The sequence below is a fragment of the Pyrgilauda ruficollis genome, unplaced genomic scaffold, assembly GCF_017590135.1.
Source record: "Pyrgilauda ruficollis isolate IOZ18807 unplaced genomic scaffold, ASM1759013v1 scaffold8, whole genome shotgun sequence".
Lineage (NCBI taxonomy): Eukaryota > Metazoa > Chordata > Aves > Passeriformes > Passeridae > Pyrgilauda > Pyrgilauda ruficollis.
This window is the reverse complement of record NW_024529932.1, coordinates 2467518-2532139: the sequence shown is the minus strand read 5'-3', so window position 1 is coordinate 2532139 and position 64622 is coordinate 2467518. Positions and strand designations below refer to the sequence as shown.

At 45.4% G+C, this 64622-nt stretch overlaps 2 protein-coding genes across 3 annotated transcripts in view; one reads left to right on the top strand and one right to left on the bottom strand.

The window, feature by feature from the left end:
* Positions 1-16344: 16344 nt before the first annotated feature.
* On the top strand, positions 16345-54318 carry LOC121364145. The gene is made up of 3 exons (XM_041487151.1): positions 16345-16530; positions 36884-37032; positions 52458-54318. The coding sequence occupies exons 1-3, from the start codon at positions 16528-16530 to the stop codon at positions 53452-53454; spliced, it is 1149 nt and encodes a 382-aa protein (XP_041343085.1). The 5' UTR covers positions 16345-16527; the 3' UTR covers positions 53455-54318.
* Positions 54319-57262: 2944 nt separating this feature from the next.
* HMGB1 (high mobility group box 1) overlaps positions 57263-64622 on the bottom strand; it is an 8265-nt gene continuing 905 nt past the window's right edge. For both annotated transcript variants that reach the window (XM_041487150.1, XM_041487149.1), the window contains exons 2-5: positions 62779-62941; positions 62350-62495; positions 61226-61400; positions 57263-59213 (exon numbers count right to left, since the gene is read on the bottom strand). In XM_041487150.1, coding sequence (XP_041343084.1) covers positions 59037-59213; positions 61226-61400; positions 62350-62495; positions 62779-62928 — 648 coding nt within the window. In that variant the 5' untranslated portion in view covers positions 62929-62941 and the 3' untranslated portion in view covers positions 57263-59036. The remainder of the gene's footprint in view (positions 59214-61225; positions 61401-62349; positions 62496-62778; positions 62942-64622) is intronic.

Below are 64622 nucleotides of genomic sequence, written 5' to 3'. Positions count from 1 at the left end.
TAAAGTGGGGCACTTATCATCACTACTGTGATGGGTTTGATATGAGCAGAAGACAAGATTTACACAAAAATTGCTTAATACATACTCAGTAAGTTTGAAGAAGCCTGTAAGATATCTGTTGCCTAAAATACTTCCTGGCTTAAAGGTAGATGCTGTTTCAAAACTAACTTTACCACTGTGTAACTGCAGCCCAGAGTGAACTGAGCTCCTTGGCCCTTGAAAGGCACATTCCTCCCGCTGGCGTGGCTGCAGCCTGCGCTGCGGAGCTGCGGAATCCCTGTGTCCTTCCTGCTTCGGGCTGTTGTGCTGTAGCAGCAGCCAGAGCTACAGGAAGTAATGCCGAGCACACACCCTCCCTTTGTGCTTTAGGAACCTTCCAAAGGCAGCAAACACTTGTCCTTTGTCAGCGAATAAAGCACAGAGCGTAAGGCACAGAAGATTTATAGGTGTACTGTCCCAGCACTGCGTGCTTGGATTTACCCTCACTCAGATCCCATTTACTTTAATAGGGATGTTGCTGCTAAAACCCGGCACGATGTTTAAAATATTTACCCCATAGAGAGCAGATAATCTGGGAAGTAACAAGGTGTCATTTCCTACCAAATGTGCTCTCTGACTATAACCACATGTTAATGGTACTATTTAGGGGCATGCTAGAGCAAAGAGCCAATTCGCCACTTACCAGCACAGTTAAGCTGTGCTGCCATGTGAACTAGGAGGGTTCTGTTTGCTGTCATGCTGGTATTTGTCAGATAGGAAAAAGAAAAAAATTATAATACCAAAGCTGGAACATCAGGCTTCCTTGTGTGTGGCTTGCTTTTCTTATTTTTCCTTTAATCCTCAGGACAAAATAATTTTTTTCTTGTAGTCCAACTCTGAACTTTATTAGATTTCTACAAGTGCTTCAGTGGGGCTCCTCACATGTGACCACCACAGATCACATGGTGGTCCTAGAGATCATGTTAAGCATGGCAGAAGGATGCTTCACATCAGGAATTCTGCCTCCCTTTTGAAGAATGTCAAAATGCTACGTAGCCTTTCATTTTGACAGGATTTTGCCCATTCTGGTGTTGACATCAGCAGATTTTACTCTGTCATTTGCAACATGAAGCAAAGAAAGCAGCTGAGTTCTCCCATCACTTCACCTACCCCTTGCTCAGTTCTGAGTAAAGGCACATCAGCACAGCACAGCACAGCTGAAGACCTCTGAAGAAGCCATAAAACCCAGCAGCCCCTATGAAACTGTAGCCTTTCTCCTGCCCAGACTAAAGTGGTGCTGATTGACTCTCCTTGTCAGTGGACAAGGAGACTTGTTATGAGATGTATTAATGAGTGTGTTGGGAGGGATTAACCACAGTCCCTCACTTTGAAATTGCTTCAGCTTGATTTCTTATGGAAATGAGGGCAGCTGCATACATATATCTCAGTCTCTGCTTTTCTGCATATCTGCCCTTCCCCCAGCAACTTCTGAATTCTCTGACCAATGTCAGCAATCTGTAACAGAGGAGTAGCAGTCTTAAAGATAATTAAGTTGCTAAATGTTCATTAAAGCTGGCCATGAACTACAGGAGAAAGAACCTATTATTTAAAAAAACAATGTGGCTCAAAACTAACTTGTCCCAAAGAATCCTTGCCGGGGAGGACATTATGCGAACCCTTTTTTTCCTCCCTACACATGAGTTTAGTAGAGCAGAATTCAGCCCTAAAATCTGCAGTTTCTTTCTAGATTATTTCTAAGGTGGAATCCCAGATATTATTCCATAGATAATTACCCATCACACACTAATGAATTCCTTCAAATATGGTGCAAGGCACCACAGAGAGTGTGCTGCAACATCCTACCAAATTAAGCAGTCTATTCAAAACTGTAATGGGATCACTAGTAGGGTTGCCCAAAACACTAGAAATAACCTAGTAGGATTAGAAAAGGTCACTTTGATGTGGGGTACGTGGTAGCATCCAAACAGTTTTCATCAGGTCCTTACATGGAGCTTATTGGGCTTGTTGAGCTTGTGCACATGTTGCTGCTCACCCATTTTGTACTCTAACCCCATCCATTTTGTGCGTGCTGGCATGGCAGCAGCAGTAGCAGCAGCATCTCTGTCTCAGGCAGTTTGCAGGGAGGAATCACTTCACTCTGCAGCCCTGCCCCACAAATACAAGAGAGCAGAGTCTCGAAGCACAGATTGAGCAAGGAGCTGACATCGCTTCATCGGGAGCCCAAAGCCCCTTGTGCTGTGACACAGAGAAGGGTGGCAGTGACAGACGTTCCCTGCTCATCCCTGAGCCCAGAGCTACCACTTGAAACAGATGTCTGTGTGAAAAAGGCCTCACACCTGCCAAACCACCAGCCTCAAGCTTCCTTCCTTGTTTCTTCAGGCCTCAGAATAATAACAGCATTTGTGCAGTATGTACTGCAGCCTGTGGTTTTCTCTTGTCCCTGTACACATACTATTGAACCTCCCCGGAGCAAAAATCAGACAGCAAAGCCTTGCAAGATGGCAGAAAAGAGGTGAACAGTGAAGCAATGTGTACTCTGCTCTGCTGGGTTCACTTTTCAACACCAATAAAAAAGGAGGAGAAGCGTAGGTCAGCGTTGCAAACCTTGTGGAGAGGCATTTGAATCTGATAAATACTACAAGCACCTCATTTGCACGTAGACTGCAGAGCACTAAACTAGAAAAATAATCCGTTAACAGAAAAGTCATCTTGAATCGGAAACTTTCAAGATTTCATTTTTAACTGCGGTGAGAATTTAGCGTTTATTGCTGCTTTGCTTTTGGTTCCTGTTTTTGCTAGCATTGAGAAATGAGGTGCCTTAGGAAGCCACATGGTATGTAACAGGCAGGAGCAGCCTGTATACAAAGGAAGGAAGATGATGTAGCAGAACATTGTTGAGGAAAGATCCTGTTTGTACAGGGAGCTGCAGAATAGTAAACCAGAACAGAGCAGGGATGCAGAATTGAAAGGAAATCAACCCAAAATGATCCTGAATCCTGTTTGTGTGCAAGACCCCACTAGAGCTACCAATAAAATTTAAAAATCAGGCTTGTCTTTTCTCTAATTTCTTATTCTGTAGTGGAGCAGAGAAGAGAGAAGGAGAGAGAGCAGACATGCTAGCTTGAATCCCTCTGCCAGTCTTTCCTCCCAGTGAAGTCCTGCAGCAGTGACTGCAGCAGAAGTCAGGTTTTCATCAAAACTGCTAGAGCTGACCAAAAGTTCCTCAACAGTCATTCCTAGCTGTGTTTTATCCCAGGGACACTTATTTCAGGAACAACTTCTGAAAAGATCCTGACTAACTTTCTGGTTTTTTGAGAGATATATATATAAAAAAGGTTATGTGTTTTGGGTTTGTTTGTTTGTTTTTTTGTTTGTTTGTTTGTGGTTTTTTGTTGTTGTTGTTGTTGTTTGGTTTTTTTGGTTTTTGGTTTTTGGTTTTTGGTTTTTTTTGAAACAATTAACTGATTCAATGAGCTTCAGTTCCTGATAAATATTTGCCTGTTCTGCAGATGCTGTAAATGTAGCAGAGGGAAGTGACTTTCCTGCAATATATGCCCATTTCAGGTCACATACTCTTTTGTTAGCCCTTTTAAAGCACAGCCACTTAAGGGCATTACATTCTCTAAATAAGTCTCTAATACGGTTTTCAATAAACTTATCTCCTCAAAGTCATATCAAACATCTTGATAACATCTTGTTATCCCTGCAACAGGAGGATTAGCCTGTGAGTAATCTGGGTGGTGCTGCAGCACGTGTTTGGGTTTTTTAAAATTGCTTCAAGTAGTTTATGGTCAAATTTAGAGACCAATACATGCAAATCCTGCATCCAAACCTGAGCATTTCTAGTTACTTTTTGCTTGTATGTAACCTTCTTGCTTTGGTGCGAGCAACTTTGATCTTTGATACACTGACCAGCTTCCTGCAGTAGGCGGAAAAGACATTCTTAACTGTGTCTGCAAGCTGCGTGGAGAGCTTATCAAAGTTGCTGACTCCTAAAATTCAGGCAAGCAGTGCCACAGCACATACTATAAATGACCTTTTTATCCTAGCCTGCTGGCTATAAACAAGCTTTATACAAACACAGGCAAGGAAAGGACCATACTAAGGTGTTTTTTGATTTCTTTGTGTTGTTGATCTGGTGGTTTGGGTGGACCCTGCTGAAGTCCCCTATAAAAAAAAGGCAGTGCATGAAAATGCCTCTCCCATGAAGTCTGGAAAAGTTTGGAATAATCTTAATTGTAACAAGCCAGAGATATTCTAGCACATATCAGGGGTGTCCTGAGCAAAGAATAACATGATTCTTATCCCAAGGCACACAAAATGCAGTCAGCCAGTGCTGAGTGGGGAGTGAATCACTGATTCAATGAGCTTCAGTTCCTGATAAAATGTCTGGGAGAGAAGTAACTGATCAAGGAGTTTTTCTAGGCATTGAGAGCCTAGAAAGCCTTTTCCCTCAGGAAATTTCCATGGGGAATTTGCGTGGTTTGTGCTTTTCTGTGGGTGATGAATGATGTCACTGGATAATTTTGGTCATTCTAATGGCAGGGGCAATATGGGTGGGGCAAAGGGAAAGCAAAGGGGGCTAAAATTCCTCCCTTGTTTTAGATACATCATCTGCCCCTCACAATGTGGCTGGCACCACTCACTCTCTGTGCTGATGGGGTGAAGCAAAGTGACACTGGAGACAGCCAAAGCTCTTGTGCATAGCTGCAGCAAGGTGGGGCAGTGCCATGGACTCCATCAGCTCTCCCTGGCAGGCATGGTGAGGTGCTGTAAGGCTAGGAGATCCCCAGACACAGTGAAGTGCCATGTGGCCAGGGGATCTCAGGACTGGAGGGCTTGTGGGCAGGTATGGGCTTCAGGCAGCAAGTCCTGCCTCCCCATGTGGCCTACACATGAAATAAGGGATGTGTCTGGTATATATATATATGCAAGTGATCCCTCCCAGATGTCCCATCCCATGCTGGGGACACATGGGATATATGCCTCCCCAGCATGCACACTGTCCCTTTCACAACTAGCAGTGAATGACCCAACTCTTTACGAGGCAGCAGCAGTGCTGCAAGTTTTAAATAAAAATAATTTTAAAAAAGCCCCAGCATACTTCCCAGTCCCTAAATTCTGATGCCTGATTATGCCATGTGGCATCCCAGGTGGGATGGGAGCTGTGGATGTGTACTTCAGGTAGCCATCAGCACCAAGGTATGTATCTGCAGGATGTGGGTATGGGACTTGCCTGCCAGCTCTGCTTCTGCTGCTTCAGTGTTGAGTAGGCATACTAAAAACTTCATTGTGGTAAGGAATGTCCTCTCTTCTCACCGTTTTGGTACATTTGTGCAGCCTCTCTGGGTTTGTATGATGCATGTCTGAAAAGGAAACAGGAAGGAGCTGCAAATGGAAATTTCAAGCTGTCAGCAACAGAGCAAACCCCAACCAACTTCCCATAGTCTGGGTGTAAAACTCAGGCTGTGCACTTCAGCTTCAAGTGACAGAAGATGCTGAGTTTTACACAGAGTCTTCTGAAGTCAGCAAGTGCTGGAAATGAAAGAAATGGCTTTGTCTTGGTTGTATCTGCCCCAGGAGAGGGCCCAGGTTCCAGCATCCCTTGGCACAGCTCTGCCTGTTGCCTGTGAGCCCTCTCTGAGATGCTGTTCCTTAGGCTGACCACCCTATTTTGTTTGGAGGTGGCTGTGGGAGAGGAGCTTGCCATGTATAAAAGCTCTGCTGTGCCACTTGCTGATGGGGAAGAGAACACTCCCTGGTCTGTTTTGTTCACAACATAAATCAGAGTGTCACATTTGTCTTTGGCATCACTAGAATTGTACCAGAGATAGTCCATAGCTGTATAATGCATGTCCAGCTGTTATGAAAATGCATGTGAATAGAACAGGAGAAAAGATCTGTGATATGAGAGCCTAATACCTGTATTGTCAAATATTTCTGTGTGTACGCCATCACCCCAATCCAGAACTGGTCACCACAAACAGTGCATGGAAGAGTACAGAATTTATTCTGATCTCCAGTTAATCAGTTTCTCACCCAAGGACTGATGAGTGTGTCACCTTTTTCTAGGAAAGAACCACTCCCACCAGCTATATAATTCCACAAATCCACAAAACAAACAAGTTGCCATTCTGCAAAACCCTCATACCTGTGGAATTCTCATTTCCTGCAAGGTATGGATTTCAGGTGAGCAGTGCTGGATTCTTAGATTACTTTACTGGGCTGAAGGAGCATACACAATACACGTGTATATGTAAGTTGATATAAATCCAACTGAGACTAAAAAACTAGCAGTGAAATTGAGCAAGTTTTGCAAACTTACGGAGTCCCACATAGGTGGTTGTTGTGCTGGTCTGCATTCATACAGATAAGGGCTTTCTTCTATGCAAGTGTGAGGATGAGTGGAAATGTGATTGTCCCATAGTACTGACAGATTAAAACCATTATTTTCTAGAGCCGTGAACTCTAGACCTGGTAACATGGACAGAGAGGATAATTTTCCTTGAAAAGACTGAGTAGCTGAATAGGGATTCTTTTAAATAGGGTGAAAGTAAGAGAGCAAGGGGTGGGATCATCAGTGCTTCACAGCTGGAAAAAAGAGCATGAGCATTTTCAGTCCACGGGGAGATGAATGGAGACAGAAACCAAGTCCAGAATATGTGAAGGTAGAATCTTCATAAGGCCTTGCTGCAGGGCTTGTTTTCTGTGCTAGTGGTTTAGGGAACTGGTAAAACTGGACTGGGATATTAAAGGCTGTAATCCCAATTCATCATTTATAGCCTGCTCGTGTCCAGGCAGACATGTCCATCCCAGCCTTCTCAGATACAGTGAACTGCTGCATTTCACAATCATGGGAAGGGCTTCCCAGCTGCACGATCCGAGCGTTTTGAAGTGACACATGGTGCATTATATTAACTCGGTTCAGACAACCAGCTTTAAGCATCTGAATCTGATTCCTTGAAGCTAATTCCTCTTGCTCAATCTTTATTTCAGCTGTGTGGAATTCTCAAACCTTTCTGACCCTGACTTATCATTTCCTGATGTTTTATTGCTAAGTCATTGAGGTTTCAGGGAGGCTGATGTTTCTAAAATGTGCACACCTTTGATTGTACGCATGGCTGGCGTGTCAGAGCAAACTTTTCATACGCTCTGTATATATCACTGTCTGCAGTGCTGTGTGCTCTGCAGTTGCACCATTTGGTGTGCTTATCTGCATGCCCCATTAGTGCAGTCCTCCTTAAAATGTGGTTGTTATTTAAGGCTTTTCAAAAGCTCAGCCTCTGCACAGTACAAAATTTGATCTGAGCCTACGTCCGCTCTTGTCACTCAAGTACAGGTTCCATCTGTTCCCCTTTTCCTCTCCCGTTGCTGCTTGCCACATCCAGACCACATGCTGCTTATACATTGTACAATAGACATTTCTGCACACACACTTCTGAAAATGTGGCTTTTAGTGCTTTATTGTTCACATGTGTCTTGTTGCTCAAGGCAAGTTTTATCAGTAACAATTTTGTTGTTTACTGACACGTAGAATAAAATGGGTACTGTTAAAATGTGACTAGAGGAGAGTAAAAAGACCTCTGATACACCAATTACACAATTTCTGCCAGCTTTCTGATCATTTTCCCCTGTCGCCACTTCCCCAAATTCTGTAGTTACCCAAGAATAAAGCAAGATCCTAACATCACTCACGGCAATATAAGGGCTACTCCACTCTGCATGAGGCTGCTCCATGTTGGTAAAGATTCACCAGCACCTCCCCTGCTCCTGTGTCTGATGAGGAGAGAAGATGGGACCTTCTAGCACTCCCTTCCAGCAAGGCAGCCCTGGCTTCTGCTTTAGATCTCCTTTACAGGTCCCCCGTAGTACCTTGCAAAATGGCTACATTCTTCCATTTGGGGAAAGAAAATTCCCTACAGGAACTAGTTCTGGAAGTGGAATCAGTGCTAGGAAAGCCTAGGAAGACGCTTCTCTTGCAGGAGCTGAGCTGAGCTCTAGCTGCTCCCCCAGTGTGCAGACTGGAGCAGACCCAGAGGTATGCAATGACAAGGGAGTTAACGCAGGCAGATTCCCTGGGAGCCTTCTCAGGCCTTTCCCATCAGACCTCACTCCAGACATGTGGTGAGACTGGAGTATCTGCAAACAGATCACACTGGGTGCAACTCCCAGTAATGTTCCTGGGTGTCTGCAGCAGGGATGGCACACAGCCCAATACACTGGATTATTGCCACCCAGGGATTTCCCACACCAGGAAAATCCTCAACTGCCCAAAACCTCCAGTTTCCCACCTGGAGAAACCCAAGACTCGCCCATGGCAATGATAATTTCTCTTACTGGGGAAGACCACAAATGGTAGGAGTAGAGGCGGTTTCTATCAGATGAAAGCTCCCCTGCCAAAGACAGAGACACAGTCCCCTATGAGCAGCCACACAGCTCCACTTGCATCCTGCATGTGCAACCAGACACTGAAAAAACACCTCAGAACAGGAACATAAAGAGCCTTTTCTGACCATGGACTACAGCCATGGCTCATAGGATGTCTCATGGCTACTGTTCTACCCTGTGGCTCCCATCCCACCCAGTCCCCTCTGCAGATCAGCAAAAGCGGTGAGGAGACGCAAGGTCTCTTTTCCCTCAGAAGGGGTGGGCAGGAAGAGCCAGCTTTTGTTTGCACCAAAATACTCATCATTTTCAGATACAATTCACTGAATATTTTGTGTACTGCCCTGTACCAAATTTGAGGTCATCCATGGAGGGGAAGCATGAAGGATATGAAAGAAGAGAATGGAGCACAGCTCTTTGCAAGATGTAGTAGATTGGAAAGGAGGCAGGTAGGAACAGAAATGAAGCAAGTGCTTAAAAGAGTTGTTCAGGAGAAACAAGGGCTTTAAGTGACATTTGAGTATGGGAGAGAAATAAGTATTCGTGGTTTCCACTGGTGTTCAGAGTGCTAAATGCAGAAGTGGTTGCTGAAGTCTAAACAGGAATGTGAGGCTGAGCTCTCAGCTTCCTCCCAAATTGTATGATTTACAGGCTCACTTGATTTACAGGCTCACGTGCAGAAGAGGTCTTATTTTATAGAATTTCAGGCCTTTTTGAAACAAATTGCTTTGTGAGCAGTGGAACTAATGACTCTTGATTTCCTGAGGGCCTCTGACCACTGCTTCATACTGACCTCCCTTCTCTCTCCTCCTCCTAAAATAAAATGGCTGCAATGAGCCCCACTCTTCCCTCTTTATTTGCTCTAAGACCCTTTCCTGGGCTGCAGTCAGGTCCATGTATGCTGGCTGATCAGCTAATGCATACATGGCCAGCCGGCATGCACATACTCACTAGCCAGGTGACTGCTGGCTGCATTTCTTTAGCTGAGGTCTCTGCCCCTAACACAACAATCAGTTTGCACAAAATTTGGAGAGGAAATCAGTAGCTGTTGAAATTTCTACCTTTCAGTCCTATGTGAATCAGGTACAAATTATTGATGGAGCTGGACAGACAGATGGAATCTGAGCTAAAAAGGTTCTGTTGTATCAGCTTTGGCGTACGTATAGGATATTAGTCCAGGTTCTGTAATTCATTTCTCTCTCTCTTTCTCTCTCTCTTTTCCAGCTATTTTTAACCTGGATGTGTTCTGTGATATGTTTCCCACACAGCATAGAAACTGGCACAGCTGAGGGGTGAGTGAGTGGTGGGAGAGGGGAAGGGGAAATCAGGGGATGCTTATATTGGTGCTGCTGCTGAAAGAAGTGCTCATCAAACGATAGCCTCTCAGATCTGTGTAAAGTGGAGTCCCACACCTCCCCACAGAAAAATTGTTACTCTAAATATATTCACAGTCTTAAAGTGCTCAGATACAGGGTGGGGGAAAGAGCTAGAGAAATTAAGGGAAACTCTAAAAATAACCAGCAGAAACAGCAGCCAGTTTTGAAATGTAATGTTTTCTGTCATGGCTTAACATCTTAGTATTGCCCACATTCTTGTGTGTACATCTCAAGATATCCCTTGCACAGGATCTCATAAGAAAAATCCTGTTTGTGGCAGCTCAGTCTCTGCACAGAGAGCACATCAACTCAGAAACCCTTTATCTGACTTACTATACATGCAAACCTCGAGCTTGAAAGAACAGAGGTTTTATATGGAAAAACATAGGAAAAAGCTTCTTGAGCAATAATTTACAAAATGAGACCTCTAATTGTGAAGCATTTCTTCAGTTAGCTATAGGTAATTATAATGTGTGAGATCTGCTTTTTCCCCCATGTTCTGTTTAACACTGTTTGTTAGACATGAAAGGAAAAGAGGATTAAAAGGGAGAGATGGTATTGTAAACAACCCTTCAGGGGAGGTGGGAAAACAACAGTAACTCTCTCAAACAGAACACAAAGATGCCCTTAGGAAAAGGTTTTCAGTGTCCTGCATTTGAAAGTTAATGAGTAAATTGATGTCAAATATTGCTTTAAGGACTGACAGTGCCATCTTTAAGATCTCAAGCATGTACCACAACTGAGAAGAGACAAAGGGAATTTTTAATGGGCAATAAATGGATTAATATTTTTTGATGTAAAGCTACAAGCAGGTTAGTTCTCATGGGATGTGGGTTTGGTCTGTACTTCCTGGCACTGTGACTTTAATTTTTTCATTTGCTTTACAGTGTCTTTTGATGAAGCACTGGTTTTTCTTTTAAAAAGGGGGGAAAAAAGTGGTCTTAGTAAATAATCCTAGTTTGAGTTACAGTAAAGTCCCTTGAGGAGTACAGAGTTGGCTGGTTTGGGGGTTGTGTAGGCACATGCCAGACCATCTGCCCATTATCCTGTTATGCCTCGCCTCACACCAAGCTCGGGTTGCTTGGTCATCCCTGCCCCTGCAGAGATGTTGCCAGACCACCTCACACAGATGCCTCCTTCACCCAGAGCTACCTGCCAAGAATGTTTTAAGACCCTACTGATATCTTCCCAACCTTTTACCCACTTACGGATCCAAAAACCATAACACCTGTTCCCAGCCACCTCTTACTTATCCTCACACCTCAGAAATGCATAGGCCACTTCACAAACCTTTCCTACTCCCCATTTCTCAAAAAACTCCTTTGCCACCACCACAACATTGCCACAGATCTGCTTACACTACCATAACTTGACAGCCTTAAAAAAAAAAAAAAAAAAAGAAAAAAAGGAGAGAATCAACTCTTAAAGTTTAGACACACAGACACAAGGGAGCACATGCCCAGCCTTGAAGGAGTGCATCAATAACACCTCCACCCTCTTATCACTGCTGCTCTCTGGCTCACTTAACCGACTCCCAAGTATCAGCCACTACCTTCCAGTACTTTCTCCGTGGATAAAAACCAATTAGTTTAACTTTTCTGCTCAGCTGCTATGTTCTAGCTCTTCCAGAGCAACTGAAACCCCAGTCTGCTCACACTTTCATGCCAGAGCCTGCCTCTCAGAGCTACAGGTTGTACTGCTCCTTGAAAACCTCCCATCCTTCTCCCAGCACTCAGCTTCTCTCCATGAGACATCCTGACCTAGTGCAGCATCTGCCCTCTCTGCAGGAGAGGTGCCTGTGCTCCAGCACAGATCACATGACTCCCTTGTCCTTGCAAGCTTCAGTACTTCAGTACTTGGACAGAGAGACAGGCTTGGCTCCTCTGTGTTATCTGCCTCTCTTCTCGGGGCATTTTTCAATACATTCCCAGTCTCCTCCCTCTCATTAGCTTCTGGGTTAGGGTCGAGCTTATCCCTATCTAAATTACAGGCTGCCAAACAGGCAAATAAGCTTTCACTTGGTTTCCACCATGGAATGCAGCTTCCACCAGGGAATGCAGCTTTGATCTGCTAAGAATATAACTCTTAGCAGTTCTCCTGCCCCATCAGAGATAACACCATGTGGGATCAGCTCTGCTGTGCCTTCGCTCTCCCACCAGCAAGGATGCTAGCTTTACACTATCCAAAAGCAAGAACCATGCTCATCACACCTTTCATACACAGGTACATACTCACACATACATACATATGCTGGCTCCACTGCATCCTGTCCCATTTCTGAGCAACCAGAGCATGAAAGCAGAGAAGCAAGAGGATACTGAGGTGCTCTATGTGTTTATGAGAGAGAGACTGCTTGAACCAAGTGGCTGTGTTCTGTGTAGTCCTAGCTAACTGGCACAAGGCTCTAGCCAAGCTTGTTGTGACCCTCTTTGGAAAAACTGGAGTTCAGCTTTCGTCTGGCTGATAGAGTTGGTATTGTGAAGAAACCAGAAATACAAGTCCTGCTCAAGAGCCATGCTGTGCCTCAGGCAAGAATATGAACACAGGCTTCTCCCTCCAAATTGCAGTGAAAAAATCAGGTATTCTCAGAGCAGCCCCAGGTGGCAAAGCCTTGCTTGATGAGATACACGAAGCGTGTACCTCTAAGGGCGACTATGTGAGACTGGGGACAGCTGGGGCAGGGAAACACAAACCCATTCGGATAAAGGGTTTCCCCATGGTGCAGAACCAAAAGAGAGTTTCAGCACCATGCTTTGCCTAGGCACAAGTCAAATCATCTTGATGCCTCGTTGGATTTGACTCACCAGGAACAGCATCGCGTTCAGCACAAGGTGAAGCACACAGGAATTGCATGGGCAGGTGTTTGCAGAGAAGCAGATGGAAAAGGTGGGTGCTCCACTACTATCATGGCAAGCATGGAAGAAAGAGGAAGAGTTCGAAGAGGGCTAGGAAAAAACCTCAAAATTCTCCTTACCATGCATGAGATCAATTGTACAGCAAGGTTAAGTCTGGGTCTTTTCAGTAGGAGGAGGAAACCTCCCCAGCTGAAAACTGTGCCCCCATTCCCTGTCCTCATCCAATGCCCAAAGACTCATTACAAGCATTAATATTGTGTGAAACACAAGCCCTACTACACATCAATGTAAAAATCCTTAAATTCTAGCAAATTCCATCACACTCCAGGGAATGTCCAGTTTCCCAGCTTGTTTTCTGCTCCTTCTGTGCCTTGATTCATGCTAGACATGGATTTAGTCTTTAAAAAAGACACTTGGGCTGAACTAAACAGTCCTTTTACTGAAAAACCTGTCCTGAAAAAACACAGTCCTGAAAAACCACACTCCAACATCCCTTCCCTCCCACTCCCTTGCTGCAAGTGCAGTGCTGGGCATACGTCATCTCTGCAAATTTGGGTGTCAAACTCAGAAAAGGAAAACCAAACAAACTCCTGTTAGTTCCAGTTAGTGAACTGACTGAATCTGCACTGACTGTAAAGCACAAACTACACTCCAGAACTCACTGACACCTCCCTGAAACCCTGAGGATGCTCAGTTGGAGACCCAAAGCCAGACCTATAACATGCTGTAAAAAACAACAGCTGCTGTGAGGTCCCAAGTCTTGCCATAGCAGGGACTTTTTGGCAGGTATTTCAGAGTCAACACATATTGACCCCTAACACTATTCCCATCCAGTACTCGTGTGTATTTTAACTTGGACAGTGCCCAGTGTGCACAGTTAGTGTTTTCCACACAAAAATGCCTGGTTGGTAAACTTCCAAGAAGTTCTATTTTAGATTCAATGAAGAATAGCAGCTTTCCATGGAACTTACCTTTCTTCTTTCCTCCTCTCTTTCCCCTCATCCCAAAAGACAATTCCTAAAAGACCCATAAATTTTCATTTGGAAATGCTACCTGGGATGCCTAATGAATATCAGAGTTCTTTTGTTCTGTCCTTCAGGCAGTGGGATAGTTTCATTAGAAGCCCTTTTGTACCTTGAAAAAATACTTGGTGGGGCAAGGAAGGTTATGGAGTGTCCCATCTTTACCTTTTCATTGAACTGCTCTTCCCTCCTCTTGAAGAGAGTGCAGCAGAAGCTCTGCTGTTGACTTCTGAAAATTCACAATTTTTAACACTGTGCTGCTGCTCCTATGGTGTGTATGAGTGTATGGTCACTCATCACCATGCAGGATGAGGAGCAGAATCACAGCTGTGGAGAAGCCACCCCTCCATGGTCAGAGTACAGACCCACTGATGTGCAATTGCTTCAGAGCAGGAGATACACACAGATCCTACTCGAAACCTCTGATTTTCCTGCATCCAGGTTCCCCTACTTCTGCATAAGAGTTGTCCTACAGCCTGCAAACCATGTCCTAAATAGCTGAAATTTGCAGGAGCATGCCATCTCCTTATCAGCTCCCACTTTGTGGTACATTTCTATACTTGTTTTGTCCCATTCTATGTCTCCATAGCTCTCATCCAGCAAGAACTGAACTCCTTCCAAGTTGTAATGATCCTCACTTCTTCACTCCCTCACAAACAGAAATCACTTTGGCCAAATGCCAGGACTGCAAAAAGGGCCAGGCACACACACAGGCAGCTTAAAATGCACCTCAGCTTTGGGAAATCCTGCTGGGCTGTTAAAGCTGCCACAAACCCAAATCATATCAAGCAAGGCCACTCTGATAATTCTTTGGCTCAATCCCCAAATTGGCTAAACTACTTTTCCATACAAAGTATTTCCAGGTGGGTTATTAGGTCCTGTATTCCTTCCATGTTGTATTCTCTCATGGTTGAAAAAGACATTCCTTAGAACAAGCTATTTTTAAAAGAAAAGCAAATATTCTCCTTTATATTTCTGGCTCCTCTAAACCAGAAGGATACTTTGCAAGACACAAACTGTTCCCACTGAGTAGCACATGGGTCTTATCTGCCCACAGTGTCTGTGCCTGTGCAGGACTTTCAGCTGGGGATATAATTTACATTTTCACAAGGAGATTGATGCTGGTAGAAGTACCAGTGTGAACAGTTATGCAAGTATGAAGGGTCATGCTCTGTTAAATCTAGTTTCCCTTCCTGTATTTTTATAGCAGCATCACTGCAGCCACATTTGAGTCTATGCTGCTTTAATTGTACCAGAGGAGTTAAAAGGAAAGAACTGAGCCAAGCGTGCCCCACAGCTGGTTGCTGGCTGAGCTGTGTGAGTCGCAGTGTGAGGAGGCAGAAGCCTGGCTCCACGCAGCTCTCCCAGCTTCAGGTAGGCACACTTGGGTTGTTTTACATGTGTGCACACAAGATTCATCAGTAAAGCTATGCTGAAATAGCTGCACCTATATAAAGCCCTCATGGTGTAAGAGAGCAAAGCTTTGGGAGGGCTGGTTTGCTGCACTCCCAGTGGTGGATGGAGCAGGCAAACCATTGAGCGACCTGCTGTGACTTTGGCCCGTTGCAAAAATCTATGCCCAATGTGAACGGGATTGGTGGAAACCGGCCACAAGTGTGAGACCTGTAGATCTGTACCTGGATACTGCACAACAGAAGTAGGTAAAGAAAAGACAGGGTTTTCATTGGAAAACTGTAAAGAAAAACAAAAGGTGGTTTGTTGGTTGATTTGAGTCTCTGGGGTCTCTGAAGGGAGTTGGAGACAGAACAATATGAAACCCAGAGGTTTCTGTGAGTTAAAACAAACTGTTTCACTTTGAGACGCTCGCATACAAGATGATCTGGACGTGTGTCTCTGGAAAAAAAATATACCCTACAGTGACCAGCAAAATCTGGCCAGGCAGCGAGCGGTGTCTGTCAGAGCTGCGGCGAGAGGCCTGTCCCCAGGGAGGGCTGCCTGCGGCACACGGTGCCAGCCAGCATTTCTTTCCCAGCGCTGCTGGAAGAGGCAGGTCTCGATGGGAGCCCCTCAGCAGCGTGCCGCCTGGCCAGGCCTGTGCTCCGGACTGCAGGCAGCTCCGGAGGCTGCGGCGCTGCAGGCAGGCCCGCTGCAGCGCCATGACTCAGGTTCCCGGGCCGCAGCTGCCCTGCACGGCCTCCCTCACCGCGGCCCTCCCCGGGCCGCGATCCTGACATCGCCCACTCTGGATACCGTCATCTTTTTCCAAAGACAGCGCTGCCAAGCACTGCTGCCAGCGGCTCACGGCTGTGCCAGGCGCTCAGCCAAAGCTCCTGCCCTCAGCCCACGCCAGCTCGGCTCGGTCGATGAGTCCCAGTGAGACAGCGTGAGGGCTCCTCTGGGCTGCAGAACAACCTGGGAGTCCTGGAAAAACTGCAGCATTACCAGCCTGGCAGAGCCTGGAGAGAGCAAAACAAAGCAGGAGCTGTTGCAAACACGTTCTATTTCCTCCCCGTGAATAGTAGAAAGCCCCACCCAAATTTCACTCCTCACTCCCACTTTATTTTAAAAAACAAACACATTGGAAAAAAAAAAAGAAAAAAAGTCAACATTTGCTACTGCGTGTTGTCCTTGCTTCCATGTGACCCAGGCATGTGATTAAGTTGTTGATACTTGTTTTTTATAGGATCAAATTCATAGCTGCTGTAGAAGCCTGTGTAACTTGTCAGAGCAATTCTCTACCCTGGCAAGTTACACAAGCTGAGGAGCTTCTGTCTGCCACAGGGTATCCTGCCTGTCTCAGCCCTCTCCCTGCTCGTGTGGCTCCCTCTCTCCATCCCGTTGCAAAGCCACCAGTTGTATACATTTTTAGGAAAACAGGAAAATTCCCTCTTAACTGCACAGCAGATCTTGGTGAGAGGCTCCTACCCCATGGTAAGTCAGTATTTTCTTCCAGCCTTTCTTCCTCTTGGAAGTGTTGCTTAAATACAACAGAAGGATAAGACTCCACCAAAAAAAAAAAAAAAAAAAAAAAAGCCCAGCTTGCCAGCCCGCTGCACACTCTGTGTTTGGTTTCCACTCACAGCCTGCACAGCCCTGCCTGTGTGGATCTGTTGAGTCATGTTGCATGGCTGGATGGGATGGGGCTGTTTGCTTCAAGCCTGCTTTTTGTTCCCAGCTCTCCTGAGCCATCAAATGTTACCCATGCTAGGGAGCCACAGTGTTGCCATCAGGCCCCTTTCCCTCCTTGGCAGGCAGGAACTCTGGGGGATCGAGGGGGCCATGCAGAGCCTGTGTGAGGAAAACATGGGGACACCCTTTTCCTGATGGGGTAGAAATAACCATGGCCCTGCTTGTGTTGTCTCTCTGTGACCAGTGTGCAATGCACTGGGCCATGTCAGCCCAGCAGCCACTTCTCCTGGTCTCAGTAGTTCCTGTGGATAATGGGGGGAGCCTCTGCATCAGTGACTGCCTTTGGGCAAGCCTCTGAGAGTCCTACACAGGGCTCTGCTGCTGGAGTTGGCCGGGGACCAGGCCTGCACCTGATCTGGTGTCGTATTTACAGACTTGGAGTCCAGCCACGGGTCCATGGTTACACAGAGGCACGAGTAGGAACCAGTGCTGCACTGTTGGTCCTCAGCACCCTGTCAAGGGAGCACTGGGGGCGTGAAATGCCTGTGTCTTACCTCAGGGTTAATTCCTGAGTACCACAGAATCATGGGATGTGTCAGGCTGGAAGGGACCCCAGTGGGGCATCTGATCCAACTCCCTGCTCAAGCAGGGCCATCCTAGAGCACATGGCACAGGATTGTGTTTAGACACCTCTCTGGGCATATTGAGGCAGAAGACACAAGTGTCAACCTTAGAGATCTCCCCACTTTGCCCCAAATCCATGTGTGCTTCCAACTGATGCAACACAGTCTTCTTGGGATTTGCTTTTAATTACAAATGAGCTTTTTGTTCACAGTAGTAGGTACTACCTTTCGTTATGGGCTTTAATTGCTTACAAAGTTGTTCCTGCAGCAGTGGTGTCCTCTCCACTCTTTCTGCAGGGCTGAAGGGAGACACTGCATGTTTTTTGAAGCAGGAATCAGGTGTAACAGTCATATAATCTCCCCCAAACAGAAAAACATTCTATTTTTCTATGGAGTCTTGTTTTATTTCTGTCGAACATAAAGCCTGAAGGCAGCACTGGACTCATGCTTGCTTTTCCCCTTTCCCAGTGTTTCCCCACTTCTGTACTTTGCCACTCTATCTTCCCTCTTGTTGGAAAGGTAAATCTTTGAACATAAAAATTTATCATCCCCTCTTTTAATAATGCCTGGATTTGAATAAGTCACAATCTCTACAACTCATTGAAAACTCTTTGAATTTCCCCATTATTTGGGGAAAAATTGTGATGTTAGTGTTCCTCTGTTTGAAAAAAATATTTGGAAAAGGCACATTGCTTTTAATGGCAGTTCAGATTGTCAGAACCAGGAATTTTTAGGCTTTCTGTGCTGAAGTAATAAATCATAAAATTGATAACTTTGTTTGGGTTGGAAAAGACCTTCAAAGATCATCTGGTCCACCCCCACTGCTGTGGGCAGGGACATTCTTTCACTGGATCATCCGACCTGTCTTTTAACATTTCTAGTGATGGACATCCACTTTTCTGGGCAAGCTGTTCCAGTGTTTGGATGTCAGTCAGCATACATCATATCCCCAAAATATGTTTATTCCTAGCTTTCTTCGTTTTTTGGTATTCTGGTCTTCTTGATACATGGTTTGTGTGAGCACCTAGTTGCTTCTCTGGGCTCTAGGACTCTCTCTTGTGGCATGATAGTCTGAGCTTCTCTCCCAAGGAATTCAGGCAGCTCATGTCTGGTTTGCATCAGACCTCTTGTGTCTCTGACACAGGATGAGGTCTCTGTGCACTACTGGCTTCTTTTTGCTGAACAGGAGCCTCTACATTTTTTAAAAATTTTATTCCCATGGTTGGGGGAGGTTCTCTTTTGCCAGATCACCAAACTGTCAGCATGGAGATGCCAATTATCCATAGGTCCCTGAGCAATTAGTTGGATGGGGTTGAGTGTGTGGTATTCAGGAGCAGTCAGTATAATTTTTTGGTTTTTTTCAGATCAGTAGAGATTGTTGTTTCTTGTTGAAAATTACTTTCTGATATTAACAACCCCCTTTCTTCTCAGAACTCTCTTTTTTTCCTTAGTGATGCCAGCAGGAAACCCATTTCTGATGGCAGATATTTATAGGAGTAATAGACCTTCAGTTTTCCAGATTTCAACTGAAATGTCTACTTTGCATTTCAAAAAAAAAAAAAAAAACAGTCTGAAATACTTTGAGAAGGTCTGCCATTTTTCTGAGAAACTCTATTAAAAATTAATTTTCAGTTCCTTCCTTTTCTCCCTGCCAATATTCTCTGGCAGGTGGGTGTTTTTTTCTGGCCAGGAGGGGGGCTAATCCACATCTGTTTTCTTCTTAGCTTGGCAAGGCCTATAGGTCAGAGATTGCCCCTGTACTTGTACTGCTGCTGAAGCTTTTCACAAGAAACAGTTCAGCTGATTTCATTCTCCCAAATCAACAGCTACTTGCAAAAACAGAGAGGAGTATTTTTGCCAGTCTCAGATCTCTATTTCCCCATGAAAAGTTACACAGACTCCTGTGCCAGCCAGGGAGAAGCATCAACTGTCCTCAGTGGTCATCACAATTAACTGGAAGCTGTGAGCCAGAGCTGCATTTCATGAGCCCAGAGCTTTCCCATGCAGGAGCTTTAGCCTTAGTGAGGGGTGCTACATTCGACATGAGCTTCCAGACTCTCAACAGCAAGTCTGTTGCAATAACTCTGTTGATCAAATAAAGTTTCTGTTCACAGCACAGAGCCAAAAACTGTTTTTGATTGCAGCCTTGAGGGGTATTTCTTGGCTCATAGTCAATGTTTTAAGCAATGTGCTGCTCTACAAGTCATTACCAATGTTTGAAATCTCTTCCTTCTTACTATTATCCTCAGAGATGTGGAATGAAGAGTATTTACCTTTCCCTCATAGTTCATTATGATTATTAAGCCAGGTATGAGGACTTGGGCATGAGAATTGAATATAGCAGGCCTGTTCTGGCTGTAATATTATTTTCAGAATAAGTGAGTATATTCAGAAATATGGCCAAGTTTTTCTTTTTTTCCTTCTCCTACTGTATTTGTGTACAAAGATTTCAAGATTTCACAATACCATGTTGTATATGCGCTCTGTGCTGAAAGCAGTAATAACAAGGTTTCTCACTGCCACATTACCAAGACACTAAAACAAGCCTCTTCATTAATAATCTGCTGCCTATACCTTCAGATTCCAGTGTCTGGTCTCACCACTGCTCACTCAGCTGCCTTTCCATCTCCCACACTGAATTTAAGGCTATTTTGGGTGTCCCACCTGCCCCCTTGGGTCCTACCAGCTCCTGTGAAACAGATCCTGAGGTCGTCTCAGAGAAGTGAGGAGTGACCGAGGTCCCAGCATAGACAGGGGGATGTGAGCACTTGCAGATGTGTCCACACCACATGCACAGCAGCTGTTTCCAGCTGGAACCACCATGTGCTGCTGTGCAGTGCCATGCAGGGGTGCTGTGAGGGTAGGAAGGGCTGTGTATCTGCATTGGCACTGGGTTACACGGCAGCAAAAGAGCAAAGCTTGTTCAGCCAGGCTTTGATCAACCTGGCTATGCTGATTCTAGCCCTGGGGGCACCTTGGGCTCTGCAGACCACCATCACTTGGTGCAGTGGAGGTGTATCCTGAAGTCCTTCATGGATTTCTAGCTACACAATTCAGCCCAGTTTTCAAACAGACTCATTTACACAAGACTTCCACACATTAACAATTACTTTCAGGCTCCTCCATGCCAAAATCTCTTTGGAAAATGCAAGGTGCTGTTATAAGTCACTGCAGACAGTGGGTGGATTAATTGTCACATCTGAAGTCTGTGAGTAGTATTTCTTAGCCCCTTTTTCCAAGGATGGGGAGATGGCAGTGGTGAAGATCCTGCTGCTGATGGAAGTGGGAACACAGAGAGCAAGCTGCAATGGGCACAGAGCCTGAACTGTCCTCTTCTTCCATTTTAAATTTAGGCTTGACAGGTCACTGTGGAACAACCTGATATATTTGTTCTCTGGATGGAGAAAACTGAAATTTCTCAGGCTTTTTATTTGTCTTCTTTCATAACCACTTCACCCATCCTTAAATAAAAATAAGATGTCTTCATAGACCATGAGCATTTTCACATTGTACAGTTTTCTCCTGAAAAGCAAATTTTTTCCTGCTCTGAAGAATGTGTTTTTTTTGCTAGGAACATCAATTTGCACATTCTCCCCATTGGCACTGTCCTTTATCTTCTGCTTCCAGGTCACCGTGGCACTGCATTGGAGTCTGCAGGAACAGGGACTGTATCATGACTTGTTCATGTAGCACCTACAAAAATGAGGTTTTAATATAAACACACATCCCTAGTCCATAAATACAATAAATTGGCATAATGAAAATGGATAAACTGGGAGTGCATTTCATTGTGGAAATAGTACCTAATATGGGAATAATTCCTAACTCCTCAGAGTTCCAGTGCTTCTTTCTGCTTTGCTTTGAGCACTCAAAAGCATGCTCACCACAAGATGGTTTGTATTAGGAATGATGACATTTGCTGAATTAAATTTCAAAAATATCTAAGTGGCAGCCCTACTAGGCCAGAGTCAAGAACTTTTCCATGTTTTCTGGTGCTCAGGCAATGTTGTTGGTTGGTGACTACTGAGTTTTCAGTTTATACTCTCAACAACACATTGCTGATGGCAAATATGATCTGAATCTTTGGTCTGGAAGACTTACCAATACAAATCTGTCTTTATAACTTAGCTGTACTACACTAGCCAAAGGGAAAGCAGCATTAACTAATAATTCTATAGATATGTGGGTGGTTTTTATTAATAATATAACCAGGTATTTTGTTAATGTTACAGTCCCTGAGAGCAAATGCTCATAACCGGGATCATGCTGCATTGGACTCTCAGCAAGGAGCAAGACATACATGTTTCAAAGCAGTTGACTTCAAGAAAAAATAGATGGTTATAGGTAGCATCATGTAGTGCTGGGAGCAGGTATGGTTACAAGGCTCTGCTAGCAGAACTGAGCAATGAGGATAGTGTCTCATCTTGGATGGAGCTGTAACCAAGGTTAAGTCAACATGTGTCAAAACTGTGTCCATGAAGAAAAAGAGACAGGACACTGCCATGAAAGACTCACTTCTAAGAGAGAAAAAGACCTAGTATGCTGGCTGGAACACTTCTGAGGGAGGTCTGCTGCCTGTCTGGGACTTGGGTTAAAAATGTGAAGAGAAAGCTTCTTACCCTCAGATTGTTCTCCACTATTAATTTTCAGGTAGGCAGCAATGAAGTTGTGCCAGGAAGTCCAAAGGCAATCAGGAGACACTTCAGAGCTTTGGGATAACCGGTTAAGGGGTCTGGACCACAGGCAGTGTTCTCCCTTATCCTACCAATTGCAGGGGATGATAAGGAAAGAAATAGAAAGAGACAACAGATTATACCTGTCTCTGAGCCCAGTGTCATCCACAACATTTGGGGGATTTTGATCAAGGGTCAGTTTACATGACATCAGGACCACTGGTGACAGATGGGGCATACCTGTCCCAGAGGGGGGAAAGGATCTTTGCCCTGAATACTTGGAAAAATTTCATAAGTTCACCAAAGGGATTGTCAAGCACTGGAACAAGTTGCCTAGGGAAGTAGTGGAGTCACTGTTCCTGGAGGTATTTAAAAGACATGTAGCTGTGGCACTGAGGGACATGGTTTAGTGGTGCACTTGGACCTGCTGGGTTAACAGTTGGACCCAATGCTGTTATAACTTGTTTCCAACATAAATGATTCTATGATTCTATGACTGCATTATGGCCTATCCATGTGCCTTTAAAATCAATACTCAAAATCCTCTTGGTTGGTAGATCAGAACAGGGTTGTCTTTTAAGCAGTAGCAAATGTTCAGATGCAAAAAGACCATGTAAAGCTGTGTGTACATATAAAATCTTGTCAGTTCCCAGCACTTACCAGGTACTCCTCCAGCTCCAGAGCATGCATACAGCCCCACACATGTAGCAGCTCCCCCACATCTTGTGCCAGTCTCCCTGAAACTTGAAAATGTGGTACATTCAGGTGTACTTTCTAATGGCAGCACATTTCAGCAAGGTGCAGCGTTTGGTGCTGGTGCAGCTCTGAGGGAACTGTAGCTGCTCTGTGTCATCTTTCACTGATGCCATCTTTGCCTTTGCTTCTGTCTCCATTCAATCTGTTTTAATTACGTTCGTCATAGCCACCACAATACAGCTGCTGCAGAGCTCCCCAGAATGTCTGGCTCTGTCAGTACCTGGCACAGTGAGCAGAGGTTGTAGGGTTGCTGTCTGCCACGTGTGGAGAGCAGAGCTGCTGGGACCAAGGCATCATGGGCTGAATACAGTTTGGGGTGAAAAGGCTAGCACAGGCACTCAGCTGCCAGAACACTCATGGGTGGAGAGGAGCCCTGAGGCAGCACTTTTGTGCCATGTCTTCACTTTGAGGTTTGGATGTGGCCTTGAGGGCATCTCAGAGCCCTGGGAGGCTTTGAGGGTGGTACTGGGGCTGTGTATGGGTGTGCTGTTGATGCATTATGGAATTCAGAGGGCAAAAGCTTGATCAGAGAAACAGCAGTTAGTCCAGAGGTGCCTAAAACTGAAGAGAACAGATGGAACAAGTAACCCAGATGTATCCAACTGGACAAAACAAGCTGTATATAAACAGTCTCAAACTGTTTACAAAGTCCAAAAGAAAGAGAAATACAAAAGATTATTTTTCTGTCTGAGAGCAGAGGACACATGCTGGTTCTTTGTCCCTTCCACCAATGTTGGACAGCTTGTTGCTGGTGATGACACGGTCTGTGCCTGTGGAGTTTTGGAGTGTGGGGCTCCCCATGTTACACAAGCGCTTCCATTGGTCACCCAGACATTTCTGCAGTCTCTGCCAGATACATCAGGAGAAGCATAACAACTACAGGCACCCGCACATTTCACTTCTTTCTCTCCTGCCCTTCTCCCTGTATCAGAGCACCAAATGATCCCCTGCCCTGGAGCAATCAGTCATTAACAAGGACCTTGCTACTGCCGGGGCTCTTCTGAAGCTACTGCTGTCAATATTACTTCTGGGAAAGAGAAAGCAAGTTAGATTTTCGTCTGCTGCAAAAAGGAAAAAATTGCAATTTTAAAACTCTGTTTTGTTTGTTTTTTTTTTTTTTTTTTTTACCCCATACCCGTGCAGGACAGCAGGGTAAGGCTGCAGCACTGCAGAGAGATGGCTTGTCAGAAGCTTGTCTGCCATAGTGAGTAAATAAAAACTCAGCAAATAGATCCCCTTTTCTCAAGAGAGAGGGAAGTTGGCAGAGGACATCCAGGGGATGCAAAGAGCTAGCAAACTTTGCAAAGATTGGAGGTGCATGGAATTGCAGATCTCTGGCTAGAGAGAGAAATTGCTTCAGGCGGCCAGAGGATGCTTCATGATCCCTGTGTTAGCAGAAAAGGAGCCTGCTGAAGTGTCTGTGGTGTGCATGAGTGGAAGCAGCCATAAAGTAACTGTGCCAGGATCCTCAAGTGAACAGAACCTGCTGCAAGGAGACATGGTCTGGGTTAGTTGATGACAAGCAGAATACTCAGCAACAATTGCCTCCTGCCCTGAGATATCTCTTCTTCTACCATTTAGTTCTGAGTGAAGCAGTTGGACTGTCAACACTCATGGCTAGACCATGCTCACAGGACCACAAGCCATGTTTCTGCAGCAAAGTGGAGACTGGAGGTGGGCACAACACACTGCTGCCTGTGGGAGAAGGAGGGGGGGAGAGGGGCTAGGATTTCTTAACCTGTACTGCTAGCTTCTTGGAAAGAAGACTGCAGGACCAGCTCCTTAGCTGGCATTAAAAAACGTATCCATGGAGCTGAAGAGTGTTCATTTCCTTCACTGGGAAAAGAACAGAAGCACAAAAGTGCTGGTTGGAAGAGTCCTGTGAAGGCCCAAGGTCATCCAGGCTCCTACTTAGCACAGCACTATCACATTACATCAAGTCAGCTTTGGCATTGTCTAGCCAAGTCTTGAAACCCTCCAGTGATGGAGACTGCAGAGTCTCCCTCTCTGGGACATGGTTTGTGCTAATGTCCATTCTCTTCTCCCAAGCTCCAGCCTGGGTTTGTTGCCCCCCATTTGTCCATCTGCTGCTTGCAGGATGGATTGGGATCTGTCAGTCTCCTCCTGAGGGAGGTGTGGTTTGCAATAGGGTCCTGTTGGATCACCCCTCCATCTCCATGTCTCTGGACTAAACCCACCCTCAGCTTGCTCAGCCTCTGCTCCTAGTTCGTAGCTCTGCCCCAGCTGTCTCAGTACCCCTCTGACTGGGTCTGCTCACTCTGAGGGGTCCAAAGCAGCACGGTACATCACCGGTGGCCTCTGTGGAGCAGAGGCTTCCCTCTCCCTGCCAGCTACGTGCCTCCTCCTGCAGTCTGCCACTTTGTCCTGCTGGAGATGCCAGCACACGCTGGGCTCAGACAAGGTGGGACCTGTAATTATAGTAACATGAAAAGCAGCAGAGGTCTCGTTCACTGCATGGAGATAGCACAGTAAGCAAACAGTTTAAAAATCCAATTTCATAGACACAGAGATTACATTAATCTTTTTTAATAGCTAAACAATTCAGTTTTCAAGACAGGACAAAGCATGGGATATTCTTGACAAAACTAGTGCTTCAAAGGTGCCTACATCAGATTTCCAATCCTAACTCCTAAGCTCCTAATGGTAGAACCGATTGTATCTTTTCATACAGTAGTGCTACAAAACTTGCTTTTAATCTTCTCTTTTTATAACACGCTGTAGCTGCCTGGGCTTGCCTGTGGGAAGCAAATGTAGATTGTCTTTGCCTTCAAATACCATATGAGGAAACTTACCCAGCTCTCACCAACTGATCTTGGGGGCCTGTGGAACAATAAAAGCCAAAGTTATCAAAGTATCTGTAAACTGGCTTCTGATTTCTAGCTGGAGTACCTCCCTGAATCTGGACCCTTTGATTTCAGGTAGCTGCTTTCTTTCACCATGTCTCAACAGGCAGGAAAGAGCATAGCTTTAATTCCTGTTGGCTCAGTCACATTAGCTCAACATGGCTGCAAACCCCCCCTTCACCTCTAGAAATGCAAAAGTGAATGTGAATCTACATTGGAATCTTCTGCCCTTGTAGTAAGTACTGTGTAATATACAGGGATGTTTCTATACTGCCAAAAATATTGGTGTAAAATGCTTTTCTTGTTGACACTGTTTTGCTTGGAGAACCCAAGTCATCTGTCCCGAGGAAGGCACTATTTATTGAACTAGATTGCACATTTTTAGAGAATTTTCGGGTCTTGTGGTCTAGTCATATCCATTTTGGGTTGATTTCTAGTGTTTGTGTTGTGATTTAGGGTTCTGACAAATGAGCTCTAACAAGCGATGGTGAGGTGACTGAAGAGGACCCACCCAGCTGCTTTTACTGCTCTGCTGGAGAAGATTGCAGTCCCTGCAGTGGAGCTGGCAGAAGACAACATATGTCCAGGGCAAAGCTGCTCCAAATGGCACTTGAGTTGAAATCTCCAAGGAGGTGGGATTAGACTAAACAGAAGACTGTGAACTAGACATACTGAGATGTTGTCTGTAATGGCTTATTCCCACCTAGAGCAGCTCTGCTTCAGTGCCTCAAGTCCTAACAGATCCTGCCCCATGTTCCTGTCCCCTCCTTTACACCAGAACTGACAGTCATCTGATGCTAATACAAAATTATATAGAGACTTCAAGACAGCTGAAATTTCTTCTCATTCACCTAGACAGTGTGGAGGGGACTGAAACACCACCAGCTTCTATCAGATACCTGTCTCTCAGGTAGTGATAAAAGTGTCTCGGTGCCACTCTACCCTGTGGTCACAGAGTGATGTCAAGCAGTAGCAGGTGACAGTGTCTTCATCTGCTCATTTGTTTTCCACCCAAACAATAATCTGGGGCCAGAGCCTTCCCCTGATGCTCCTACATGGCCAGCTAGCAAGGCTCTGCTGCCAGGGAAGTCCCTTCCCCTTCACTGTAACCTCTGTTGTGCTACAGGGGTAACCTGCTGTAGTGGTGGCCTGGTGTCAGGAATGGAGCTGGTATGAGCAGTTGTCTCTTTCCCCTCCTGACTCAGAGTGTGTCTGGCCAGAGACTGCCCTTGCACCCCCATGCAGCAGCCAGCAGGAACCACAGCAGGAGAGAGTCAGGAATGACTGACCTAAGCATTATTTCCTGGCTAAATTACATGAGAGTTTTCCTCTCCCTGGCCCATTATTAACATGGCAAAAATCAGTGGGAAAATGCCTGGGCCTTAAATATACAATGAGCCTTTCCCCACCCATTACCACCTAACTGATAAGCTGCTCCAGGCTATCTTGTTTATGTTTATGAGTCTTTAATACCTCGTAGCATTTGCGTTTGACTTGAAGCTACAGGCAGCTATGTGCTGTAGCGTGCTGAACTTTCATGCTCTAAGTACAAACAGATGTTTGAAGATCTGCTTTGAAGCAAATCTATGCCCTCTACATTCTCTCCCAAGACTCCTCAGGAACAGTATGCATCACTGTATTGAGAGGAAAGCCTTGAAGGGCAGTAAGAGAGGAGACACATAGGAATAGTTAGCAGTGGAACAGGAACACAGTCACATATCTATTGCATAAATCCTTCACAGCAACACTTCAGACATCAATGTGCATTAAAAAATTTGCAGGGCCTCGTTCCTACAAAGCAGCTCCTGCTGTATGCACATCTTTTAGGCTTGCCTAGCCTAAGGACAGACTCACTAGCCAGTTCCTTGTTGCCCTCAAGAGCTATTTCCTGCAGCCTAGTTTCCCTGACACCAAAAATCTCAGGGTGAGCAGAAGTAGTAAAACCTGAGCAATGTGCACAGATGGCTCTTGCTCACTTCCACTGCTTCTGCCAGCTGCTTCTAGGTGTGGAAAAGCTTCAGGAGGCGGACTCAAGTGACATTAAGTAATTTGACTCTCTCTCAAAAACTCTATTTAGAGTCAAAACCTGTGAGATACCCCATGATACTTCATGTTACATGCAAAATAATGGGGAAGCTTAAACAGCTTCTGCCTCAGGCAGCTCCCAGTTTATGTCAGAACACAAGAGAAAGCCTGGGAGGGAAAGGTAAGATGGCAATGGTGAAAGCAGCCAAGATTGTGCGATGATTGCTGTGTGGGAGGTTGCAGCCAGGACTCTCAAATGACTCAAACCACTGTGGTATGGTTTTGGTTTTATTTCTTCTTTTCTCACATTTTGAGGGAGAAGAGGGTGTGTCTAGAAGTTCAGATGCTAGCTTGGAACTTGGGTGATCTACATTCAGGTTTCTGCCTTGCCAGTGACTCCCTTGAGTAAGGTGGTCCCATCCTTCTGGCCTTTTGCCCCTATTTCTCCAAGGAAGAATGTGTTTCCGTACCCCTGATGTGTGTGAGATTAATACCTGTGAGGAATTCAGCTACAGTATGAGAGAGAGTCATATCAGGCCCTGAAGTGGTTTGGTCTGCATTACCTTTTTACCATATGAGATGGACAGCAAAGGCAATCCTTCTGAGCACTCCATGTAGCTGACTTTCAAATGCAAAGCAATGTTTGACCTGAGCTGCACAGTGAGCTGATATTGTGCTGTAAATCTCTCTAATTCACTCTGCAGAATGCTTTTTCTTAACTCTGCTTCATTTCACACCTCTCACGTTTCTTGCTTAAACATGAAAACTATTCATATCGTTATTTATAGAATTCTTTTTCATTTACTAGTAACCACTCTTTTGTCTTGCCTAGTTCCATTTCATCTGATACAGTTCTTCCTCCCTTCCTCCTCCTCATCTATGAGCTATGGGGATCACAAAAGGACCTATCTGGGAGCCTGGAAGCTGCTTGCTGTACGCCTCCTTACCCAGCACCCCTAAAGTGGCCTGAGTGGAGAAAAGAGGCCATTCTGGAGGGACAGCTGACTGCTGGGCCTTGCCCTGAGGACTACACTGTGTACATCAGTACTGTAGTTAACAAATCTTGTCAGAGGTACTGGTTCCTGCAAGTCATGTACAGCAGATCTCCTTTAAGCAGCAATGAAATTTGTGATGTTTTTGTTTGACATCGGCAACTTCAGTGGAAAGAAAATGTGACTCTTGCCTTGTGTTTGCAGCTGAAACCTTATTAAGGACAGAAAAGAAGATGCACCTCTATTTTTTTAATCTTCTGCATGTATAAACAGGTTTTTTTCATTGTAAATTGAGAGGTGTAAGGCTCTGTGGAAGTGATCTCCTTCTAGGAATTTATTTCATCTGGCTGTGAGTGGCTCAGCAAGATAGGATGGAAAAAAAGAGGCCCAAATCTCTAGATAACTGAAAAAGTGAAAGCGCCCAGCAAATGAATCCTCACATGAAATCTCCTCTTTCTCCAAAAGAAATGAAACCTTTCCCAGGGATCTGACACCTACTTATAGTGTTTTGTGTTCTAGAGAACAGCCGGGTTACACTAGGAAGTATGACCTGCCCAATCATAAGTCAAAACAAATAAAATATTCTTGGGGTTTGCCTTTTGCCTGCTCAGTGCCAGTATTTCTGTGCCCAGCATGAGTCTTTTAATAAATTCTCCATAAACATAGAGGCCAGGGAGGCAGCTCCCTGGCCCTCTCACCTCCACAGTGGCTGACAAAACACAGAAGAACTCAGACAGCCAATGACCCCACATCCCAACAGGTTGGCACTCCATTTTTGACCTTGCTAGTTCTCAGTGCAGGGCTTCCTGCTTGATCTTGTCTTTCAAGGAGGGACTGTGTCCAGTTCCATTTTAGAAAGGGCAGTTTTTTTAATTGTCCTTGTTTGAAAGAAAATACTGTGTTGGGCAGCAGTGAAAACAGAGAGCTGAATGCAGTCTGGTGTGTTCTGTGCTGATGTGATGAGGTTGGGCCATGAGTCCAGAAAGTTTTGTTCATTTCTGTACTGTGTGGTGGTAAGCTGCTCTGTACAGTATTTTTTCTTTAGCCTGGAGCTTCCTCCCAGGACCCTGCCAGTAACTTGATCTTGCTTTGATAAACCATCATGCAGACACAATGTGAAACTGTAGTCCTAATGACCTGTGTTATTTAAAAATCAAATGACACTTTCTCAAGAGAAAGTTCTTTAGTTCCAGTGTTTTCCTAAGATAACTATACCAAGGCAGCATATTACCCTCCCCTGTAGTTTCATTTATTGCTCACTTTGTCTAAACTCCTGCATGCCATTGCACTGCATTATTTTGTCATGTTCCACCCCATCATTTCAAAATAGCTTCCCTGTTTGTTTAAAAGTACAGGAAAAGCTTTAAAGACTTGAGGAAAGTGATGCCATATACTTTGTGTAATGATGTACAGCCTGCCAGTTCAATTTCACTGCCTTGTAGCACCAAATTATGAAACTCTTTGCCTCTTCATCTCCCCTGTCTTCTGAGCTAGCAAGAGATAAACAGGAAAAAGGGGAGACACCTTCTGTTTGATATTGTCTGACTCTCAAGTCAGTTCAGGCTCTGATATTAATAACTTCCTGTTTTGCTTTAAGTCTTCTGATAAGTGAAAAGTCTCCATGCATGTTGAATTTTCATCCTGAACTTAGGCAACTACATGACTGGTGCATTCCCAGCCCCTGGGCTACAAATTCCAGTTTGATGCTTACTTTCAGCCCAGAATTTTACAGTTGAAATTCAAATCACTGAAAATCTAGATTCCTAAATGCACAGTTAGTTGCCAAAATACAAAGGTCCTGATTTGCTGATCCTGTAAGTGTCTTGGGACTTGAGAGGGCAGAATCTATACAAATCAGACTAATTTTATTTAGGAACTCAAGTAAGGAACCTAATTTAAATGTTGGGCTGTTGTTCATTGCTCAGGATGTGCTCAGAAGTTAGAAACAGAAAAGAGGATCTGCAAAATAATGTGGAGAAAGGTGCATTTGTGTAATATCACTTGTGCAAGATGCTTGTGAAATGTAGTATACGCTGCATTGCATATTTTTTCACACATGCTTAAAATAGTAAGGCCTTTTCTTTTCCAGCTATCTGTAGTGGGTTGACCCTGGCTTCATGCTAGGTGCCCACTAAGCCAATGGGACAGGAGAGACAATAAGATGGAGAGCAACCAGCGGGTGAGATTAGGCAGTTTTATTGCAGTGAAAGAAAAGAAATAAGTGAGAACCTGCACGTGCATAAGGGAAGGGAAAAGTCAGTCTTTACTTCCGATCAGCAAGCGATGTCAGACACCTCTGGGAGGCAGGGCTTCAGCATGTGTAATGGTTCCCTTCTAGCCGTCCAGGGGCCAGTTTGTTAGGGGTGTTTGCCTGCTCAGGAGTAAAGTCCCAGGCAATGGGAGAATATAATGGCCCGAGGAACCTGCCCAAATCCCTCCACACACCCTTCCGCCCAGGAACTGGGTGCCTCAGGGCACATTTTAATAGCTCCTCACCTAAAGGTTTTTTCTTTTGCACTAGGATGATGACAAATTCCATGAATTCCACAGAATAACAGCGGTACTGGCTAATAATATTAACAGTATCAGACAGCTTATAAGGATTGGCAACAACTGTGGAAGTCTGCAGTAAAAAAATCGTCCACATCCAACATACAATCTTAGAACAACAAAACAACTAAACTAAACAGAAAGAAAAGGAAAAAAAAAAGTTCCTCACACCAGATCCAAAAATAATATCATCACAATGCAGAACAAAAATGGACAAACTACACAAAATCCACCCATAGACCCTTCACTACAATGCAAATTCCCTACTATCATTCTACTTGATAACACAATAATTGTCTTGTCCAATATTTCTCTGAATTAATATCCTTATCTCAAAGTCCTTGTCAGTGCCTGCATTCTCCACCAAAATCTATTGTGGTTTGACAGTGCCAAACACCAGGCACCCACAAAAGCTGTTCACTCATCCTCCCCTGCCACAGCTGGGCAGAAGAGAGAAAAGTTTAATGAAAGGTTCATGAGTTGAGATAAGGACCGGAAGAAAACACTCCAAGGGCAAAAGAGACTCAGCATTGAAGTGCAAAGTGAATTTATTACTAACAAAGTCAGAGGAGGATAATGAGAAGCAAAATAATCCCTTAAAACACCTTTTCTTCCCCAACCCCCTCCCTCCTTTTCACTGACAGTGCAGGGAGAGAGGGCATGGGGCTTTGATCAGTTCACCACCCGAGATTTTCTTCCACTGCTCAGGGAGAGCATGCTAGGCCATGGGGTCCCTTCCCATGGGAGACAGTTCTCCATGAACTTCTCCAGTGTGTTTCCAATCTGACAAGCAGCAGTTCCCCCAGAACTGCTGCACCGTGAGTCCCTCCCACAGGCACACAGTCCCCCCCAAAACTGCTGCAGTGTGGGTCACTCTGCACGGAGTGCAGTCCTCCAAGGACAGGCTGGTCCAGCCTGGAAGCAGGGCCCCTCTCTCCATAGAGTCTTCCACTGGACCGCAGCCTCCTCCAGGCATCCCCCTGCTCCAGCATGGGCACCTCCCCCATGGGCCACGGGTGGATCTCTGCATCCCCCATGGATCCTCATGGGCTACAGAGGAACATCTGCCTCACCATTCCTTCCCTACAGCTTGCAGAGGAATCTCGGCTCTGGCACTGGAGTACCTCATCCCCTCCTTCTCCACTGACCATGGTGTCTCCATCTTCTTTCCCTCACACATTCTCACCTCCTCCTCTTCTCTAGCTGGAATTAACACTGCACACACACCTCACTTTGCTTTGATTTTCTTCTTAAATCTGTTATCACAGAGCCATTACCAACCTTCCTAATTAGCCCAGGCTTGACCAGTGGCATGTCCATCTCCAGAGCCATCAGCCATTGGCTCTGCTGGACATGGTGCAAGCTTTCAGCAGCTTCTCACAGAAGCCACCTCTGTGGCTCCCCTGCTACCAAAAACCAGGCCATGCAAAACTGGCACACTACAAGTTATCCAAATTCCTTGTGAATCGAACTGTTTCCTGTGGATAATGCACTGTTTTTCTACCTGCTGAAGAGGTAGAGTCCCCCTGAATGCCTAATGCCTGTGTACTGCTGCTCTGCATGACTGGGAACAGTCTCCTGATCACAGTGTGAGACAGGAAAGCTTGGACTTAGCAGTTCTGTGAGATTACAAATCATAACAGCTAATCAAGATTTAAAACAGCTCTGGACTGAAAAGGCTAGCAAGTGGTCCAGCTGTGAGTTAATTCATTAGTTGCAGTAAATATCACTGGAAGAGCTTGTCAAAAGGAAATGTGAAGCAGCTGAAAAGAATCGTCCTTAAAGTGAATGTCAGAGGCTTTTGCAGCTGTCATCCAGTGGACTGGAGACTCTGGGCATTGGAGAGAAAATGAGGGTGAAAGACATAAAAATTTGAGTAGAGAGGATAAAGTACCAGTTCCCACTGAGTGGTTATAAAGGAAGCAATCTCACCACTACAGGGACCTAATTAGAGACTGAATCTCACAACCATCACAGCACTCTGAGAAACCCAAACCAGTGAATGCAGCCTGCTCAGAGCAGCAGCAGGAGGAGGCTCTGCTGCCTCAGCAGCACGATGGAATATCACGTTTGTGTAGCTGAGGGCATTTCCAGTGTTCTTGTGTCCTGCTCAGCCATCACTTGGGTCCAGAGAGCTACATAATTTTCCTGCCTGCCAGCACAGCATTTTCCTGGTCCTACAGAAGGCAACAATAGGCTCCCACTGCCACATACCTGAGCATCCCAGAGGAAAGGCACCAGGACCCTTTTCCCCAGGCAAATATAAGTGTTAATTGTCAACACTAACAAGACAGATTTTTGCATTTCTATGACTGATCTGATAAATCACTGCTTTTCTTGCTCTCCTAAATGTGCAGATCGATGTGAGTCCTCAGGTTTCCCTGGAGACACCAATGCTGTCAGTCAGAGGTTGCATGTGTGGTTCACCCAAGCCTTGGTGCAGCGCTCAGCTCCACCTCACCAGCTATTGCCCTTCTGAGACACTGTCAACCCTCTCTCCATCTTTGTGGAAATGTGGAAACACTGGCTTTAGTTTGAAGCCAATCTTTGGCAGCAATGCCCTCTCCTACTCTAGCTGCTCCCTCCTATCTCTGAGTTGCAGTGCATCACCTCATCATTGGTATGCCAAGCAGGGAGTTCTCTGAGTTGGGTCTTTTCTTTGTCTGGTGATTATTTCTAAGCAGCAACAAGTTTTCACTGGATTTTATTTATGACTGGGTCATTCTGGGTGCTGGTCCTTGGCACTCTCCTCCTGGTGCCAGGAAGGATTGTGCCTGCAGGAGCCCTGCTCTGGAATAGTGAGCAGAAGGGTCAGCAAGAAGGAATTCTTGTACCTGGTATTGCCATGAAAGGCACATTTAATGTAACCCTGTGAGGGTTCAGGGGCTGCAGGGATGTCTTCCATTATCACTACTACCAGCAATGACATTTTTGCCTAGCAGGATTTTCCAAGCATAGGGAAGGTCTATGCCTTCTGAGACAACCTGGGCAGCTCAGGGAAGAGAAGGGATAACTGCTCAGGATGCACAGATGTATAATGTTTGGGGGGCAGTGGTTTATGGGTCTCCTCTGAAGCTGGGAGGAGATAGGTGACCCGCCCAGAGAGAGCTCAGCTGACATCTGACAAGGACATTTTCATAGACCAGATAAACAGATGCCTTTTGTTTTGAGGAAAGCAAAATACCAGCCTGAGGCCAGGCTAGCCTATATCTTTAACATATGAAACAAGCCTAAACCACTTCATTTGAGGTTATTATTTATTTGGGTCAATATGGAACATTTGTAGCATTTATTTTCCATTTTTGGCCACCACATGCTGCTGTTTTCACTCCTATGTATATGTTTTCTTCTCTAACATTTCAGATGTCCTCTCCTGTAATATTTTAAATCCTTATTTGACTGATGATGCAGGTGGAGAATATTAATTACCTTCCCTGACCACTCTGGCCAAAATGACTTCCTTTGCTTGACAAGCTGATTACTTTGTCAAGGTGAATGTTAAGTCTGTCTGGAGTATCTCTGTGTGTCTTTTGCAAGATTGCAGTTGCAGTCTTGGTTTCTTATTGGGCATGCAGTTTCTCCAGACACAGAATACCTTTGAGGGGATATTTTCCCCCCCACTTTCCTCCTGAGAGTGATGTTGCTGCAGTTTATACCAATAAGATTTAGATGGCTGTATCTCTGAATTTGACAAGCTAGTGGATGTCAAGCAAACCCAACTGATGAAATTCCATTGATAAAGAAAATTCTCATCCTAGCAACTACCCAGAAAAGTCTACAAGTAGAGATTAGGAGTTAATAACAACTGCACCAAGTCTGCCAAAGCTGCTGGGGGTGTGACCAACAGACACTGCTGTGGAGCCAAAGAATCACTGCAGTGCCTGCTCCCTGCTGCCCTTCATCAGCAGGTTTGGAAGAGCAATCTCAAGAGGGTGATGGGGCTGATGAGCTCCCCAAAGTACCAGTTACAGGCAGTAGGGATCAGTCAGGAGCCTTTGTGACAGCTTTGCAAAAAATGGCTTAACACTGCATAGACTCATTAAAGTAGGAAAGAATTTTTCTGTCAATTGTCACTGGGGTTGGTGTCACAGATTGCCACTGACATAGGAGTCCATAGCCCCGCTTCACAGAGCCAGTGCACAGTGCAGGACCCAGGTGTATGTCTGCTTGCCAAAGTGGCTGTAGGCAGGACCAAACTTTGCCATGCACAAGCCACCCAGGCCTCCAGAGACCTTCAAATGGTCATATCCCGCATGGTCCCTAAAAGAGGCCAGCCAGAACTGCAGCAGGAAAGCTGTAGCATAAGTAGAGCCTTCAGACTGTCCATTGGATATAGTGGAGGCACAATAGCAAAACTCAAGTAAATTAAATGCATTTCTTAGCAATTCCTGAGAGTAGACAGGTTGTATTGTTTGTCAGCTGCAAGCCACATCAAGTGGGGTGGGTCTTCCACAGAGAAATTGTTGCCTCTGGCCCCAAAATATAATTGTAAGAAGGTAAGAAAAATATCCAAATTTCTCTTAATTCTTTCTAGATGGTACTTTATGAGCAACTGGCAGTCAGACCACTACAGATATTAGGAATTCAGGAAACATTACTAAGCAACACAAAGAACAGAGAACAGTGTGTATTTTCTGAGAAGACTGGGGGAAAAGTCCTGTGCCACTGAATGCTTTGGGAGAATAAGTCCTAATAGCTGCAGTAGCCAAATGTCACCTGGGACCAGCGTGTGAACAACTCTTTTGTAATATTATTTGGCAAACGTCTCAACATCTTGAGCTCATTGCAGAATAGAAAAGAAAATGTTGGCCAGTGTTTTCTGGTGGTACCGGAACATTAATTTCTCTAACCCTGTGTGGTGGTATCTGACCAGCTTGGATACCTGAGGGGGCAGGTCAAAGGAAAGCAATGTGCAGATGTGGTTTTCAAAGGCATCAGTTTTCAGTGAGTGTGAACCTCATTTACTGTTAAGAATAAATTTCTTCCTGGCATATTGTGAAAGAAATAATAAAATAAACAAAAGCATGGTATACTTTGTAAGATGAGGCAAGCATTTGTAAGAGGTATCTTTGTAAGATGAACCTCAGGGCTACACTGCCCACAGGCAAACCAGCTCTGGGTGCTATGTGAGAACTGAGGGCAAATGCTGGGCCGTGCTTTCCCAAGCAGATGCTGTCCTGGGGCTTCTCTCCTCACGGCAGGAAGGAGAAAAGCAGCTTTTACCATCCAAGTGCTGCTCCTCCTGGGTGGAAGAGAAAGGGAGCTCTTCTCCCCCTCTGCCTGCGAGGGAAGCACTGTCGGTGTGAGGGCAGGAGGCTGTCTCGGGGCAGGCCTTGTTCTCTGCAGGGACCTGCACCCCGGCCATTCCCTGCCCTAGACCAGTATGCTGGGATGCCCTGGCCTGCCCCTCCCATGCTCCCCCTCTGCTCTGTAGCTCCGAGCTCTGCCGAATTTTGTCCTTGGAAAGGCAGAGGTGGGGGAGCAGGCTCCCAACAGCTCCAGAGAAGCAGAGGGTCTCCATCGGGGGTATCTCCTTGTGGGAGATGAAGAAGGCATCTGTGCCGTAAGGGCTGCAGGCAGGAGCAGTCACCAGCCTCCCTGTGCAGCCGGCAGCACTCTGCCTTTTCTCGTTGTTTATTATCTGACGTCTGTTTTCGTGTGTTTCCCTGCAGGCGGGGAGCCAGGAGGGCTGGCGCTTGGGACACCTCCTCCTGGTGGGCTGCCAAGGACGGTGGCAGTGTCCTCCCGCCCAGGGCGGTGGCCGCGGGCACACGGCATCCCGACCCTCCCCTCGAGACCTACTTCTGCCGGGAGAGGCAAGGTAACCTCGCCACTGAAAATAGCTGGGACGGCGGCCAGCGGGGATTAATGGCTTCATTAACGTCCCCAGTTTATTTATAGGCTTAAAAATGCCTTGGAACTGCAAACTGAGCGCAGTTGCTCCGTGTAAGGCAGGGAATCACAGGTCTCCTGCTTCTGCCTTTCCCCTTCCTGCTATTTCATTCTGATTGCTGGGACTGTAAAGCCTCTGGAGGAGGCACTGTTTCTCATTGTGAAGCTACTTTGTAAACCTTCCTAACTGAAGGGACACACACAGATACTCTTTTTCTTTTCTTTTCTTTTTTTTCTTTTCTTTTTTTTTTTTTTTTTCCCCCCCCCAAGAATGCTGTATTTGTCTGGTCTCCTTCCTCTACCAACTTTTTCTGTACACACTGTGTCCTGTGGCCCTCTTGGAGAAAATTCTCTTTTTGATGAATTCCTGAGGCAAAGGCTGAGCAGCCATCACAGGAATTAGTGATTTCCCACCTTGGGTTTTAAACTGTGAGCTCTGTGGGAGGAAGACTGAAGTTCTCATAGCTGTGGAAAGCATGGAGAGCACTTAGGATATGTAGGACCCTAGTGAGAAATGCAGATGCAATTAGTTCCAACAAAAAATAGCAGAGTTAGCCCAGCACCCAGGTCCTTCAGGAGCCTCACAGGACTGGTGAGAAAAGAAAAAACCACCCCAAATGTGTTGGCCCCAGAAGAGGAGTTTTTGGCTTGTGACCTGTGGCCATTCTGCCTGGCCTGTTTCCCAGCAGTCAGTGAAAGGTAAGTGAGAAAGGAGACTCATCAGCAAGCACAAATCCAAGGGATAGGCTGTGTGACTGGGAGATAGATGGCTCCATGAGTAGGAGAAAAAGGTAAAAATGCCTGTCCTCACACCCAGAAGCGTGGATCACCAGCGTGGCAGCTTATGGAAGTGAGGTTGTTTCAGAGGGCAGCCACCCTTCACCTTCAACCATTGGTTATTTGTTGTATCAATCTGAGATAAACTCACGTGTCAGTCTCCCCTTGGCCCTCATCTTCTAGGGATGAAATAAAGAACCAGCAGAGAACCACTCAAACCTCTGTTGTCTTAATTTTCCCTCTGGGCAACGAGAATACTTCAGAGCAGACTGAATGAGACCAAAATGGTAGAAGGAGGGTTTCTCTGCCACTATAGTGAAGCCACAATCCTGGGATGCCCTCATCCTGCCAGCAACTGGTGGTTTTGGGGTATCTTCAGACCTTGCTTTCCCCTTCCTCTCTTTCCTGCTTGGGTTCTTGGCTCCAAATCTTCTCCATCCCATCTTAGCCAGGCCCAGCTCTCCTGGGATAGGGCTGTGATGAGGATGGGAATGCCTGCTTGCATTTTACTTTCCATATCTGTTAAATGGGACCATGATACTCTAATTTTATATGGAAGTGTTCCAGGCCAGGCTGGATGGGGCTTTGAGCAATCTGGTCTAGTGGAAGGTGACCCTGCTCATGGCAGAAGAGTTGGAACTGGATGGTCTTTAAAGCTCCTCCCAACCCAAACCATTCTGTGATTTTCTACAGTCCATGGAAGGGCAAAAGCAGGCATGCAATTCTTCATCCATCCAAAGATGATAACTGGGAGAGTATTTCTATGCCTGATATACATGTGATCCTGTGTAATTTTAAAGGCTTCAAGGAAAAGGCAAGTCTTATGCAGCACCTGAGACAAAGGCAGGAAGGGGGAAAAGAGTCATGTTTAACTGTACTCTATTTATGCTAGGAAAGAGACACATTTTGTATAGTTGTGTCTCATCTAAATTCCATCTGACCAGAAAAATCAGTGCAACTTTCTCACTAGAGAGATATCAGACTAGGGGAGGGAGTCTTGTGACAAAAGAGACCATCTGCATCTCAAACTGATTACCTGCTTTGAAAAGTGAATATAAAAAGTAGAGGGTTTTGGGAGTTTTCTTAACAAGATGGCTAAACTTCATTTCAGCTCTGGGACACCTATCCCTGAATGCTGGTGCTACCCAGCTTCTGTGACATTACTCACCCCTGATACAGAAAGCAAGAGCTGGGGTTTTTTTTTCCTGTTTCACTGGGCTACACCCAGTTTAACCATATTTAACCTTCCTTCTTCTAGCTGCCAACACTGGGTGGCACTAAGTAACTCCTTCTGACATTTTACAAAATTGACTCTAAAACCTTGAATCACACAGATTTGGCTCCACTCTGTCTTGACAGCAAATGGTTTTGTTTGAGAAACTTTGGATCATATGGTTGTTGCATAGAAACATCTGACTTGCATAGCATGTTTTGTACTTCCCTGGTTTGTTAGGTTGTTAAAACTCTCATGAAACTCTGGCCTTACAGCCTGGTAAAGATTCAATGTGCTGTTGGACTTGAAAGCCAAATTTCCTGTACTGAGTTGAGAATTTATGGAATACTTGAATATATACACCTGAATATCCAATCTGTGCTTTATTAGAGGTTAAAATAAGTCTCACTGAAAGGCTGAGGTTGAAAGGCACCTCTGGAGATCACCCAGGCTAAGTCCTCTAGGGGAGCAAGGTCAGCCAAAGCAAGGTTAACCAGGTGGTCCCCAAAGGGTTCCAGGAGCCTGTTGCCAGCCCCAAAGTTTCCTTGTCAGTCTGTCACCGGAGCCTGGACACTGCCATATGTGCTGGCCACCACTGCCAGCTACACTCTGTAAAAGACCTACTAAAATAAATCAGCTTTAAAAGAAGCACCCCCACAAACATGTGGCTGTCACCCCCACTGCTGTGGTCACCCTACAAGCTCCCTAGCCACCCTTTAACCAGCCTGTACTGGCTCCAGTGGGCTCTGGGAGATGCTGGCGCGTATGGTGATGGAGGTGGCAAAAACTCAGGGCCAAGTGGTTTGTCCTCAGAGGACACCCCAGGTCTATGAGCAGCCTGATCTAGTGGCTGGCATCCATACCCATGGTGAGGGGTTGGAACTAAATGATCTTTAAGGTCCCTTCCAACTCAAGCCATTCTATGATGCTGTGACAATGGCTTGTGGCCATTGTCAGCTACGCCACCGGTGGAGCCCCACTGCCATGTCCTGGTAACAAACATTACCACTGTTGTGCATGTACCTGTCCCTAAGAAGGTGTTTACATTCTAACAGGCAGCAGATGGCATAACCTGATGGGCTCATAAAGATGTGTGTCCTGAAAGGAGGACATAGAAATGCCACTTATAGTAGCTAAAAATCCTCAGTACGGAAATTAGGTAAGCAAGTCTTGACAGACTTGCCATGGCCATTCTGACAGCACTGAGGGAGGTGCAGCTGAGGAAGAAGAAGCTACCCAGAGTGAGAGATGGTAACTGCTGAAGGTCCTTAATGTCTCCAAGAAGAAGAGCAGGCAGAAGTGGGTGAGACCATTTGGTGGCTACATGAGAGCCAGGGCAGCAAGGATCATACATGAAGCAGTACCTGCAGTATCCCTTCCCTCTCCTGTGTCAGTGGGAAGGGGGTACAAGTAGAGTCAATGATGTCTGAAGAACAGCTGACTCACTGAAAAGCAGTTTCTGGTTGACAGAAGCTATCTGCCAATTGGTGTGCAACCATTCATCAGAATAAGCCCCAAAAATTAGAAACATAAAAATGGTTTGCTTTGTTGGTTTGAGGTTCTTTTTACTTTTTATTTTTGAAGCTGATCTCAAAAGGAAACCCCAGCTGGGGTGAGGATTTACTGACATGCTCTGTCTTCAGAGTGTGGCCAAACCACAGGACAGCCTGCAACGGGGCTCTCCTAATCCTCTTGATCAGAGTAGAATTATTTACATTGTTTATTGGACCAGATAGAGCAGGAATACCAGCAGGACTAAACTGCCTGCCCCAAAGACCAGGTCTGGGAAATTAGGGGATCTGGTAGGTAGTGGACAAGAGCAGTTGTTCCAGAGCAGCGTTGGCTGCTCAGGACCAGCCAACAAAAAAGAGGCTGAATTCGACTGCATAGCATGGCACTTGACTCCAGCTTAGCTTGGCTCTGTGTGTTGGGCCTATGGACCTAAGAGCAAACCAGTATTTTTGTAAGTTTGGTGGTTTTTCATCCCAGCATAAAATGCCCAGGAAGACAATGCTATAGCTCACCAGTGCTGAATTCCATAGAGTATGTAGTATGGCCTGGATTGAGGCATGACAGTGTTCAGGAGAGCTGGAGGATGGAAAGGCTGGTGTGACCATGCTGGAGGAACATCCCAGGGGAAATGAGACAGAGCTTGTTCATGTGGCTCTTGCAAGTTGTCCCAGGAGTATCCATGCCCAGAGAAGCACTGCTTGGTGGCCAGAGGCTTGATCTGGTCCAGAGGACAGCATAGGCATGTGCTGACCAACACCACTGGAACAATCAAGGCTGAGGACCCAGAGTCAGCTGGGGAGCTGTGTCTGACATTGTAGGCACATCTGACAGGCAGAACTACATCACCAGCAAAGAAGAGATGGACTCCAGCCCTGGATTTGTGCTCATTGTCTGCTGGGCTATCTGCTACCTCTGAGCTTTTGGTGTGGATCACTCCAAGTAGCTGTTTCCAAGGTAAATGTTCTCCTTGGGAAGCAAGCTCTAGGCACAGTGCCTGCAAGCCCAGGGGTGCCACTCTGCTCTGGCCTTTGTGCTGAGCAGTGTAGGCACAGCAAGGCACAGCCAGTCTCCTGCCTCTTTGTGCTCCATCTCCATGTGCCTCTGGTGCTGCCTGGCACACTGGGTGTGATATTGCTTCCAGGAAAGCTTTTTAAAAATATTTTCCATATGAGAAACAGAAGGAGTTTGAACTTGCATCCTATGTGCTCTGCGGCTCTGTTGTAGGCAGTGGATTGCAGTGGGTGATAGCTTCTCTTCATAGGCCTTGTGGCTGAGGACAGAGTTTCCTTGGAAATCTCCCTTTCCATTCCTGTGAGAGTTTTGGGGTTGACCTGTATCATGCTTTTTTATCCTTTAATGTGACTGCCAAACAGAAAATCAACTATTGGAAGATCTGCCTTGTCAAATAGACAAAGGCCCCAAGAGGCAGAAGCTTTTTGGAAAGAGGCCTTGGCTTTGCAGGGATCATGAGGATTTGGGCAGAACTCAGGCAGAGGATAAACCCCACTATCCAAGAGGATAACTTGAGGAAAGGGAGTTGCACAGGATTTTTCCACTGCTGTAGGAACCTTTGCCGTAATTCAGCTCGTGTTGATTAACCCTGGATGCTGGATTCTTAAAAAGTGATTAGTGAAATCACCCTGGAAATCAAAACAGATGTGCCATCTGTTACACGGTGTATGGGGCTTAGAGGGAGGTTTGCTGAAGCACTGAAAGGAAGGAGAAGATCCCAACACTGAAATGAGACTTCACTCCTGTCACCTTCCTGTTTACCACCCCAGAAGCTAAACATCCCTGTGAGCATGTGAGGTGAACTGGTGGGATTTGCTGTCAGTGGACTGGAGCTGTAGTTCTGGCCAGTGACTGGGTTGAGAGATGAACTATGCTGGAATCTCAGCCTTGAGGGGAAGACATGGTATAGGACTTGGTGTCACAGACACTCTCCAAACACCCGGAAATCCAAAGCAGGAAGTCTGGGCTTCAGTCTGAACTTGTGCTGGTGCTGCCTCAGAGCATCTTTCCCCTCAGTGAAATGTAAACTGGAGGTATTTTTTTAATACTTCTATGGAGTTTTTCCTGTGCTGTATCCCTGCCCCAAAATGCTCTCCCTTCATCCTGTAGTGACTCACTGCAGGTCCCAAGGATTATCAGAAGCACTAAGCAGCTCTGAGACAGCAATTGCAATTATGCTTCTACAGCTGTGATTGTCCACAGCCGTGCTTTCTGTCTTCCTCCAGAGCAACAGAGGATTTTAAGGAATGGTGCAAGGCTGAAGAAGGCAATACATCCATATGTGCTTTCCTAAATCTAATCTGGTATCCTTCTGGCTGCCATAACCTCTGGAGAGCAAAGTGCACATTTGTGCTGTTCATAGCACTGCTGCCTGATAACCAATATCTGCTCTAATAGGGGAAGCATTGCAGCACCTGGGGAGAACGGGAGCGGGTTCCCTTTGATCTCCAGGGCACCTCTCAGCACAGCTGCACAGCCAGGTAAAAAACTGTCAGGATTCTTGTTTTCTGCTTCCTTTTTCTCAGACTAAATCTCAAGTCTCATACTCAAAAAGAGCCTCTGGCAGGCCTCCATGTAAAAATATAACAATATCACTACTATTTATTATTCATACATACTATTTATTATTCATATTCAGGAGCAGGGAAGGGCCATTGCTTTATGACCATGCAATAAAACAGGTCACTGTTCCCCGTGTGCTTTGAAGCCCAGGACATCATCCAGTGGAGGTAGAAAATGGGACTCCAGGCACGTAAAAGGGATTGCTACAGTGGATCCCTTTGCAAAGACCAGACCTAAATACACAACACACCTACAAAGCACAGGTACAGCTCCACAGTGGAAAAGGAGCCCAGCATCCAGCTGCCTCCCTCAAGCAGAGGTGTTGCAAGGGAGGCTGAGCACTGCTTCACCAAAACCTTTGGGGATCTGCTGAGTGTGGAGCTTGCGAGCATTGCACTGGTTTTACCTGGGTAAAGCCAGCTGCCCCTTAAAACAAATGACTTAACTGCTCTCCTGTTGCTCCTCTTGCCCCACCTCTACCCACTATTACCTGCCCTTGTCTCTGGAGTCTCCACTGGGACCAAGGTGGGTCAGGTGATATGCCATGAGGAGGAGGGTGACCAGATGGATAAAGCATGCAGTTGTTCTTTACGTTTGCAGAATGTCATCTCAACCCCCACCAACACCCCCAGTTCCAGCATTTCATGGCCATCCCCATGGCTTTTTCCCCGGGATGCTGGGAGTTTGGAATTTGGAATTCAGGAGGGTAGAGGGGATAGCCTGGAGAAGATAGCTCACCTTCAGGAGGCCAGAGCAGATCTAGGGGCAGGTAGAAACTTCAAGAGCTGAGCCACCATGTCCTCCCAATACCACCTGTATGGTGAGGAACCTGAGTAAACCCCACCAGCTCCATTCACTCCAGCAGGAATTTGGGGACACAAAAATGTGTGGTGAGCAAGAAGGGCTCAGGTTTGCTCTCTGGTTCCCCATAGAGGCATTTTGGCCTCATAAGGATTTAGGGGACAGGCAAGCATAGCACAAGGGGAAGTCAGGATGCTGTTGAAGCCTGGGGAGCCAGCAACCCCACCAACATCTCTTTTTCCCCCCAGCAGTGGCACCAACACTCCCATCCCAAATGAAGCTGCCCCCCAGCAAGCCCAGCTGTCCTCAAGGATGACACGGCTCTTCCAGACTCTCACTTGTTCATGCAGGGCTGATCCAAAAAAGATGTTGGCAGAAGATGTTACAGACCTTTCAAAATCCCTCTTCAGACTGCAGCACTTCCTCCTCTCCATCCTCAGACAGGAATCACACAGGTCTGGATCTCACTACCCAGCCCTGGAGCCCTGGCAAGCAGAAGCCGGTGCCCAGCAGCAAGTCCTCCCAATTACTCCTTCTAAAAACACTTTCACCAAAGAGTTGATTAACACTAAAAGTGCCCTCTCTGGGCACCTGTACCATGCACAAAGATCACAGACCCACTGCCCAGTGAGAGAATGGGGTCCAGACTTCACCTGGAAGCCCTAACGGGTGAGGGGAGAAGGGATGTTATCAGGAAGGGCAATGGTTATCCTCAGGAAAAAAAATCACATAATATAAATTTTTTGTCCCTCTAAAGCCATGGAAACAAAAAGACGTTGTTACTCTCTATTTCCATGGAGCTTTCATCAGAAAAATGGAAAGCATGTTTAAAAAATAGGAAGAAGGATATGGGAAACCTTACCAAAGGTGTCTGAAATCTCTGAGTGCACCTGCCTGGCTGGGTTAGCGCTACTGGACCCTGTGCCCTGGAGCTCAGCAATGCTCAGGGGACAGCAGTGCACCCACGGGGGGCTTTTCTCCAGTCAGTGTTCACACAGCTGGAGCAAGGACACAGGAGGAAGGGCTGGTGGTCCGGAATGCTTTGTTTGAGCAGCTGAAAGGAGAGATGCTCTCTCCCATGGTTTATTGGAAAAGCAGAGCAGTGTGGCTGCCATCACAGTGACAAGGTCCCCACACAGTGATGAAGGTCTGCACTCAAGGGCGCACGGAAGCACACCCTGACATGGCAGCCCAGCCTCCTCTGGGACAGAAACCACTCGGTGCTGGACCTACAACCACCCACAACAATCCTCACACTGCCCCTTGGGCCTGCCTGCCTGCCCAAATAACTCAGTAACAACTCCCCTCTCTACACACCCAAGCATAACCACACATTTTTCCCAAGTGTTTAGCAAATGTAACCTCTGTGTTTTATACCTTTCACTCATTGATCAAGCTGATGTGTTTCTCTTTTGGACAAATAGTCATTACATCTGAAAGTTTATGGCTTGGCTTTGAAGTTAATGTTCTCTGAGATGAAGGAGAAAGTTCACACTTCTTCTATTGCTTCCAGCCCTTCTGGCTGCAGACCAGATAAGAGAGTGATGCCTTCAATTTACAAGTGATGACTGTTTTTTCAGGCAGAAAAGCTGAAAGACTTCTTAATGTAATAATGGCTTGAATATTGCTATAGTGCTCAGCGAAATGCTAGAAACGGAGGGAAGTGAGTCCATGAAACATATGGACACCTCAGACTGGTTATTTCTCTACAGTCTCATTTTCTGAGGCTGCATTTCTCTTCCTCTACTCTTTCGCTGTTGCAGCCACTCTGACTCTGCTTGTCCACAAGCTGTCATTTTCTGCCAGCAACCTTCCTGTGTGGAAGAACAGCCTTCACAGCCAAAAAGCTTTCTCCTGCTTAACATTAAGAGGTGTGTCCCTCTAATTCTCCTTGAATAGGTAAAGAAGATGCAGTTTTACAGCACACTCCATTAACAGCCAAGACTGAGTGTTTAAGTTGGAGAGTGTTAAGGCATCCAGTTCCTTCACACTCATTTGGAAATTGCAGCCTTGGCTTCTACTTCTCTTCAAGGCTTTTCAAGGCTTCTACTTCTCTTCCTTCCTACTGCAGCATCAGCTCCTCCAGCCTTCACTGGGAGAAAGATTTTAGAAGCTTTTAGGAGCAACCTGCACAGAATGCTTGGAGCATGACTGTCACTACCTGCAAGCTCCAGGGAGAGTAAGCAAGGCTGAAGGGACTTTGGAGAGGGATTGGGTTTCCCAGAGATCCGTCAAGGCAGCTTTGGTAAGTCTCTAAAGATGGCAGAACCACCACTTGAGTAGAGGTGCCACTGCTTGCCCACATCCTGCTCCCCTGCCCACCATAACACTCTAGGCCTCTGTGGCTTTTCCATTTGACCCCACCAGTCATAGGACTGGACAAAAAAAGAGATGCCAGGAAGACCTATGTGTACCTCTCAGCTGGGGCTATCTGAGCTGTGAAATGTAGCTCTGACAAGAACTCCTGCAGAGCATGCACAGTACTGCCAGTATTTTGATACTGCTAATGGGTAGATGCTTGTATAAATAAAATACCTTCTGATATGTGATTTACAAAACATCAAGATTTTCAGTAATTTAGGATTGAATTACACCCTGTTGTAGCACATAAGGGGAAGGATTAGGGCACTGCAGCTCACAGCTGGGCAGCTAAACCCACTTTTCCTGTTCAATCATCTGCCTTTGATCTGTTTCTCTTTAATATTCAGCTGAAATTCAGCTGAAAGGCATCAGCCATGTTCAGATCAGTAAGGTACCACTGGATGAATGCTTGTGCTCTTTGTAAAGTTGAATTTGGCACCTGACTGGAGGGACCACAAGCCTCCCAGCAAATCCCAGATCCCTCCCCATTGTTGGGTCAGGTGCTGCTGAGAATTGGCAGCCGAGCAGCACAAGGTCCTCAAGCCTCTCTGGCACAACCACAAGGACCTGTCAGAAAATCCCTCCCAGATGATGAAAAACCCCAGGGTGCCACCAGCATCCCCCAGGCCAGCCAACAGAGCCCCTCCATCACTACAGACCTGCAGCATCCTTTGCCAAATGTAGTAGTTCCCTTTCATTGACACCTGTGCTGCTCGTTTATTTGCCTCTGTCAGCATGACCAAGTGACAGGATGGGCTCTGCAGGATTTCTGTTGATCCTCCTCCATGTCTTGGCATTGGGATCTGGCTCACTGACCACTCAAGAAACTTCCCTTTCCTTTATTTCACTCCATTTTGTCCTTTGATGTAATGCAAAATAAAATCTACTTATTGTTAACCACACCTCACAACAGCAGTGGTTATGTTTGTTGCTGGTTTAGTTTCCAAGTAATTTAAGTAAACAACTGAGCCATGAGGAGAAACTACAAAACATCCTTTTCCCCTGGATATCATGACATGGCAGGCCATTAATATTTCTTTAGCACAGCAAACTTTGAGGCTTGAAATGCATACCTTGGTTTGTCAAATGGGATAATTATTAACATTTTCAACTATCCAGCTAATGAGTTCCTGTGTTGCAGTGAATGTGGTGTTGTACAGTGTTTCTCACACTAATTTCTTGGGAAATCTGGGTCTGTAATTTGGTGCAGTCCTCACAGCAGGAACGTATTTCATCTTCTAAGGTGACGTCAGCCACTCTTGTCCTGGCATTAAAAGTCAGCCAATGTCCCTTCCAGCTTTCCCATACAATCAGCAGCCAGAAAATCAGTGTTGTGCTTGGGAACACCAGTGTCAGGAAGTGTGAATGTGGCTGTCCTGCTTCTGGTGTCAGGGCTACCCTCTGGGAACCAGCCCCAGTGCAACACCCCCTCTATTTCAGAGAATGCCCAATCTTTCCTTCAGGAGCACCTACAAGTGCTTTGCAGTGCCACACTGGAGACACGATGGATAGATCTCCCCCCAGGAGAACTTGGGGGTTGGAAGTCACTTTAGGGTCTTTGATGCTTTTCTCTCCTTCCCCTGGGGAAGGCAGGGCCAGTGGGAAGGGGCTGGGTACCAGCAACACTCGAGCATCCCTGGGGCTACCAGGGGCACCAGGACATCCCTTGCAATGGCTCTGCTCTGTTTTTATGGTGCTGCCTGCTCACTTCCATTTTCAGAGGGTGGCATAGCTGAAAGTGAAGCTGTGCACCCCTCAGGGGAGATATTCTGGAGAACACCAGCCGGTTCCCCAACTCCACCGCAGAGCAATATTGTTTCACCACAAAAAAATCTCACTGGCCAACACACAGCAGGTCTGGAGCAGCCCCTGAGAAGCACCAGGCTCTGCATCCCATTAGGGCTGCCCGGAGGAAGCTGGACAGGATTTTTATTAAATCAAGCTCAGTCAATGCTTAAAGAAGGGCTTTTTTGAATTACGAGCTGAACCTCATGTTTGGTGCCCTGCCAAGCTCAGGATAGTGCGAGGAAGAAAAGGAGATGTATTTTTGGACTCCATGTCTGCTAACAGGCTGTTAGATAAAATTAAAGAGTCTGTTTATAAAGAATCCGCTGGTGCTGAAGCAGATGTGGAGGCCCGAGTTTATGACAAGATAAATTTCTGGTGTTGGCATGAACAATCAATTTCATTCAGGACTTTCCTAATTCCGTAATGATTTGTTGGTTTGGGATTGATTTCTTTTTTATTTATTTCATTATTTTAACTGAAACTGGCACAATGCCCTCATTACTTGTGATAAACTTGTTTGTTTACTTATGTCGTGGTAACCGGAGAGCTGGACTCAGGCTCTGCTTCCTTGGATGCTGGTTGTTTCCTACCAGAGCACTTGGAGCTGTCTGACACTGGCACTGTGTTTTAAAAATACACTGCTTTCCTCAGCCTTGCAGGCAGTAAGGGCATTGCTGTGCTTTTACAAGAAAAATCAAGAGCACAAGTGAAGGCACATAGTCATTAATTATGTATGGTTTGGGTTTTTCCTGCCTTGCTGCTCCTCCTTGGACCCTACACTGAGTCCTGACTTCCTTATGGCACAGATATAAACTTGAAAGAGAGAAGCCCAACACCATTGCTGTGATCTAAATCCACAGCAGGGCATTGCATATGGAAGGCATAATATTTGATGGTAAATTTTTGTTTGACATTATAGTAGAAGTTAAGGGAAAAGGTGTCATCCTTGGCCTAGGGTTTCATAAGTGCCACAGGCAGATGGGCTCTTTTAAACTTTCCCCTCCTCTTCTAAAAGGAGAAACTCACAATCTGGACTCAAGCAAACCTTAAAGTCATAAAATTCCAGGTTCCAATAAATCTTTGTTTTATAAAAACACATCAAGCATATATCAAAACAGAAACTGTAAAAGAAATTAAACATGTGTGTGTCACATACTCTGCTGGATGCTCCTTAATAGTTTTTGCAGGATCAGTGGAATAACGAGGTGCAGTTTTGCTCTGTGAAGTTTTGGCACCTCCCTGCAGCGCTGTTGGGCTGCCCAGGATGCCCACCCGGAATACGAGCAAGCACCAGGGGAAGGGATGGAGCTCCACTCCCGTGTCCTCTCCCACCTTTCCCAGTGTGGACAAGCTGGGCTGTAGCTGAATCCCCACAGGCCCTGGGCATCACATCTTCCCTTTGGGGACCCAGCAAAGTGAGGACTTGTTCGTCCTGCCCCAGTGAGTGGCAAGGCCATAGCAAACAACAGTGGTGTAAGTCAAAGGGAGGGAAAAGTAAAAAGGTATCTGGGAAGAGGATTTGCCTGCCTGTTCCCATAAAGTGGAAGAGCAAAGCAAAAACGAAAGGAACTGGGATCACACTGCAGAGACACAGATTTTAACAAGCTCCTTTTCAGGGCTTTAAAAGATTATGCATGTGATGTAATCTTGACATTTCCTGGCTGACTGGTGATTTCCTCGGATCAAATACCTGGAATGCTGGGGACTTGTCACCACCTCGTGCAGCTCCTTTTACTTGCAGCACCCCGGCGGACACAGAAGGAGTGAGGCACAAGGTTCTGGGTCAGCGGGCAGGACCTGCACCCCTCTCCCTGTGCTCCCTCTCACCCTGACAGGGTAAGACATGGAGCACACATCTTCCCTTTTAGAAATTCCCCTTAACTTTGAGGGTTGAGGTTTAAGGCTCCTGGCCATGGCTCCTGCACCCACGAGCCTTGGCAGAGAGACTAAAGCCTGCAAGAACCCTGGCAGGGACAGACCCTCAAACCTTGTAACAATATATAATCTATTTCATTCAATCTGTTGTAGAATGACAATCTTATAAAATTCCAAGTGACTTGCTGGAGTAGTCAAAACCAAGACCAAAAGCCAGCAAAGCCCTACAAATTTTGGGAACCTTCTTATCATGAAGATTCATCAAGTTTCTGCTGGTAGTGTACTGAGACTTGAAAGTTAGGGGGAAAGAGAAAAAAAACTGCAGCAAAACATTTATTAGCATTTTTTCAAGCATTGGGACAGGCTTGCCAGGGAAGTGGTAGACTGCCAAGCCTGGAGGTTGCACCCAGAGCAGGGACCAAGCAGGTCACAGTGGCAAACCCCCATTCTGACTTAAGATCCTCCATCCTCTGCTGTAGTGGGCAGAAAGGAAAAAAAACCACAAACTCTCCCCAGAATTTTTTTATCTGGATTTCCAAAGAGTGTCTAAATTTGGGTTGCTCAGGAGCTCTCTATTATCAATTACCCTAAAATAGGTACAACCAAAGGCAAGCAAAGAAGCACCTGTCTGGGAAGCACTCATACCATGATCAAAGACTCCAGGCAGCTCTTCCCTACCTCCTCTTCCCCACCAGGGAACCACTGGCAAATCAAGTCAGCTGGAGGCTGCAGGTGCCAGGGGATCAGGATGGTGGGAGCTGCAGGGGTCACCCTTCTGCTCCTGACCTGGCAGGTTCAGGCTGGCAGTGCCTTTTGCTGTGTGTAAACAGGGAAGCTGCAGCTGAGAGGTTAATGCAATTCCCCTCTTAAAAAGTATTTAGAAAGGGCATTTAAAAGAGTATCACCAACTAATTTAATGCAGCACCAGCGTGGCTTTAGTAATATAAAAAAAAAATCCTAATATTGAAAAGAATATATATTTTGTTATTATTTCAATTCAAAGAGTGTAAATAATTGATAGAGGATGTTGCAACCCTTCCAGCACAGCCCTGCACAGCAGAAAGAGAAAGTGAAACAAAGTGCAAGCTGGAAAGCCCCCGGGAGGGCAGGGAGACAAGGCCAGGAGGAGCCTTTGGCAGGGCTCCTGCCTGCCCAGTGCCTGCTCCAGGCTCCCAGTCCCAGGCAAAGTCTGGGCAGAAGGTTACAGCAAGGATTAGTTAAGCAGCATGGGTTGGTTTTGGTTTTTAGCTTAAATATATCCCATGCTCCGGCTTTTTATACTCACTTGGAGAGGCATGGTGTGATTTTCAGGCTTGGGCCACTTCAATTTTATTATTGCAGGTGGCCCGAATAAACTTTCCCGAGGTTTTTCTTGTATGTTTTCTAAAGAGAACTGTAAAATGAACAATGAAGAGATTTGTTGGAGCTTTTGAATAAGGATGGGGAGCAGCTTCCTCATCAGTTTTACAATTATGCACTCCACTTTGCCTCAACCCTGGCATTAAATGCATCGTCCCAATGCCAAAAAAATCAACAGTACTTACCTGACAGACGCAGATATTCTGGTGCACAAAACAACTGTTTATTACAGGCATTTCAGGCAATCTGAATTGTGTCATGCATCCCTGTTTCCACCTTTCTTTCCTACGTTTTGCTTCACTAAAAACCTCCACAAAGCTGCATGCATGTAATCTGCTTCACACAAACAACCTCCCAAGGTTAATTTATTACCAATTAACTTGAGGAGCTCAACACCTTTGCAAAGGCTGGTGTGAACGCTCAAAGTCTATAGCTGGAAATCAAATACAGGTAAATCTCTGATTAAAAAAATAAATAAGGAACATGATTAGTAATCCTTTGGTGTTTGGCAACCAAAGCAAGTGGAAAAGGGAGCACAGCTAAAGACCACACACCCCTTTTAGGGGCAGAACTACACACTGTGCAGCACAGTAGGTTCTCTCTGAAGTGTTTTTAAAAGTCTTCTGTGGGACAAAGGAGTTGTCCTGTACTTTTATTGTTTTAAAATTAATGCAGAAAAATAGGAAAATAGGGAGTTGCCTCTGCAAAAGTCATGGACCAGTGATTAAGCACAGGGGATATCAACTTGAATTCAAGTTTTGAGAGCACCGAACAGAGAAAAGTCCATGGAAAAGACTCAGTTTGCAAGTTTACCTTTGAAAAACCACCTGTGGAGCCTCCTCTGCCTTTTGGCCTTTTTCTTTAAATCCAGGAGGTCTCAGTGATGAGAGATTTCTGCACGCTGCAGGCATGAGCCACTGCTCGGAGCAGCGCTCTGGAACGCGCTGTCTCCTTGTTTATATTTCAGTGCTACGCGTGATTAATCCTCCATTTCATTCATTGTCTTTTTACTTCTCTGCTACTGGGAACAGTAAATAAGAGGGAAGTTGTAACAAGAGCCTCCCTTTTATTCAGAGACCTTCTGTTTCCTGCAGGCTGGCGGCTTCGAAAAAAATCACAGCTCCATTGTGCTCCAAAGTCATACTGAATGATTCAGATGGAAAGAAAAACCCACGTCAGAAGGAACAGGGGATTCAAAGACGAGTGTCGAGGCCAGCAGACCAGGGACATCGATCCCAGGCAGCAGCACATCCTGAGAATGTTGCACCCTGTGACAGCAGCAACATTATGGTTTATCTCTCTGCACCGGGGTCTGTGGAAGACAAGTGCTGCTCCCGGTACTGGGGGTGTCCCGGGGCACCCCTGGCCCCACGGGACTGGCATCGATTGCCCGGCGGTGGTGGGGCAGCAGGAAAACGCTCCTCTCCTACCTGGAGGACGCAGATCCAGCCCCCAGCAGCTGGGGAAGGTGAACTCACTCCTTCCTCCTGGAGCAGGGCTGGCAGCAGTGGAGGTCAGGCAGGGCAGGAGGAAGGGACAGGGTCACCGGCGGCAGAGGCAGGCAGAGCCCGGGGACTCCTGTGCGGAAGCAGAGCATGCAGTGACAGAGACAGTGTTGCCATCACCGAACATCTGGTGCGAATGCTCCCCAAAAATAGATCACTTCCTTTCTTCCACCTCAAAGGAAACAGTGTTGGAAGGAGACTCAGATACAGCAGGGCTGGTGCAAGGTGGGGTCTCGTTCACCGTCAGCCTCCCACTGGGAGCCACTTAAACATCCCGGGGTGTGACTCTGGGACCAGACATCAGTCTCAGGCAGGTTCTAAGGGATTAGTCCTGAGAAACGCCCTGACAACCCACGTGGGTGCCCAGCCTCTCAGCACCCTGGAACAGAAACCCACCAGCACTTTCCATCGTGGCTGGTATTGCAAAACCAATCCCTCTCTTCCCAAAGCTGCTCTCGTGCCGAGGGGCTCAGGCTGTGATCAGCCCTCACCTGCATTTTCCCGTACCAGTTTTACAGTACAGTGCTGCTTCACAGCATCTTCCTTATTGGCAGGCGTCAGGAGAAATGTGTGTCAACAAATCTGAAGCGAGCGTAAGCGCCGCTACAGTCAAGTCTGATAATAAAACATGAGTCACTGTTATTCAATCATTTACCGGCGCATGTCTTGCAAGAAAGTTCTCTCTTCTAGGAATCACCACCACACAAATTTGAGAGTTGTTTTAAAGAGCACCTTGATGCTGAGTTTTCAGAGGGCTGGTTCCTGCTACCCCTACTTGCAGCCCACTGTCCCGTGCTCCCTCTCCATCTGCGTTTCAAAGCCAGGCATGAGGCACCCAGCCCTGGCATGGCCTGATGCTCTTCCCAGGAATTTTCACACCCAGTGTCTCCCCAACACCAAGAGTGAACTGGCAGCAAGGAGAGGGCTGCTGGGACTGACCCCCCCAGTTGCCATCAATGCCCCCCACGCCATCTGTAGTGCTGCTGGACAGTGTTCAGGGGACTTTTCCCCTGGGATGGGATGAGGAAGAGCATGGTTAACCTCAGCGTTTTGGCAAGGGAGACTTTTTCCCATAAAGATATTATTTTCATTGTTTTCCTACATTTCAGTTTGGGGAAGGAGCAGGAGGGGTCAGGAATGTCATCCCAGACATTTCTTCAAAACTGTTTTTATCCTTGGTAACAAATGCCCCTGCCAAACACAGCAGCACACGTCCTCGGTTTCCCCTCCATAAGCCTGATTTTTTGAATGGCTTCTTGGAAAAAGCATTTACATGGTGACCTCTTGCTGCTGTAAGATGTGCAGGGAGATGGGTCCTTTCCAGGCATTCAAGCTGTAGTGCTTGGTCCTTCCTGTTTTTACTGAGGAACTTTTGGGAGGTCAGGAATACATGAATTGAGCTTTTGCTGCCTTAATAGGTGAAAGGCTGCTGGAAGCACGTGGATAAACTTCCTCTGTGCCAAATGACCGTCATTTAAGTCAAACACTTTTTAACAATAGACGCAAAATTTTAAAAGGTGTAGTTAAAAAAAACCCCGCATTTGTCTGTCTGTCCTCCTTGCTGCTCTGCCTCTTGCTGCCTAGCTTGATCTCGAGCACTCCTGCTGCAGGGAAGGAGCTTCTGATGAGCTTCTGATGTGGCAAACAGGTAGACTAAGCTAATTTATCACTCAAGTCTTTTATTCCATCACAGAGTGGCAAAAGGGAAGGCTCGTCTCTCTTGTGGGTCACCTCTAATAGCAATTGCTTCAGCAAGATGGATTTCAAAATTAGGTGCTCTTGAAGCAGAAGCCACACTGTATTTTTCAACAGCACAAAGCAGCCGTAAGAGGAATCTGACCTTCATTCTTCATAATAAATTCACTGGGGAAAAAAAAAAATCCATCTTTGTTTTTCAGCTTGAAGTACTGTCAAAAGAAAAGCCAGGGCACACACAACATTTACAAAATAAAAATACAAGACAACTTCAGCAAAATGATAAAAATCTCAGGGATTTACTTTTCCTGCTTTTTCTTATTTAAACATTAGAATAGAGTCTGACAGCTTGCCTGCAAGTACATATATTTGAAATAAAGGCTGGTGTTAATTTAAAGTGGCTCTATACCAGGCTAAATTAAGGCCACCTCAAAGTGGTTTTCAGATGTAGAATGCAATCCAGTAGCTAAGTCTGGGTAAAAGTTTATCGATACACACCCACATTTAGGCACTCCATTGGACTTTGCATGTTTGTAAAATGTCTCTGAATGTATTTCAGGTGCTAAAATAATGTCTGCTGCAGCCTGCCAAAGGAAAATGTCACACAGTTATTTTCTGCTAAAGCGCCCCAAAAAGATGCGATCTGCAGACAAGTACAGACTTGTAAGCTGAAGAACATAATGGAGGAATGCTTGAAAATATTTGGCATTTTACTGTTATTAATGAAATGATTGGTACATTTGAGTCCTAAAAGCCTGTAGCTAGTCAGCTGCCACTGGCACAGCCTGGAAATGGTGAAAATTAATAGTCTCTTCTATTAAGCACTATCTTTGTATTTTGCCATGTCTCCATTACAGACTCTGTATTGAATAACTCATTACAACCCAACACAGCACATTGCCTTTATTCCTTTAATCTCCTGTCAGGCATAGCTGGGAAGGCAGAATGGGAATGTTTATTCTAACCAGCAGGTCTAACCCTTAGGCTAGCAAGAATTAGGAGAGATTTTTTCCAAGCTCGGCTTGTCCCCCATCCAGAGAACCTAATGCTCTGACTGCAGTCCACCTGGCTCCTCTTCTGGAGGAGTCACTCAAATCAATATTCCCACTTTCCAGCAAGCCTAGACCCAGCTGTTACTCAGCCTTTTCTTTCAGGATGGGTTGGCTACACTGATAAAAGCAGCTGTAAAGGGGCTGTGTCAGCAGTGCCCTAATTAAGCTGCAGAAATCAGCCACTTCACACCCCTTAGTTCAGGTTTCCAGGGGCCCGTTTGCCTGGACAGAAACATTTTGTTAAATAAGCTCAGCTTTTTGCTAGAGCTGGTGTGATCGCTGAAAGCCTGGCAGGATGGATGAACACTGTCCACACATTTAGTTAAACCAGCTTAAAATTACAGAGCATATCTAGGTGGCTGCAACTGCAGCTCCTTTCAGGACCAACTCGAGATAAACAACCATAAACATCAGTCTGGCTTCATTTGGCATTCAAAGTATCGCCAACTCCCACATATTAACATTCAAGTTCTCTCCAGACCAATCAATCAATTTTTTGTTGTTCAGAAAACAAAAAGACTTTTCTTGACCTCTGCAACGAGCATTTATGTGAAGGTTAAAGCCCTAGGAGATGCTTTTTGATAGTGATGTCAACGCTGTCAGTTCCCCTGTAGGGAACCACCACCTAAACAGCTGTAATTTCACCACTCATTATCCCTCTTCTACAGCAAGCACCCGCTTCTAAAGATCAAGGGGAGGCAGGTTCAAGCTGAAGTGTCAGCAGTAACTGCCCTCCGACCAAGTAATCTTGGAGCGGCCAAGTCTGACCTATGAGTGAAGAGGCTCAGACAGTTTTGACCAAGAGGATTATTTAACCACTGGAGCTTGCAGAGGAGCACAGCTGTGGAACAGGGAGGTCCTTTCCAGCAACAACCCTCAGCAGCTCTTCCTTAAAACAGACAATCTCCCTACGGCGTTCCTCTTCACCGAAGAACACTTCCACTGTTTCAGAGCAGTTTTATAGCAGACACAGGCAAAGGCTTCAGTCCCAACATCCATGTGCCAGCTCAGCAGAATTACAGGCACCTGCTGAGTGCTCTGAGAAGACTATGGCCACTCTGGAGAGCTGGGCAAGCTTTGGAGCATCTCCCACCCAACACTGGCCTCTGCAGTGATACAGGGGGTTCTTTTGCTCAGTAAGCAGCACTGATAATGACATTACCTACCCTCTCCAGCCTCGAGCACGCTGTGTGCTACCAGTGTGCTAAAGTCAAAGGCAAGGCAAAGGCCGAGCCTGGCTGCCAGGGAAGCGCTCGCTACTCATCTTTTAAGTTCAGCTGAATCCTCTAGGTTACTTCTGTCAACATCAAGCACCGAGAACAAAGGCACAAAATTATGGGGATCTCATTAAGTATGCTTGTTCCAAGAACAAGAAATGTGTCTACTTTCCTCTGATGACCTGGGGAAACAAAAAAACCCTTCAGCACAGAAAATTTATTTGTCATCAGTTACGAGCATTTGAATGTGTAATATCCAGTTTAAGGAGACAAAAAAGTCTGTCTGTCCTACCCTTTCTATATCAAGACCTTGCAAACAGCATCATTCTTCTGCTTGAAACAGAAAGCAGGGATGTACATATCTGAGAACACCAACACACACAAAAAGCCCCAAATCCTTAGGGTATTAAGTGAGCCATTTAACTAAGTATTTAAAACCTCTGCAATTATTAGTTTATTAGTATCATCCAGGATTTCAGATGTTCAATATTTCTCCTGAAGTTATACATAAATGCAAATTGAAATAAGAATCTGAAAGTCAAAATTGTATAACAAAACAATACTCCATCACAAAAGCGTGTAAAATTACAAGAATGCTTTTTTTTTTCATTTGTTTTTAAACACTGGCACTTAAGAGAACCATAATTTTGTAACCACAAAATTGCCGAATTGTCCCCCAAACTGGTAAGCAGGTATATGTGAAAATAGTTACAGCTGCCAGCACTTGAAGTTTTACTAAATATGCAAAAAACCCCTTAGCTTTGGTTTTGGAAGAGAACTGTATTTGACCAAATTAGACATTGTTGGTATACCATAAACATTTAACTTTTTAATGCAAAATTTAATAAAATGTACTTTTCCATACAACTATATTTAACTTAAAAATGGGCAAACATCAAGAGTGCGGTATAAAACCTAACAGGAAAAATACATCTTATCTCATTTTCAATTTGAGACAATATACAACTTTGTTTAAAGGGCTAAAACTAGAATTTCAAGAATACAAATATGAATTTACATAGATTTAACAAATAATAATGGTACCATTTATAGAAATCTTAGAAAGAAAAATCATTTCTTGTGGGCCCTTTGCTACCAGGAGTCTCATGGTATAAAGCCCATGGCCATCACCAGACCTGTCACCAAAAAATAATATGGTCATTTCATGCTTTTAACTTTACACATTTTAGGTATGCTCATCACTCCCAGGTGTTCAGAGATTTACAAATATAACTTCCATTACATGGTAACAGAGTCACACGTGTAAATTTCTCTACACCGGATGGACATACACTCTTCCTATGGGTCCTTCTAGGACAAAATTTAACATTCCCTCCCTCCCCACCCCCCAAAGTATTTAGTTTCTGTAAAATTGAACTCTATACTTCTCAACTCTCCAAGACTGGTAAACTCATGCAACGCAATAGAATATTACATTTCACAAAAATCTGAACAAGTATCCGTTTGCTGAGATTGAATTTTTGTTGTTTCCAGTTATGGAAGATTTTCATCATATGCCTATATATTTCTTTTCTTACCCTATCATGATAATTCAGGGTATGCAGATCAAAGCTTTGTTTATCAGCTGGTTATATGAAAGATGAAAACTGTAATATTCCCGTGATCCCATACGGGCATTCAATAAAGCAAAAGATGAGTTCCCCTCAAAAGAAAAAAAAAAAAAAAGAAAGAAAAAGTATGATTCTCAAGGGCACCTATTAAAAGGACAACAATACTAATAAAAAAAATTGTATTTACTTAGAAGCATTCAGAATGTCAACAAAACAGCTGCAACTTTTTTTCTTCCTTTTTGCAATTACAGAGTGGTATTCAGTTAACAGAACAACAATTATTTTTATGATGCATCAGAGACAACTGAAGATGAGAAATGAACTACATCCCCAAATAGAACTAAATTTTGTGCTGTGCACCAACAAGAACCTGCTTTATAACTCCCATGCCAATTTACAACCCCCACACTGTACCAGGCAAGGTTAGTGGCCATTGAAATACCACTAAGGACAGGGCTATCTAAAGACACATTCGGTAGTGTGTTAACTATACAAAAAAAGAGACACTGTACAGTTTAAAAACAAATCTTACACAGCCTTACATTTCAATTTTTTTTTTCTTTAAAAGGAGTGAGTTGTGTACAGGGGGGTTAAATGCTTTATAGACAAGAAAGAAATTGCTCTAAAAGAGACTTATTCATCATCATCATCATCTTCATCCTCCTCTTCCTCCTCCTCTTCATCATCTTCATCCTCTTCATCTTCGTCCTCATCCTCCTCCTCTTCCTTCTTCTTCTTGCTCTTCTCAGCCTTGGCAACTACTTTCTTGCCTCCATCAACCTTCCCTTTGGCCCGGTATGCAGCGATATCCTTGGAGAAGAAAAGCAGGAACAATCTCTCAAAGATTTAACCAGCCAAGAGGTCTGAGCAACCTCCACAGAGCACTTGTGGAAGCATCACCCAGGTACCTGCCCTTTCTGCACATCCACTGGGGCAGGAACAGGAGGGAGCTGCAGCTTCAGCTCCGAAGTGAACTGAAGCCAAAGGAACGGGAACCCTCTAACACAGAAATGACACTGGCATGCTGCTGCACACTGCTTATGGCTGCTAAGGAATCTCCATTGTTGGGCTTCTGGGAACAGGCTGGAAAAGCTGCTACCTCTGATGGTAAAGGCACAGCTGAGCCCACTATCCCATAAGGAAATGAAGAAGGGAGACCTCTTAAGTTCCCTTTCTAGCCCTACCTTCTACAATGCCTAAAGAAACGCACAGGAAACCCTCGTTTGAGGCACAAACCTGGGATTAGCCACCCAGGAGACACCAGAATGACCCAGCCTAACAGCTGCAATGTTATGCTTCAGCAAAGAGCAGTTAGATTGAACTCTGCCTAACAGAAGTTTACAAAATAAAAGGTATAAGAACTTGATTAAAGGGTAGACACTGCCACCTTCTGCATGCAATAAATTTATTCCAGTAGTTTGAAATGCACAAAACTCAGTTCCTGTTACAGGGAAGTTAAAACCGTACCTGGAAGGCACAGCCATAAAAGCAGTTAAGACTTCCCAACTTTATGCCAAAACACTATTAGGTAGGAGAACTGGTCTACAAAGCTTACACACACCAGTTACAGACAGACACATTCACACAGATGGTCCAAATCTTCAAATATTCCCCACCTAATAAACACTACACCACTAATCTTACTGCTCTTTTGGACTCTCTTAAACTTAGCAGGAAATTTTGAGAAGACATGATACCCACTAAGTCAAAGGCCAAGCAGTGAAATAGTGAAGATTACTATCCCTTAAATCCCACATGTAAGTCTAAGAAATATAGACATTACTACTGAAAATTAAAATAATATCTGCAAATAAAGACTAATAATTCTATCATTTTAAAAATGTCTGAGTTGCCTTTGCTGTATATAAGCAATTATTATGAAGCTGTACAGAAAGCATTATGTGGGAAAGTGCCTAGATCTGCAATTCCTCTCTGGCATATCAACAGGGCTCCAAGGTACCACCTTGCACACTACAGTGCAAAAATTTTGAACTTGGATTTGTTTGCCAGCAGGGAAATACCCATAGGAAGGTGACAGCACACAATGGACATAGGTGCTGTATGCCAGCTATAGGGGTTTCCTGACCCCTTGTGAAGCATTGTCAGGGAATGCCAACGTGCATCCCTCCTCTTCCCTTGGTGTCCACACACTGGGATGGGAATCTGCCTCTAGAAATAAACCACGCATAGCACAGTCCTGTGTGCACAACAGAATTCTACAACTCCAATTATGATGGCAGGGTTTAGCCTTAATAATTTAAAAAATTGTATGACAAGCTGCTTCATATGCATAATTAACCAAATTCATTACTAGAAAGGACATGGACACAAAGTAGGTCCAGGAAAAACACATGCCTAAAACTAGCATCTCCTTTGTGTTTTGTCATTTTCCCAGGAGTATATTTTAAAAATCAGCTACATGTATCAATTATCCAAACATTCAAGGATGCTCACCAGTATCTCCAAAATTAGGGAGAACCAATTCATTCCTTACCAGCATTACTTACTGCTACCAACTCAACTCAAATTCTGCTGTGACCTATGGATTTAGTAACAATACAGAACCCACGGTATTTATTCAAGCAGCAGTGACAGCCCAAAATTACAGACAAATGCAAACAGTTCAAGGTAAATTACTCAAATTTAGTGTTATGCCAATCAATCATTTGCCCCTGCATACAACCCTTTTCAACAAAGCTAATGAATTATGTCATTAGCATACTATAACTTGCAGCATCAGGTATCAGGGTACACAAAAAGGAAAAAAGTGTCTGAACTGAGGCTTGAGCTCCCCAAAGCATGTCCCTAAATGTCAGTGTTACCTTTTCGTATTTCTCCTTCAGCTTGGCAGCCTTCTTTTCATAAGGCTGTTTATCGTCTGCAGCGGTGTTGTTCCACATCTCTCCCAGTTTCTTTGCCACATCTCCAATGGACAGACCGGGATGTTCTCCTTTGATTTTTGGACGAAACTCAGAGCAAAACAAGAAAAAAGCCGAACTACAGAGGAAAAATAAGAGAAGATTATTTAAATTTTAGACTTCACTACAGCAGCAACTTTTGGGATCTTTGCTGCTGTTCCTTAAGAGCATTTTGGAAAAAGCACCTAAAAATGAGACACTGATTACAATGGAAGGTATCAGAACTGAACGAGCCACTTTGCAAACTCAATGCACCCTTTTCTCTAAGTAATGCTGCACATCTGGTCCCATTTTTGGCAGGATCCCCAGACAGGCAGATTTTTATACACCAAACACAGAGAAAAACTTTAGAAATTAAACTAAGTCAGTGATACCAGGGCAGAAAATGTTATTTCAGAACTGTTAGAGGTGGGAGGCTGCAATATTTGTTAGAAAGAAAAGCAGGATTTCCAGACCACACCACCAGCCCAAGCAAGAAAATTAGCTCGTAAAGGAACTTCCCTGCCCCCTTCAGCATTAGCTCAGTTTAAAACACAGACATACACACACAATAAAGTACTGGTGTCTAGTAGAGGAATTTGAAGCCAGTTGTCATTATGTTTAATTTTCCAAGTTCACCCCTCAAACCTGTTCTGTGCAAAAGCCTCCAATTTTAAACTGACTGCCAACGAAAAATTCTGCTCAAGCCAACAGGTGATGAGAGCAGGGCCAGCAGTACTTTACTGCCATATTACACTGGAATGACCCTCTTAACAGGAATTAGAAAAATCAGTCAGAATCACACATAGTCTATTTTTCCATCCACTTTTAGAGGCTGCCATTACTCCAACTTTGACAGTGGGACCACCTACCTGAAAAAAAAAGCTCAGCATTCACAACTAAAATTTCAACCTATCTTTACACCACTGGTGAGGAAGATCATATACTCTTGTATATATCTGAGGCTCCTGGATAAAATTACCATTTTATAGATACACACCAGTGTGATGGTTCCAAACAACACAACCTAAAGCTAGGAATCTACTTACGGAGGCCTCTTCGGTGCATTTGGATCCTTGAACTTCTTTTTTGTTTCTCCCTTAGGTGGTACATAGTTTTTCATTTCTTTTTCATAACGAAGCTTGTCAGCCTTTGCCATATCTTCAAACTTCCCTTTCTCCTTAGAAGACATAGTCTGGAAGGCAATTAGAATCACAGAGTACCTTAGAAGTGACCCATAAGGATCAAAACACTATTTTAAGATTTGAAAACATACCAAAGCCCATTCCAACATTTCAGCTGGGGGAGCTAAAGGTAAGATGAGGACAATGGATAGTACAGTCACTTTACAACTACACTTCATTCTTATCCAAAACCTGAGCTTTTAAAGGAATAATTTACAATCTTGAATGGTATTTCAAAAAACCAGTCATTTAAGGTTTTGTGGCTTTTTTTATTTTTTAGGCAGCTATTCCTACCTTCCATCGTTCTGAGCATTTTTTTGAGAACTCTGAGAAGTTCACTGATGCATCTGGATGTTTCTTCTTGTGCTCCTCCCGACAGGTTTGCACAAAGAAGGCGTATGAAGACATTTTACCTCTCGGCTTCTTAGGATCACCTTTACCCATTTTTGCTGATTTTCTGTAATGAAGCAAATGAGACACCTTTAAAACTTGTATTTGCAACAAACCAAGGCAGTAAGTCACAACCAAGGGTCACGCCAAACAGGACCTGCTGGAGCAGTATTCTGAAATCATACAATGAGAAAAACATTCTGGAAAATTTGCTGAAGATTTTTTCTGTCATCCCTGTCTGAGGTGACCTGGATGTATGTAACCAGAAATCTCAAAGGGCCTTGAAAATGTGCAGTTATGGCTTCCTGCAAACAAGAACTGCCCTTCCAAGCAATCTGAAGGCAAGTACTGCAGTGAAGACTGCATACCACGATTATTGCCGGTATATTAATCATATGTTGGGAAGAATAAAGGCTATTGAAAGGAGGGAATAAGTACCAAAGTATCCTGTCTCAGTGGCCTTCTGGATTACTGATTTCTTTCTTTTCACAGCCCATGTTTCTACCTCTTCCCTGTAGACCCTGGGTGGTTATTTACAAAATATATTTTTTATTATTTTCTATACCATATGTTATGACCAATCTTTATGTGTACTGCAAAAGCCTACTCTTTTCAGGTATACCTTGAAATATGGTAATGAAATAGCTCACTTGGTCAAACATGTTATAACCTACGCAGGGAAAAGCACAACATTTATGTACAGCCAGCAGAGCTGTGCTTAGCAAGAGCACTATGTGACACTTTCAGGGACTGAAAAATACCTTCCTGGGACTTTCACACCCAAGTCAGACATTTGGAGTATTTCTCCATAGCTCCCTGGAAAAAAGTCACTTGCACCCTGACAAGCTCTGCTTTTCAGCACGAATTAAACGAAGGATAAAAAAGAAAAAGTGAGAAAGAAAAAAAAAAAAAAGGGGCAGGCGGTGCCTGCCTGTATTGCCACAGAAGCTGTATTTCCTATCGGTTTGGCGGATAGACAGAAACAGATTTCTGCTCTGTGACTAAACACGTCCGGTTTGAAGTTTCTACCAAGTAAACAAGAGGGCTGAAGAAGCAGGACCGCTGCTGCCCGCCATGGAGCCGCTCGGGGCCGGGCCGGGCCGGCGGGGCCGCGGGCAGGGCTCGGCACCGCGACCCCGGGGCTGCGTTTAAAAGCCGCCTCCTTCCCGCCATTTTGGACGCTTCCCCTACGAGGGGGGCAGAGGAAAACTTCGGAAGTCTCTCAAGAGATCTGCTGGGGGTGGAAGAAGGAAAAAAAAAAAAAAAAAAAAAAGGGGAAAAAAACCCCAACAAAAACTAGTCCCGTTATTAGGGAGAACGTGTGTAAGTTTTATTCCGCGTTCATGCGAGAGCTCGCAGCGGTGAGCACATGCCCAGGAGCCGGACACCCACCGGGCTGCAGCTGCCCGCCGGCGGCGACCCCCGGCCCTGGCGGGACAAAGCGTTCTCCCGCCGCCGCCCCCGTCCCCCCGCGGCGGGGGGAGCGTCCCCATGGCCAGCCCTGCTCGCTCCGGCCGCCATGAGGCGAGGCAGCCCCGGCCTGCGCTCGCTCCCTCCCTGCCGGCCGCGCCGCCGCAGCGGCGGTGTCGGCGGGAGCGGCCGCCATGGCGCAGGCTCCTGGCGGAGGAGGTCACCCGCCGCCGAGCCTCCTTCCATTTTGTGCGCCGAGGAGCAGAGCCGGCCGCTCCCCACCCCCCCGCCGCCACCACACCCCCCGCGGCCGGGCGGGGCGGCGAGCCCGGGCGGCG

What these genes read in the sequence shown, in the direction of transcription:
- LOC121364145 (XM_041487151.1), top strand. An exon ending in CTTCTGCCGGGAGAGGCAAG is followed by an intron (nt 37,033 to 52,457) that starts GTAACCTCGCCA and finishes TGTTTCCTGCAG; the next exon opens with GCTGGCGGCTTCGAAAAAAA.